The sequence below is a fragment of the Gossypium hirsutum genome, chromosome A05 (assembly GCF_007990345.1).
Source record: "Gossypium hirsutum isolate 1008001.06 chromosome A05, Gossypium_hirsutum_v2.1, whole genome shotgun sequence".
NCBI classification, from domain to species: Eukaryota; Viridiplantae; Streptophyta; class Magnoliopsida; order Malvales; family Malvaceae; genus Gossypium; species Gossypium hirsutum.
In genome coordinates this window covers 17,012,133-17,068,099 of record NC_053428.1, presented here as the reverse complement: position 1 = coordinate 17,068,099, position 55,967 = coordinate 17,012,133, and the positions used below count along the sequence as shown (strand labels likewise).

The 55,967-nt window shown below is 34.3% G+C and overlaps 8 protein-coding genes and 1 long non-coding RNA gene across 12 annotated transcripts; 4 read left to right on the top strand and 5 right to left on the bottom strand.

Moving 5' to 3' along the window:
- Positions 1-7,388: 7,388 nt before the first annotated feature.
- Positions 7,389-9,572, top strand: LOC107958280 (5'-adenylylsulfate reductase 2, chloroplastic). Its single transcript, XM_016893994.2, has 5 exons — positions 7,389-7,595; positions 7,690-7,833; positions 7,929-8,055; positions 8,244-9,033; positions 9,126-9,572. The coding sequence occupies exons 1-5, from the start codon at positions 7,514-7,516 to the stop codon at positions 9,354-9,356; spliced, it is 1,374 nt and encodes a 457-aa protein (XP_016749483.1). The 5' UTR covers positions 7,389-7,513; the 3' UTR covers positions 9,357-9,572.
- A 2,296-nt stretch (positions 9,573-11,868) lies between these two features.
- LOC107958279 (glucan endo-1,3-beta-glucosidase 1) lies at positions 11,869-16,346 on the top strand. The gene is made up of 4 exons (XM_016893993.2): positions 11,869-13,641; positions 13,734-15,044; positions 15,982-16,009; positions 16,108-16,346. Exons 1-4 carry the CDS (start codon positions 13,572-13,574, stop codon positions 16,265-16,267), a joined length of 1,569 nt encoding a protein of 522 aa, XP_016749482.1. The 5' UTR covers positions 11,869-13,571; the 3' UTR covers positions 16,268-16,346.
- A 1,434-nt stretch (positions 16,347-17,780) lies between these two features.
- Positions 17,781-21,816, top strand: LOC107958278 (L-ascorbate oxidase homolog). Its single transcript, XM_016893992.2, has 7 exons — positions 17,781-18,095; positions 18,198-18,307; positions 19,806-20,076; positions 20,154-20,602; positions 20,683-21,051; positions 21,139-21,217; positions 21,337-21,816. The coding sequence occupies exons 1-7, from the start codon at positions 17,958-17,960 to the stop codon at positions 21,547-21,549; spliced, it is 1,629 nt and encodes a 542-aa protein (XP_016749481.1). The 5' UTR covers positions 17,781-17,957; the 3' UTR covers positions 21,550-21,816.
- A 1,288-nt stretch (positions 21,817-23,104) lies between these two features.
- On the top strand, positions 23,105-24,209 carry LOC107958277 (uncharacterized). The gene is made up of 2 exons (XR_001700602.2): positions 23,105-23,347; positions 23,841-24,209. It is a non-coding gene; the product is annotated as an uncharacterized lncRNA (long non-coding RNA).
- Positions 24,210-24,374: 165 nt separating this feature from the next.
- On the bottom strand, positions 24,375-26,251 carry LOC107958276 (autophagy-related protein 8C-like). 2 transcript variants are annotated; one of them, XM_016893989.2, is made up of 6 exons: positions 26,040-26,251; positions 25,864-25,926; positions 25,232-25,287; positions 25,080-25,132; positions 24,730-24,848; positions 24,375-24,641 (listed from the first exon to the last, which is right to left on the bottom strand). In XM_016893989.2, exons 2-6 carry the CDS (start codon positions 25,898-25,900, stop codon positions 24,535-24,537), a joined length of 372 nt encoding a protein of 123 aa, XP_016749478.1. In that variant the 5' UTR covers positions 25,901-25,926; positions 26,040-26,251; the 3' UTR covers positions 24,375-24,534. The 2 variants fall into 2 exon arrangements, with proteins under 2 accessions (XP_016749478.1, XP_016749480.1); XM_016893991.2 differs by having other exon boundaries at positions 26,205-26,245.
- A 4,122-nt stretch (positions 26,252-30,373) lies between these two features.
- On the bottom strand, positions 30,374-33,824 carry LOC107958275 (probable beta-1,3-galactosyltransferase 1). Its single transcript, XM_016893988.2, has 11 exons — positions 33,452-33,824; positions 32,686-32,770; positions 32,382-32,440; positions 32,075-32,286; positions 31,923-31,986; positions 31,661-31,733; positions 31,440-31,560; positions 31,159-31,250; positions 30,939-31,063; positions 30,620-30,729; positions 30,374-30,546 (listed from the first exon to the last, which is right to left on the bottom strand). The coding sequence occupies exons 1-11, from the start codon at positions 33,559-33,561 to the stop codon at positions 30,374-30,376; spliced, it is 1,224 nt and encodes a 407-aa protein (XP_016749477.1). The 5' UTR covers positions 33,562-33,824.
- A 2,948-nt stretch (positions 33,825-36,772) lies between these two features.
- Positions 36,773-38,973, bottom strand: LOC107958273 (uncharacterized). Of its 2 annotated transcripts, XM_016893985.2 has the most exons (3): positions 38,382-38,973; positions 37,975-38,177; positions 36,773-37,759 (listed from the first exon to the last, which is right to left on the bottom strand). In XM_016893985.2, the coding sequence occupies exon 3, from the start codon at positions 37,751-37,753 to the stop codon at positions 37,217-37,219; it is 537 nt and encodes a 178-aa protein (XP_016749474.1). In that variant the 5' UTR covers positions 37,754-37,759; positions 37,975-38,177; positions 38,382-38,973; the 3' UTR covers positions 36,773-37,216. The 2 variants fall into 2 exon arrangements, with proteins under 2 accessions (XP_016749474.1, XP_040969595.1); XM_041113661.1 differs by lacking the exon at positions 38,382-38,973 and having other exon boundaries at positions 36,773-37,765; positions 37,849-37,979.
- Positions 38,974-39,580: 607 nt separating this feature from the next.
- Positions 39,581-48,703, bottom strand: LOC107958271 (starch synthase 3, chloroplastic/amyloplastic). The gene is made up of 16 exons (XM_016893982.2): positions 48,220-48,703; positions 47,804-47,870; positions 46,376-47,707; positions 45,706-45,920; positions 44,985-45,255; positions 44,391-44,566; positions 43,913-44,020; positions 43,356-43,465; positions 43,149-43,254; positions 42,596-42,766; positions 41,858-41,986; positions 41,272-41,454; positions 40,828-40,959; positions 40,580-40,691; positions 40,163-40,286; positions 39,581-40,010 (listed from the first exon to the last, which is right to left on the bottom strand). Exons 1-16 carry the CDS (start codon positions 48,337-48,339, stop codon positions 39,878-39,880), a joined length of 3,489 nt encoding a protein of 1,162 aa, XP_016749471.1. The 5' UTR covers positions 48,340-48,703; the 3' UTR covers positions 39,581-39,877.
- A 737-nt stretch (positions 48,704-49,440) lies between these two features.
- On the bottom strand, positions 49,441-54,299 carry LOC107958272 (tRNA(His) guanylyltransferase 1). 2 transcript variants are annotated; one of them, XM_016893983.2, is made up of 13 exons: positions 53,427-54,299; positions 53,222-53,353; positions 53,094-53,138; positions 52,799-52,968; positions 52,605-52,693; positions 52,152-52,259; positions 51,444-51,700; positions 50,750-50,881; positions 50,621-50,665; positions 50,309-50,478; positions 50,120-50,205; positions 49,739-49,846; positions 49,441-49,644 (listed from the first exon to the last, which is right to left on the bottom strand). In XM_016893983.2, exons 1-13 carry the CDS (start codon positions 53,528-53,530, stop codon positions 49,516-49,518), a joined length of 1,575 nt encoding a protein of 524 aa, XP_016749472.1. In that variant the 5' UTR covers positions 53,531-54,299; the 3' UTR covers positions 49,441-49,515. The 2 variants fall into 2 exon arrangements, with proteins under 2 accessions (XP_016749472.1, XP_016749473.1); XM_016893984.2 differs by having other exon boundaries at positions 53,431-53,575.
- Positions 54,300-55,967: the final 1,668 nt, after the last annotated feature.

Genomic DNA, 55,967 nt, shown 5'->3' with positions numbered 1-55,967 from the left:
ATGTATATTTATTCCGGTAATAGCTTATATCAAACTTAACATAAATTATATTCCATGTCCTTATACTTATTTCATTTATCTATCTTCATAATTATTTCATATAACCATTCGTCATCTGATACATATTACCTGAATATCAATTGTTCAACAGATGTTAGAGCGTCTCCCATCCACGGTCTTATTTATCTTTGACATGATGCCATAGTGTCTTTCAACTATGGTCTTACTCATTTTCTGTCATGTTGCCATGGTATCTTTCAACCATGGTCTTGTTCATTTCATATCACGTTGCCATGGTATCTTTCAACCATGGTCTTACACATTTCATATCAGGCTGCCATGGTATCTTTCAACCATGGTCTTACACATTTCATATCAGGCTGCCATGGTATCTTTCAACTATGGTCTTACACATTTCATATCAGAGAGCACACTCTCGCGAACCTCATCTTTACAGTGGGATTATCAGTCCAGGCTAAATCCCCTGTAATATAAACTCATAGAGTATTGTCGGGATTACCAGTCCAGGCTAAATCCCCTGCAACGACAATTACTCTAATGAGCTTGGATCTGAATTACCAGTCCAGGCTAAATTCAGACCCTAATTCGGATTACCCGTCCGGGCTAAATCCATTTTACACGTATTCTTCGGGAGGGCTATATCAGAATAGGATCACCCGTCCGGGCTAGATCCTTTTTACCGTCAATTCCTTTTCAGAGATCCATCGAATTTTCCTTTCATTCAACTGGATTTATTTTCAATTTATATCGAGTATTATCAATATTTCATCAAATATCATGAATTGAACATTCAAATCATATTTTCATCACATAACCACATATTTCAAGTATTTAAAATATAATTCAAGTTACACAAACTTACCTCATTGCTTGTTTGTGTTTATAATTTCATTAATCCGATATCTTTTCTTTTCCACGATTAAGTCTCATATTTGAGTCGTCCGGATCTTTATAAATAAATTTGATCATCATTTTCATTCATTTCATCTTCTAATGCATTTAATTAATGCTCTAGGCAAAATTACCATTTTGCCCCTAAACTTTTAATTAATGATAATTTCGTCTTTAGGGTCAGGAAAATAAAATTATTGCAATTTAATCCTTATTTCCAGCTATTATTCTCATATATATTGATAACAGTCCATGAATTCTATAAAATATCAGAATTTTCCATAATTTCAACACTTTTCAATTTAATCCCTAAAACATGTTTTCCCCCGATCTTGAACTAAATTAATAATTTCATTCAATTTTGTAATTTAAATAATAAAATAATCCATTTCATGCAATTTGGTCATTTCTCACATTTTTACAAAATTACCCATAAAGTTTTACTTTTATTCAATTTAGTCCCTAAGCCTAAAATATGCAAATTAGTCATGCTTAATGAATATTCATATATGTTTTCCTCCTCCTCCTCTCCATTCCACATCCTTGATGTATGTAGCACACTTGTAAGTAACATTATCTATAATCTTTATTATTTACTTTTATGAATATTCAAGCTATCCATCTGTGTCATAGTCACTGAATTATTTATATCTGAAGCTATAGACCTCCAAATTAATATCCTCTAATTTTCCCTGAAACTAGACTCATATATCTTCTTATCATAAAATTTTCATAATTTTTAGTTTAGTCAATAAGTACAGTTTATTCTTTAAAGTTACCCCTATTCTGCTGTCTGACAGTTGTGACCCTTCTTCACTAAAAATTAATTATCTCCTTGTACAGAATTCGAATGATGTTCATATTTGTTTCTATTGAAAATAGACTCATTCAGGATTCTAAACATATAAATTTAAGCCCCTAATTATTTTTATCCAATTTTTTTATGATTTTACAAATTCAGAACAGGGGAACCCGAAATCATTCTGACCTTGTCTCACAAAATTCATCATATCTCATGATTTAAAATTCCATTTCTTACATAATTTCTTCTATAATAAACTAGACTTAATAATATTTAATTTCATATTTTATTCATCCTATAATTAGATTTCTACAATTTTTTATGATTTTTCAAAATTAGACTACTGCTGCTGTCCAAAACTGTTTTAGTACAAGATATTAATTACCATGTTATAACATCCTTATTTTCTTTTTCTACACCATTTCTTATCACTTTCTCTTTTTTTTTTCTTCACTAACATATCAAGAACATAGGACCTTATGTAAGAAAACTCTACTATAACATTATTTCCATGCTTTATCAATAATAACAAACTTAAAAACATATTGAAATCTTGATGTACTTACCTTTTCTTATTGACTTCAATCTTTAACTTGATTTTTCTCTCTCCTCCAGCTTCGATTTCTTGAATCCAACTTGATATTCTTGCTCCCCATCATCTCCTTGCTATCTTTCTCTCTTGATGGTTGTGGAAATTCTTTCAATTTGTAGGTGAAAATAATGAATTTTTGGTGGAAGGACTAAATTGTAAAGAAAGCAAACTTCTTTTCTTCTTCTTATCTTACGTTAGTTTGCATGGGAAAGGAAACGTGTTGATAATTCTTCATCTTTCCTTCCTTTTATACTAAATAAATAATAATATAATAATATAATCTCATAAAATATTAATAAAATAATATTTATCTAATTAATTAATTTAAAATATCATCAACATAATCATTACATTCTAGAATTCTCTCTCTTACTAATTGACCATTTTTCCTTTCATGATCTTTTAGAATTCCATCCTTGAGTCATCACTTAATTTGGTAAAATTACGATTTAGTCCCTCATAATTTTTTTACCTATTCAATTTGGTCCTAATTCATCAATTTTTCTTGGTTTCTAGATCATTCCACCCTTAAAATATTTGCACCATTATTCCTTCAACTTTTTTATATTTACACTTCAACCCCTTAAATTTTGAGTATTTACTCTTGTGCAACAAAACTTTTCTCATCTTTGCAATTTAGTCCTTTCTTGAATTAATATATCATAATATACTTCTCAATATTGACATCACTCAAAAATTCCCTTTTTGTCACTTTATTTCCTTATTTTACTATATCACGGATAATATTTTACTGTAAAAATTTTCAGGGTATTACAGTTTTGGCCACCTTATTCAACGCCATTGCCATCGCTTTACTAGTCCCAACATATTCACAGCCCTACAGCTGATATGCTGAGAGATTACTAGCAGTACTCTCAGTTGCTACAGAGTTCTACTGATTTCCATGGACAAGAAGCTACGAGCTTGATGGAACAGATGATGCAATCGTCTCAGTTACCTAACTTTCAACACCCATTCCTATCTTCTTCTTTGTCACATTTTCCTTCTTCATTTGTTGCTCCTTCTTCTACTGCTTCATCTTCTTCTTCTTCCTCTACTTCTTTTCCTCTGGTTTTTTGTGAGCATCAACAATTGGACATTTTTAGGCAACTGTTGTTGTGGCTCCTGATTTGTAGCCATTGTTCTGTTGTGGGAGAAAGAAGATGAAGAGAAATGAGAGAAGAACAAGAAAAAATAAAAGAAGCATAAAGAGAAAGAGGTTGAGAGAGAATAAGATGAAGATGAAGAGGTTGAGGTTGTGGCTCCTGATTTTCTTTTTTTTGACCTTTTGACTATTCGTCCTACGTGACAAGTTAACTGGCCACGTCAGCTAGTTAACTTGCCACGTCAGCACTCCTGTTAGCCCCCTAACAGAAACTGTTAATCAGTGACTATTTTGTCACTTTTTCATAACGTTAGTGACTGTTTTGTAACTTTCGAAAGCTGAGTGACTGAAATGAAACCTAGGTGACTGTTTTGTTAGCTACCCCAAAGTTGAGTGACTGTTGGTGTAATTTACCCTTTTTTTTTGAAGTTTCATAATATTGTTTGACCATATACTCGGTTCAAAATATTGATTGACCATATATTTGGTTTTCATTTTGTGTGCTTCTCAATCTATAAACGAAGGAAAGGGGGTGGGAATTTTTCATGTGTTACTTTCGGAATCTTTTATTTTATTTTTGTCCCACGCTATATAACGGAAAAAGAAAAACATATACTGAAAATAAGATGAGATATTTTCCTCACCATTTAAAATTAAAATTAAGGATTAGGAATGGACCATAGTTTGTGGCATGGACCACCCTATTTGAACCAAATGATCCTTTAGAGCTGAGGTCACAAAAAATTGTATAATTTTAAACCACACCTTATAGGTAATAGCTTTCTGAAAAAAGTTAAAAGGATAAACTATTAAAATAGTCATTTTTATTTATCTCAGATTACATTTTAGTTATCTATATTTGAAATGTTATGTTTTAGTCACTTACGTTATCGTGTTCTTACATTTCAGTCACTGAGCCGATAATTGCTGTTAATGGTGTAACAGTAAGTTAATGTGGCATGTTAAATCATCATTTCAAACAAAAAATTTTGGTTAAATTATACAACTGGTCCCTATATTTTTCGTTTTGAATAATTTTTTTTTCTTTTATGTTCTTTTAACTTCTTTTTTTCTCTTTATCTTTCATTCTTTTTTGTTTCTCCTCCTATCTCCCTCCCTTCTTCATTTATTTTAACGTAATTTTTTTTATGTTTTTCATTTGTTAAAACATCCATCCATTCAGGTTAAGCTATTTTCGTTTGACATTTTTTGTTTCTTACTTTTGGGAATCCAAGGAAGGAAGGGAGTTAAAGGGCACAACTGGGTTCGGTTCTTGACTAGATGCAAAGGGTAATAATTGTGATTGATGCTGCAAGAGGCTTGGAATATTTACACGAGAATGTTCAATATTCGATTATCCATAAAGATATCTAATCTAGCAATGTCCTTCTTTTTGAAGACTTCAATTCAAAGATTACGGATTTTAACCTCTCAAACTAAGCTTTCGACATGGCTATATGTCTTCATTCTACTTGTGTTTTAAGAACCTTTGGCTATTGTAGGACCAAATTTATGCCCGGGCCCAAAGCTCCCAAACCCAAATACACTACACAGCCCAACTAATTTATGTCATGACCCAATACAAGAAACTATCCACTACCTTCATCACCCCCACACCCTACTAAATCACCCCACTAACTCCATCACCCAATTAAACCATCCCACTAACTCCATCACCCCACTTGCCTACAAAAAGAAAGGGCAATCAGTTGTAAAAGTTGGCTATAAAAGCCATTCAAAACCATTGTAAAAAGGGAAGTTCTTTTTTGGAGATTAATCAAATATCAAAGCAAAAGAGGATTTTTTTTTTGAGATCCGGCTGCCGTGCACGGTGGCGCCGACGGCGGCCCGTGGGGGTCCGGTGACCGGAGCAAGGCCGGACCAATGGCCGGATTTAGAAGGGAGAGGGAGAGTGTTATTTTTAATATTGTTATTATTATATATTATTATTATTATATTTATTATATTATACTTATTTTATTACTGTTACTATTATTTTGTATATATTTATTATCATTATTGATTTATTATTATTAGAAACATATTTTTATTTTTATTATTTTTATATTATTATTTTTATTAATATATTATTATTATTGTCTTCTATTTTGTTGTTGTTATTATTATTTTAATCGTTATTACTATGTTTATGGTTATTGTAGCATTATTCTATTATTACTATTATTATGGTTAATTAATTCTACATTTTCATTACCCTATATATATTTTTTATATTTGTTTTATCCCTCCATATGTATATATATTATCGTTTTCACATTATTATTTTTATGTATAGATCCTTTCTTTATCTATGTATATATATATATATATTATATTTTCATATATACAATTTTTTTTTTGAAGATCCCGTTTTAAAACTATACTCTGTCTATTTTGACTATTTTCTTATTATTAATATGTGTATTATAGGAATCATTTTTCCTATTTTCTTCTGTTTTATATATTTATATAATTGTTTTTATTTCTTTTGTTTGTACCATTATTAACATGTTACCACTACCATTTTATTATTTGTCATTAAATCTTTTTTTGCCACTATGTTTTATTGTTAATATGCATCGTTCAGCTTATTATGGTAATATTATTTGCATGTGACATACCATTATTTTCGTTTTTTTAAATTTTAATTGTCCAAATTAATTTATTCACAGATTTATTCTCAATTGTTTTTAAAATAATAGCAATGTTCGGTATTTAAAGAATTCGAAGAATCGTGCCCTAACGTACTGGGTTTCGCTTTCTTTATTTGTTTTGAATATTCGAATATCCTCTTAAGGCTAAAACGCACTTTTAAAAGGCAAGCTCACAATTGAGGGTAAAAAATCTTGTGTCCTAACGTACTGGATGTAATGTTTTTACCTTGAGGTGAGATGGTCTTTAATACACATTTGACTTACCTAAATGTTTTAAAAGCCAATAAAAGGAGGATCGCGTTTTGAACTCTGTCTAAATCTCTAATTTTCGACATTAAGACACTAAATAATCAATCAAGTACTAATTTTGGGCGTGTCGAAGGTGCTAGTCCTTCCTCGTACGTAACTGACTCCCGAACCGGTTTTCTATTTTCGCAGACCAAAATCGTCGTTTTGGAAAATTTATTTATTTCTTAAAAACGACCGTGTTTTGAGGTGATCCAATCACACACTATTAAAAACGATTGGTGGCGACTCCCAACTTTTCATTTTCAAAAGTCGATTTTCTCTTTTCAAAAAAACGGTTTCGACAGCTATCATGCACCTAAGTATGCTATCTGAAGTTACTTTATATCATTGTTCATTTCTTTTCCGAACCAACCAGTCATTGTCAATTGCTAACATAAATAATTTAAGAGTGGAAACAGAAGGAGAAACAGAAGAGAATGGAAAATAAAGAAAAAAAAGTTAAAAGAACATAAAAGAAAAATTTTAAAATGCTCAAAACGAAAAAAATATAGGGATCAATTGTATAATTTAACCTAAAATTTTTGTTTAAAATGATGATTTAACGTGCCACGTCAACTGACTGTTACACCGTTAATGACAATTAATAGCTTAGTGACTAAAATATTGCAATAATGTAATGTAAGTGATGAAAATGTAACATTTTAGACCTAAATGATTAAAACATAATTTGAGTTAAATAAAAGTAAATATTTTGAGAATTTACCAAAAATAAAATATAGGATAGTAAAGAATAACCAGAAAAAAAGGGAAAAGATAAAAGAAAAAAAAAAGGGAAGAATCTAAGAAATTAATGGGACCGTTTTTTCAGCCTCCAAACACAAACTTAACCTTCTCCATATTGACCACGTCTCTAAGGTGCTGTCCACGTGACGCAAGCGATGAGAAACCTTATATTAAGCTCCATCCAACCAAAATCATCCACGTAAACAATCTCATGTTATCCAGAAATGCGTCTAGGTTCAATGAACCTTGTACCCCTATCTTTAATCAGGCTATTATTTAACATTTTAACCCTCTGTGTTTCTCTCCCCACCACCAACGCTCAACATAGAGAAAACTCAGAAACACACAGGAAACCCAAAGTCTTTCTCCTTTTTTTCCCCCTCTTTTTTTATACACAAAGGTAATAATTTTCGAAAATGGCGTTTGCTGTTACCTCTTCCCCGGCTGCAATTTCTGGTTCCAGCTTTTCTCGTTCAAGTGCCTCCTCTGACCTCAAAAGTACATTTAATTTCGTCTTCTTTTTAAATGTTCTCTTTTCCGGTTAATTATGTTTGTTGATGTTTTTGTTTATTTATTTTTTGGGGGGTTTCAGTTCCGCAAATTGGTTCATTTCGGCTAGCGGATCGCCATGCAACGGTGAATCTATCTCAAAAGCGTTGCGCAGTGAAGCCCGTGAATGCGGAGCCAAAGAGGAACGATTCCATGCTTTCTCATGCTGCAACCACCTCTGCTCCTGGTAAAACATCGAAGTCTTATTTTTCTTTTTTTGAAAATTTAATTTAATGATGATTACAAAGGTTTGATCGGGATTAATTCATGGTGGATTAATAGAAGTGTCGGAAAAAGTTGAGGTGGAGGATTTTGAGCAATTGGCCAAAGAACTTAACAATGCTTCTCCACTCGAAATCATGGATAAGGCTCTGGAGAAATTTGGAAACGACATCGCTATTGCTTTCAGGTAGTCCTTAGCTCTACATTCATTAGCTTCATTAACAATTAGTAATTGTAGTTTGAATGTTAATAACTTAATACGGCCAAAGCATTTCATGGAATGTTTTAAAATTACTAGATCCATTTTCTGTTCTGGTAATTTTGAGTGTTAATCAGTAATGAGATGTATTTATTTATTAATTATTCCTTTTGCAGTGGAGCGGAGGATGTTGCTTTGATTGAGTATGCAAAATTGACTGGTAGGCCATTTAGGGTGTTCAGCCTTGATACTGGCAGGCTGAACCCAGAAACCTACCGATTCTTTGATGAGGTTGAGAAGCATTATGGGATTCGTATTGAGTACATGTTTCCTGATGCTGTTGAAGTTCAGGCCTTGGTTAGGAGCAAAGGGTTGTTTTCATTTTACGAGGATGGGCACCAAGAATGCTGCCGTGTTAGGAAAGTGAGGCCTTTGAGGAGAGCACTCAAGGGGTTGCGTGCCTGGATTACTGGTCAAAGGAAAGATCAGTCTCCGGGAACTAGGTCGGAAGTTCCTGTTGTTCAGGTGGATCCTGTTTTCGAAGGTTTGGATGGTGGGGATGGTAGCTTGGTGAAGTGGAACCCGGTTGCCAATGTTGATGGTAAAGACATTTGGAATTTCCTCCGGGCGATGAATGTGCCGGTCAATTCTTTGCATGCCCAAGGATTTGTATCCATTGGTTGCGAGCCTTGCACGAGACCAGTATTACCAGGACAACATGAGAGGGAAGGTAGGTGGTGGTGGGAGGATGCCAAGGCCAAGGAGTGTGGTCTTCATAAAGGGAACCTGAAAGAAGACGGTGCAGCTCAAGTTAATGGAAATGTGGCTACCACTGAAAGTGACATTTTCAATAGCCAGAGCTTGGTCACACTGAGTAGGACTGGAATTGAGAATTTGGCAAAATTGGAGAGCCGGAAAGAATCATGGGTTGTTGTGCTCTATGCTCCATGGTGCCCTTTTTGCCAGGTAACCCTGCTCCAAACTGTGCACAAATTAGTTGAAAAACGTTTGCCATTTGGCTTGTAATCTCACGGAATCTATGTCTGAATTTTAAACAGGCAATGGAAGCATCGTATTTTGAATTGGCTGAGAAGCTGGCAGGTTCTGGTGTGAAGGTTGCAAAATTCAGAGCTGATGGTGAACAAAAGGAATACTCGAAGAACGAGTTGCAGTTGGGAAGCTTCCCCACTATACTTTTCTTCCCCAAACACTCAGCTAAGCCAATAAAGTATGCCTCTGAGAAGAGGGATGTTGATTCATTGATGGCCTTCGTTAATGCCCTCCGATGAAGGGATTCATAAATTATTTGTCGAGTTAACAAAAAATCAACTTTTGAGCGGTGATTCATGCTGGTTTACAATCTCATAAACTAACTCATGAACCCGGAGTTTGTCATGCTTCCATCGCCCGTAGCATCATAATGAACTCGGGTGTTTTTGTATACTGAACACAATGTTCCATATTTTGACATATATGTGTGAAATTGATGAGTTCTTTATTAAAAACTGTCTATGTGAGTTTTTTTTTTAGATTGTCTCTTCATTTCGAGATCACGAATCTGATTTTACGAGACCTAACTTAATATCAGTATGTTTGGTATGCAAATCACTAATCATTATCAAGAATTAGAGAACTGTGTTTGACCTTTGTTCCACAAGGCCGAAATTTCCAAGACGCTTCTAGATATTGGTTTCTAAAACTCTCCCATGTAGTTCGTTAAAGCAGCTAGAGTCCTAACTAATGTAACGAGACGCGGGGGAAATGTATCAATTTTTTCATTTTCGTACTTACATTTTTTTTTGTACCTAATTTTTTTCATATTTACGTTTTTTTTTTCAATTTGGTAATTTTTAGTCCAAAAAATTAACTGATATTAAAAAAAATTCAACCAATTAGATCATGTCACATAATAACATTTTCATAAAAGAATATTATTTGAATTTTTTCACTTAAAAAAATATATTTATTAAAATGAATTTTAATTAATAAAAAATATTTTTTTATTTCATTTGTTCTTCATGTTCTCTCTTCCTCTTCATCTTCTTCCCTACTTCATCCTTCTTTTCAATACAAACAACCATAGTTAAATTTTCCTCTTCATTACCACATATGCATATTCATTTCATAACTATAAAGAAAAAAAACATAAAATTATCAACCCAAATTTTGGCTAAAGCAAGATGGAGTTTTTTTTTTTTTGGTATTGTTTGGTCTATCTAAATGGTGAAAGAGAAGTTTATAATAAAAGAAAGAATATACTGAAATTTGAAGACAATCCGATGGTGAAAAACACTTAAATTTTATGTTGAAGTTTTGAGATTTATTTATATATTTACAAAAATTTAATGTTTTTTAGAAAAAACAAATGCTGGAAATGAAAAGAAAAATAGTGATGAAATTTGTACTCAAATAATTTGAACAGCAACTTGCAGTGGAGCATGGTAGCTAATGGTAGCCATTGATGTCGGAATCTAAAAATTTTTTAATTTTACTTTGGGTTTCGGTTAGAAATATTAAAAGAAAGAAGATTTGAATTTTAAATTAATTAAAATAAATGTAATTAAACAAAATTTTAATTAAAGGAGATTGTACAATTTTTTATTTGTTTTTATTTAGATTACTGTTAACTAAAATATACGAGACACTGATTCTTCTGTTTTCACACATAAAGAACAGGATAAGAACACCCAGAAATTCTGCTAGATTTTTTAGGTTAAAAACATTTAATTATTTTATGAAATTAATGAATTTTATTTTTTTATACTTATTATTATTATATATTTTGTGGAATTTATATTTATTTATTTATTTATAATTTAAAATTGATAAATAAATATATATTTTTTAATTAAAAAGGTCAGGTGGCATGTTTTTATTAGCCACTAATTTTTCAAACGATATTAAAAAATTAGATCATAGAATGATCGTTTAGATATCAAACAAGAATAAAAGAAAGTTTAGATATCAAAACAAAAAAATTAAGTATACTTCGTGGTTAAAGTCGTGAATTAAGCCACTATTTCCAGTAACTTCACATCAAGAACGAGGGAATCTGTTGCTTATCTTGATCTGCTTCGGGCCCAAATGAAAAGAAATCCAGCTTTGCTCGAAAAGTTTTATTTTTATTTAAGGCCCCAAAAGTCCAAAACCTCTGCAAAGCCCAATATCTTAAGCTTTCTAAAAAAATCTGGAAGGAAATTTTGATTTATAAACGTGAAATGAATTTCATTAATGTCTAATTATTTTAATATTTTTAAATTATTTATATTATTATTTAAAAATTTATATAGAATTTAGAAAAATATAAATAAATTTAACAATTTAATTTTTTTTAGAATTTAAACAATAAAATAAGAATATTTTAAAGTGTCATACCATTATAACTTAAAAATCAATTCGAGGAAAAATGTAAAAATTTGAAACTAATATGAAAAAAATAAAATAAAAATAAAGACAAGTTGCCATAGACCAAATACTACTTTACTCTTCTTTTTTTTTTTTCCTTTTAAATATATTTCTGTACGATTAAAAAGCACTCCTGCTTTTTCAAATTTGATTCCGACATTTGTGCAGGAATAATAAATTATTAATCAGAAAAAAGGGGCAGGCAAGGCAATGTGAGAAAATCAAGACTGTTTTTTCTCCTCCAATGATGTTAAAATTTAAATCAGAATCAATTATTAATATCTAAATCAAGAATGATTAGTTGAACACACGAACACCATTTTACATTCCATTCTATGAAGAAACAAAATTCTGGAAACAGACAATCTAATATCTAAACCCACACCATCATGCAAAACAATCAAGACATCTATATACCATTTTATCATTCCTTGATATATAAAGCATCAAAGCCTAAACAAACACAAATAACGAAAAGAATAAAAAAATAGTAATACAAATAATATTTGTGGACAATTGTGAGCCCAACATGTGACGCCATGCAGGTACTGTGTTTATGCTCGTGACTCACCAGTTGCTTGTTATGGTATAGCAGAGATGCTGTTGTTTTTTGTTTGATACTTGGCGGTATCCTCCATGTTCATCACGTAATAATTGCCTTCATACTGTTTGGAATTTTCTCCCACACCCCGATTATGCAAATAGTACTTTAGGCAGCCGTGCATTTTCATGGAGTTGGCGGCTCAGATCATTAACCCTTCTTTAGTAAACTTTATTTATAGAAGAAACGAAAAACAAAGGTCCAACAACATACATGAGAAAGGTCACTGCGCAACGCAACCTAAAACTTGAACCCTCGCTATCAAAGTGAGACTGTGACAACACATGCGCCAAATAGGTAGAGAAAACAAGCAACAACAACAACAAAAAAATCATCCAAACCTAGGCTCATTAGGGTCGAAGCTCATCTCATTGATGATGACTAGAATGGGAACACAGTAGCTATCATCTGGAATCTAGAAGTGAAGGTCAGAGCCAAAATACAAGAGTCAAGATTAATTCCTGAAGCAGATTCGAGCCCCTTCTGAAAATACCAAAATATTCTAATCATGACAGACAGACAGACAATTGGATAAAACCTTGAAAACATCCTTAGATATTAGGAAAGGGAATTTTGTATCCTTAAATCTATTAATCTAATCAGTCACAGATCATCAAGTCACAACCAGTGGTCCTCTTCATAGTTGGGTGGTAAAATTGAAGCTTAAGCAAATAGAAGAGGCAAAATTAAAAGGAAATATGATAAAACTTGGAACTTTTGAAAGGGCATTTGGGTGGCTGTAGTTTAGTTTTGAAAGGGAACTTGGAACAAGTAAGTTCAGTTTTCATAAAGTTGGCCAGGTTGAATGCTAAACGCCTACGGCTGGCGGCTGCACGCTAGTCAAATCAGCCAATAGAGCGTGTGTGTCAATTGTGGAGCGTGGGAGTAGTAGTAAAAGAGACTATTGAAAGCGGCTGAAGACTTAAAAAGAGGAGCTGCTACAACGTCTCTCTGAAATCGCCAGCCTGTATTCATGAAGCATCTCAAAAACTCACCACACGCCATTTACGATGTTGCCCTCCTCTCCTATTACTTATCACATTATCACCTTTGCACTTTTCCCAAAGTCATTCCTCACCAAACAAAAACAATCCATTTGGAGAAATAGAAAGTTTTCGTTGGTCGTGCGAGGCAAAAATCTAAAAAAAAAGAAAAAAAGAAAAAAAGAAAACCCAAATTTAGTTGTCGGCTGCAAGGGGTATTATAGTAAATGCGCGGCTAGAAATTGAATTATGGATGGTACCAGAAAAAAATACCTCCTTGGGGAAGCAAAGAAAAAAACCCAGTTAAGCCCCCAACCCAAAGGAGAAATTGTTGATCTCTTTTGATAAAAGTTAGTTCTTTGTTTCTTGTTACTGTTTTGTAGACCTCATAAGTCAATCCTAAGCACAGCCAAATATAAATCCCACAGGATAAGTAAATCCAGTGGCCACCAACAGAAAGGAAATCTTGCCAAGATAATGTTAGGATGCACAAGTAAAGCTGAAGCTCCTCTTCAATGGCGAACTCTAAGCTTACCACTTATCTTATTCTCATCATTTGCTCTTGCTTTACAGTTCCTTCAACAGGTAATGTCTCAAAAACCCCAGTAGAAAATAGCTTACTAGAAATTAGAGAAGCCAATAAAGACTCCATTTTTATAGTATTTACTTCTCTGCAGCAAAGACATCAACTTTAGTACAAGAAATCAAGCAGCAAAGTCAGGTTCAAGATAAAGAACCGTTTGTGGGTGTTAACTTAGGCACGGATGTCTCAGATCTGCTATCAGCAACGGACTTGGTTTCATTCTTGCAAGTGCAAAAAATTTCGCACATTCGACTTTATGACGCAAATCAAGACATACTCAAAGCATTGGCGAAGACAAAGATCCGGGTCATTATCAGTGTACCAAATAACCAGCTTTTGGCAATAGGATCATCCAACACCACTGCTGCTTCTTGGATCGATCGATACGTCGTCGCTTACTACCCGGAAACGCTCATCACCGGTATTGCTGTTGGAGATGAGGTTTTAACAACCGTACCGTCCTCAGCTCCTTTGCTGCTTCCTGCAATTCAGTCTCTTTACGGTGCTTTAGTGGCTGCAAATTTGCATACGCAAATCAAGGTTTCAACCCCACATGCAGCTTCTATCATTCTTGATACCTTTCCTCCTTCTCAGGCTTACTTTAACCAAAGCTTGACTTCAGTTATGGTACCTTTGCTTCAGTTTTTGTCAAGAACTGACTCGCCTTTAATGATGAATCTTTATCCTTATTATGTGTTTATGGAGAATAAGGGTGTGGTTCCCTTGGATAATTCCTTGTTTAAGCCATTGACACCATCTAAAGAAATGGTCGATCCTAATACTTTGTTGCATTACACTAATGTGCTGGATGCTATGATTGATGCTGCATATGTTTCTATGAAGAATTTAAATGTTACCGATGTTGTGGTGCTTGTTACTGAGAGTGGGTGGCCTTCCAAGGGGGACTCAAAGGAGCCTTATGCTACTAAAGACAATGCTGATACCTATAATTCGAATCTTATTAAGCATGTATTAGACCGTAGTGGAACCCCTCTGCATCCGGAAATCACTTCCAGTGTGTATATTTATGAGTTGTTCAATGAGGATTTGAGGTCACCTCCAGTGTCTGAGGCAAATTGGGGATTGTTTTATTCGAATTCAACCCCGGTGTATTTGCTTCATGTATCAGGAAGTGGGACCTTTTTGGCAAATGATACAACTAATCAGACCTTTTGTATTGCAATGGATGGGATTGATTCAAAGACATTGCAGACAGCATTGGACTGGGCTTGTGGTCCTGGGAGGGCAAATTGCAGTGAGATTCAACCAGGGGAGAGTTGCTACCAGCCTAACAATGTGAAGAACCATGCTTCTTGTGCCTTTGATAGCTATTATCAGATGGAAGGGAAAGCGTCTGGGTCTTGTGATTTCAAGGGTGTGGCAATGATAACTACCACCGACCCAAGTAAGTGTTACTACATCCATTCCATAAAACAACATTTTTTGTAACTTTTTCATTGCCTCTCCATGGAGTTGAATTTGTTGCTGTAGCTGTGATAAGTTGTTAGTAATCCAAGTGCTTAGCTCTATCTTGTGATCGAACAATTTCGATGAAAATTGGAAATGAGGATATTTTTAACATTCGGTGTTGGTCTTTTTTTGTGTGTTTTCCTTTGATCAAGTTCCTTAGCACAAGAATCAGATGCTTTAGTCCCCAACTATTGTGCATTTTCCATAGTCTAGACTCTAGAACAATGTATTTAGCCAATCAAGTGCCAAGTTCTAGCACCATGAATGCCTTGAGTTCGAAGGACCCCAAGGCAAAAAGTGATGGGAGAATGATGCTTAATTTATCTACTTAATAATCTTTACAGCTAACAAGTTTCTTAACCATAGGTTGTTTGATTTAAAAATATAAAGCTATGTTAGCAGAAGCCAGAAAGTAAAGCTTTTGGAATAATCCACCTTCCAAGTTACAAGTCATGTATATAGGGATACTCATTGGGGGAAAAGGTCACTTCTAAGAAAGAACGGTTTCTACCTGGCAGAGTCACATGGGGTTCTGTTTGTGATTGGAAAGTGGAAAAGGGTGTGGAATAACAATTTCTTGTTCAAGCGGAGAACTACGATTTCAGTTCGGACCCTGGTTCCTAGTGAGCCCCACTGCCCAACATTACCTCGCTAGGCCATTGGCCCATCTTCATGTTTAGATTGCCTAAGAAAATGTCTTTTCTTTGTGCCTTCTATTACTGCCTTGTATCTTATGAAAGGCTTTACAGGTCCAAGTGGAGTCTATCACTTGGTCATTGTTCCTCCATTTTCCTTTTTAGCACTGATTTTACTCATACCGTGTTAGAAATCTGAGATGTTCTCTTTACTAAATTTGTTGGGTATATTTGCAGGTCACGGAAGTTGTGTATTTCCAGGAAGGTGAGACACATATCAGCCATTCTTATCACTTAACTCCTGATTTTATAAATTTTTTTGTTAAGCATTATGTAGTTGAAATTTTCAATTTCTGTTTGCAGTAAGATGGTAAGCAACAAGACGAGAACGGTTTTAAACTCAACGGAAGTAAGTGGTGCAGCTGAAAGGTTAAAATTCAACACTTTCCACGGCAGCCAAATAAGTGCAACTACTGTAGTATTCTGTATTTTGTTACTCATTCCTTTTGTTACCACTCGATGAGGAGGATAATAAAAATATATCTGTTTGAAAATGTATCATTGTTTTGCATTGAATTCAAGATGATCTCTTTTTGTGCAAAGGTGAAAAGAATATCTTTGACGATGGTCTGATGAGACCAGACTAGGCTGAGTCATTGTTGAATGAATGCGTTAATTGAGCATGGTGATTATAACTATTTGAGAGCTGATATTGTATGTAATCAATGTGATGATTGTGAACCATAAACGGTTAGCAGAAAGTGTGATGATTCTGCAACATGTAATCATCAAGCAGGAGAAATGGATCAATTGTAGTCACTTTTGATGGCCAGGATCAATAGAATCTGATTAAAACAGAAAGGAATTTTTTGAGTGAATCTAAAAAAAAAAAAAAACTCTTCATTGTTTCTTAGCATCTCAGAACAGTTTGTGTGAGTGTAGGCTTACTCATGTTTCAGCAATGTAATCGCTTCCAAGATTCCCATAATGTCAATGAGGACAATTTTCACAAAAAAGAAAGCAGCTTTATAAACCCTTTTTCGGCGCCGACCTTGGATCATGTTTGTCGCTGTAGGGTATTGTGTTTCTCACTACTAAAAAAGAAGAAAAAGCTTAAACTTTTACCATCATGAAAAGGCACCTGATTACCTAACATTGCTGTTACTGGAACTGGACGGTGCATTAGTTTAAAGCACGACAGTCCACTGTGGATCCCATTCTGCACGTATGTAGCTGTTTGTGGGGCAGACGAGACATCAGCCGAACCTTGTACCATACCGAACTGTAACTCCCGAGGTAAAAGTGGAAACTAAACCGGCTTTAACTGTTGAAATGGTGGTACTATTCTCGTTAATCTCACTCCAGTCATGGAGTCTGTTTTCTTTGCTTTGAAGCATTGTGTTGAATTTGGTAGCTTACTAGGCATTAAGGCGTCCCATAGTTTTTTATTTGCCCCATCAAAAGAGGACTATTCTGACCATGATTCTTTCTTTTGGCCATACTCTACTAATTGTGCCATGCCTCTCGAAAACGAAAAAGATGGATAGGCAAGTACAAGTGTTGGCTGCACATTGTTATTTCAAAAAGAGAATTTAAGTTTGAACTTGAGAGGGACTTCAAAAATTGTCAGACAGACATAAAACATACATTAATTCCACCCGCGCAAAAAAAAAGGACAGGGTCACATGATGTTTAGGTGATTCCAAGCTTGCACGTGATGGGGTTTGAACCCTGTCTTGTGACTTTGACAGGCTTTACTTAAAATTTTGCATAAGATTACAAGCTTTGATTTGTTTTCCTCTTCTGTTTTCAAGGTCTAAACTAAAAGTCAAACCAAAACCAAATCACAGTCAAACATCAAGCGGCTACAACCGGTCTGACTACACATCACGTGAAGGGCAATAGTCACGATCAATCCGGGGACCATGTGATTCGCTAGTTTCGGCCGTATTTAGTTGGAACAAACTGACAGCTACTGCTTAAATATGCATATGTAATCTTATAAAAACTGTTGTTCTTTCAGTTGCATACGCATACGAAAGAAACACATAACTCTTTTTTCTGCCTCCCCTCCATAGAAGCAAAAGACAGATTTAGAGAAAGATACAAGAATGGTGCCTTAAAAGAGCCGCTCTTTCTAAATCTCTGTCACCTATAACATTTTGCAAAACAAAGCAGTCTTTTCTGTATTCAAAGTAGAAAAGACAAAGCAAATGCAAGATAGCAAGTTTGTTGTTTATAGTTTCATTGCTTGCATTTTGTTTCTTGGCGTCAATGGAGAAAGCCCTTATAGGTTTTTCACTTTGAAAGTCACGCACGGTGATATTTACCCTCTTGGCGTTAAGCAAAAGGTAGTTTTGGTTTTCATTACTTTCTTTCCTTTTTGGCATTTGGGAAAGGCTTGATTTTGTTTCGTTGAAGTAATGGGTTGGAGTGTGGCAATTGTGATGCAGGGGATCTTAATAAATGGGCAGTTTCCAGGGCCTACGATCGATGCAGTTACTAATGATAACCTCATTATCCATGTTTATAACTACTTAAACGTACCATTCCTCATCTCTTGGTAAATTTGCCAACATTCCTTCCTTACTTTCTCTTTATTTTACTTTATCTTCCACTTCCTTAAAAAATGCGACGTAAAATATTGGGGAAGCTTAACATTTGCTCGAAGTGCTGCTTTGCACTAAACTATTCACTTGAGGAAGAGCGGAAAATATCAACTAATGCGAGGTTTATTTGATGAAACTAAAATGTTGGTCTGATTTTGTGATTCAGGAAATGAGCATATTCCTATTTCTTTTATCTTTTTGTATGGAAGTGCATGGCGGGGTTCAAAAAGCATAGTTTCTTTCTTTTCACTTACTTTTCTCATTTTGGTTTACAATCTCATAAGCGATCTCTATACAAACTCTAACGCTATGATCTGAGCATAGTTAAATGATTAAAAATCTCACTTTTCTGACTAATAGCTCTCTAAGAATTTAATGGGAATATGAGATAATAATGCAAGCTAGGTGAGGATTGTAACTTTCTATGTTTCTTCGGTTTTTTTTTTTTTAATTCTGATTAGATATGGAATGTCATTTTTTTCCTTAATAATCATAACTGGATACTATTGATTCTTTTGTACCCTTTGGAGATTGATATTTGAAGATATCATCTTACAATAAATGAAACAAAAATAAAAATTAAATAATATTTATATCAACCATATAATCTATTCAATACTTACATCTCTCTCCAAATGAGATAAAGATAATTAATGTCTGCCACTATTCATCTCTAAAGCATTAAAAATGAGTATATCTAGGTCAGTTAATCAGACATAAATTTATTTAAGAAATTATTAAAATATCCTTTATAATAAGTTTTTTTTTAATATAAAATTAATAAAAACTCAAATATTATAAGATTTGAACCCATAATTTAATCACCTTTAAATATTTAATTTTACCATTTCATCTAAGGGTTAATTTAATTTTTATATAAATATTTAATAAATATATTTATTTATTTATTTTCACTCAAATCGTAATTGAGACCTAAGTTGGTCTCATAACTTAATAAAACTCCAAATAATGTTACTTTGAAAGTTTTTATGTTTTTATATAAAAATAACGTATATGTCTGCCGTCTGCGTAGTTATAAGATAAAATATTTTAATGCATGCGCTTCCAACTAACAAATAAAAGCCCTGAGTATAATTATGCACACCAGCATAAGCCGATGGGCTTGGGCCTAGTTATCGTAATGGGTTAAAATCTTTTAACTACGCAACCCGCTTTAATTCGTACCTGTTGAACGCATAATTAAAGCTTGGCGTCTTTGCACATTGTAAAGATCATGCCAAATGTTTTATCTTTATTTTCCATAATTCTGTTATATGGGTAATAGTATACAGTAATAGGGACTAGTCCAGTTTAGCAGGCAGGAACTTAGTACTGTACATTTATCCACTAAAGGAATCAAATATGGAATAAACAGAAACAGCTTCTAGAATATAGATGCTACAATTGATCTGAAATTTGATTTTTTATCTCCTGCTTTTATTGTTTCTTCAGGAATGGAGTGCAGCAGAGGAGAAACTCATGGCAGGATGGAGTGTTAGGCACGAATTGTCCAATTCGACCAGGGAAAAACTTTACTTACGTGCTCCAAGTAAAAGACCAGATTGGTACCTTTTTCTACTTCCCATCACTTTTTTTCCATAAGGCTGCTGGTGGATATGGCAGCATCAGAATCTGGAGCCGCCCTAAGATCCCAGTACCTTTTCCAACTCCCGCCGGAGATTTCACTGTACTGGCCGGAGACTGGTATAAGAGAAATCACTATGTAAGAACTAACAAATCTGTGTATCTGTTTTTATTATCTCACGAGCCTTCTTTATCGTATTATTTTTGCTTCTTAAGGTATTAAGACGTTACTTGGAGAGTGGACATAGCCTTCCCTTCCCTGATGGACTTGTTATTAATGGTCGAGGTTGGAATGGATACACATTCACAGTTGATCCGGGCAGGACATACAGGTTCAGGGTATCGAATGTTGGGATCTCCACTTCAATTAACTTCAGGATCCAGAGCCACAAGCTCAAACTCATAGAAGTAGAAGGATCTCATACGCTTCAGAATACCTACCATTCTTTCGATATCCATCTCGGGCAGTCGTATTCGTTCTTGGTCACCGCCGATCAGGCGCCGCAGGATTACTATGTCGTTGCCTCTTCGCGCTTCGCTCCTCGTGTGCTCACAACCACTGCCATCCTTCACTACAGCAATTCGAGAAAGGGAGTTTCCGGTCCGATTCCTTGGGCTCCCACTTTCCAAATTGCTCCATCACTCATGCAGGCGAGATCCATACGGTACATTATTAATTACGTTCTTTTCAGAAGCCATATGATAACCTAAAAACGTGTAGCTGATACGTTTTTTCTTCTACCAGTTGGAACCTGACAGCGAGTGGACCTAGGCCTAATCCCCAAGGCTCCTACCACTACGGAATGATCACCCCAAGCCGCACTATCATGCTTGCCAATTCTGCGCCTTATATTAATGGAAAGCAGAGGTATGCTGTCAATGGTGTCTCATATGTTCCACCAGATACCCCGTTAAAACTAGCAGATTACTTCAAGATTCCCGGTGTCTTCAATCTCGGAAGCATCCCTACTCGGCCTCCTTCAGGAAACAATGCCTACTTACAGACTTCTGTCATGGCAGCCGACTTCCGGGAATATGTTGAAATCGTATTTCAAAACTGGGAGAACACTGTTCAATCATGGCATATAGATGGATATTCCTTCTTTGTTGTAGGGTAAGGATTACAGTATATTATTTATGCACGAGGTTCAATTTTCCATGCATGGCGAAATCTATTTAATCAAGATGTTGGATGAATCAGGATGGATGGAGGGCATTGGACGCCTGATAGTAGAAGAAGCTACAATTTGATAGACGCAGTGTCTCGCTGCACTACTCAGGTATGCAAATGCAATACATAGATAGTAGGTGTTTCCATAATGTGATGAGCTGTAGAGACCTAAGGTGCATCAGCTGGAAGGCCTGTTTTGTTGATATGCTAGAGTGAATACATTTGCAGGTGTATCCGAGGTCATGGACCGCCATCTACATGGCTCTGGACAACGTGGGGATGTGGAATATAAGGTCAGAGAACTGGGCCAGACAATATTTAGGGCAACAGTTTTATCTCAGGGTTTACTCCCCGGCAAATTCATGGAGAGATGAATATCCAATCCCAAAGCATGCTCTTCTATGTGGTCGGGCCAGAGGTCGCCGTACAAGGCCTCTTTAAATTAGCTACAAGAAAAGGAACCACGATGTCATGACGGGGTGACATGGGATATGATATGATATGATGAACAAAATCAAGTTATTTAGCTGCGGAGCTCAAGTTGAGCTATTCAGTCAATTCTTTGTTTGCTTTGAACATTTTCGTGTTTCTATGACATTATTGTCAGCGTCTAATCTGTATATGCCTAAGAACATTTTTTTGTTTAGGCTTCAACTTTCAGATTTTCGATTCAATTATCTTTTGGGAGAACATTAAAAGGGTTGAATATTCTTTTATTTTCATTTTCTGTTTTCCATTTCTAGGTTAATTGTTCTTCTTTTTGCCACGAAACTTGTTCCAAGCAGATGTTTAATTGCCTTCTTGAAATGGTAAGAAGAAACAAATGGCAAAAAGAAAATGCTTGCATGGTAGCAACAATGTATTGATTGAATGGTACATACCAGTTCTTTGTCGACAACCTTTAAAAGAGACTAAAAGGATAGGATGTTAAATTTTTTTATCTATAGCGGGTAGAATATACTCGACAAAGGTAGTGATTATGGTTATCCCAAATTACTGCACGCAATCCGCACACATTGTTTTAGTGTTTTTGTGGGCTTACCTTACCTCAGCTTCTTGTCTATTTATTACTGTTTTAAGCTCATACGTGTTTTCATGGAAGAAACGGATTTCTTGCCTTGAATATACATAGTTGTGGCATTGCCACACCTTGCTTTTTGTATGATTGCGGCATCCGTCCATAACTAGAAAACCAATGAGAAAGCAGGATTTAAATAAAGCCAAGCCCAAAGCAGCTGCTTTTTGTATGATTGAGGCAGTTCACGGTCGGTAGATGTGACAACTGACGAAGTCGTGGAGCACTTAGCTGGGCTGATAAATGGAGTTAGCTGCCAAACCCAGTAGGATATTTTACCTAACTCATTTCTACTCTTTGAAAATGGCCAAATACCAATCTTTCAAGATGTAAGAGTCAGTGTCAAAACAACTACTAATTTGTTTCTTCAACCAAGGACTTCCTAAGCCATTCCATACTTAATATATGGTATTCAGTTCTGGTGTTTGAGGGATATTTTAATAAGGAAAGACCTCATTAATTACTTTTCTTTAAAGATTTTATTTCAAACTATAAGAATCAAGTAACTAGCAATCATCGAACCATGATTAATATATAAAAGGGATCAAGAACCAACAGCTGCACTCTCATTTGGTCAAATAAAGATGAAATTTCTTTTCTTACTTTTCAATTTATTCTGCCGTTTAGTTCTAATCAGGGAAAAAAGTGGGGTTAGGACAAAGATTTATGTTTTTCTTTTAGATTTTCCTAGAAAATATTAAAAATAGAAAGGAGCATTGTCCAATTACTCCATTGGCTAAATAGTATTTTAAGCAGCCGTAACTAAGTAAAATAATGAACATAAAACAGGATGGCATCAAATGATAGTAAAAAGGGAATGCAAGTATTAGCATTTGAACATGGCATGAAGGTTTACATCAAATATTATAATAATCATCATGAATTATTTATAGTAAATTTTTTTTTAAAAAAAAGGAAAGAAACAGATATGAAGATGCTACAAGGAGTTTGCTTCAGATGATGGGAACAAGTGAGTTGGCAAGTCCTTTAAAAAAAAGGGGCAGCAAAATAAGATTAAAAGACAAAGTCATCTCCAAGTGGTCCTTTCTTTATTACGTTTTTAAAGGTTCTTGAGCAGAGAAATCCCATTATTGTTCATCTCCTGCTTCTATCAAATTTTTTTTCAGGCATAGCAGAGTCGCTGGTAATCATCACCAGGACCAGGTGCGTACTACCATTACTATCTTTCATCAAACCGCTTCTCTTTGTTTTACTAGTTGCTTTTTTTCATTTCATCTATTACTAACAAATGCTCAAGTCTCATAATTTCTACTACATCCTTGATCCTTTTCATTAGCTCCCACAGGGAGGGTATAAAACCTCTTAAACCTACTTCTGCAGATGCTTGTAGGCATAAGTTTAAGATCCAGTTTATATACTATTTTAAGTTCTTCCTTGTCGTATCAAATTTTGATCATATTTACACACGAAAAGAAAAAGAAGCTCTCGTAATTATGGTTTCATGGCACTCCAACAAAGGATCTATGCTTCAATCATTCAAGCATAGATTTGGCTGCGAGGGTTTCATTTTTTATTCTTTCTTTTAATATGAGCAAACATAAAATATCTACTGCTTCGTTGCATTTAAAACAAGGTTATTATCATTGGGATTGGGGTTGGGTTCATTTTATAACCTTGTTTTTGCTATGAATTCAAGGGTAAGAAGGACCCATGGCGAGTGAGGCACCAAGCTGGGCTGATCAATGGGGTGCTGGAGGAATTGGTGCAATGGAAGACGAGGAGGCTACAGCCAAGAATGAGCACGACAAGAAGAAACCCCAAAGAAAAGGTGGACTGAATAAAGCCAAAACAGCCGCTTTGATGGGAGCCAAGAAATTCAAGAATGGGATATCCAAGGGCTTAACATGGGTCAAGAATAAATGCCAGAAAAAAGGTTCCTCCAAATGAACGTAACATTAAAAAAAATTGTAATTGCCAACGCTTTGATGTATTCTTCATTCATTTTTGAGTGACCTATATTCTCCAATTTATGGCAACTTAACAGCATAACAAAGTTTCTTGAGCACCTTTCATGGATCTACCAAACGATTCCATACTGTCGGAAAATGACTGGATAACAATCATGGCAGAGAGAGATTCATATCAAACAATTGACTTGTCTCCTAACCTTGTAGAACTTTTAAGCATTCATGGATCATAATTAAAACCAGAATAACTTTACAATTATGAATCGCTGCTAAAGTTGGATTCAGCCATTTAATTTATAGAAAATAAAATTGAAAGTTCAGGTAATAATAAAACCGTCATTGTCAAGAGCAAAGCATTGGGGATAATTAGCACCACCGAGAATTTACACCTTCCACTTTAGCTATTTACATAGTGTGATAGCATTATGCTTTAAGTGAAGGGGAACCAAATGTGTTTTCTCCACTGTAAGTCATATAAAGAAAACCATCTTCGTCCTTGTTTTCCTCATAAATTGCAGACATCAAGGCAGCTGCAAAAACCGAATTAGAAAAAAAAAAAAGAAAGAAATAATCCTCACAGACAGAAGAACAAATGGTGAAGCTAATATCATTACTCACCGGTAGGAGGAAGAGTGTTCTTCACAAAGACAAATATAGCTTTCTCAGCACTAAGCTTAATCCTTTTACGTACAACATAAACAAATTGGCCCACAGTCAAATCAGCAGGAACAAGATACCTGGAAGCCACAATAAAAGAAGAATATAAAGAAAAAGAACAGAAAAAAAAATTTAAGCAAGTTTAGCAAATAACAGACTGAATAACAGAGAATTGTAAAGTATTGCTGTTTTCATGTTCAATACAATCAATCTTCTACACTTTGAAAGCATGGGTACAAAGAACAAGCGTCATTGTAGTTATATTACTGTTAATAGAAAAGTGAATTTTGGTAAGGGCCAATGCAACTAACTTCTTTTTATCGATATCCGGAATGTCACTCCTTTCAGCTTTCTCAACAATAACCTGCATGTTGCCACCGTAAGTAAAGATGAATGTTAAAAGAAATAATGCAGGGAAACAATGTTCAGAAGAAAAGGAAGATTGTAACTTCGATATTCTTACAGGAACTCTGTCTGGATATTTAGCACTGATGCGAGCAGCTTCATCTTGCCTCCTTTCTGAAAATTGGGAATTTTAAAAGACGATGATGAGTATTAACAAAAATTTTAGTAGCTTAGTCAGATTAGTGAACAAGTAAAGCAGAGACAACAGCAAAGATAACGAGGATGCTGCGACAATATTCAAAAGAGGCGAGACAAATAGAAATAAATACCAACATTTGCAATTATATTTCATTACTAGCATGTAATTCAAAAAGAAGCAACAGATCATGGAATAAATGCAAAAAGATGCAACTGTGCAGCAAACAGACAACTTCAACGTTTAGCTCTTTTCAAGACAGTATCCGCTCTCTAAGAAAGCAAACCTATTTATAGGAATATCGGTATACTGAAGCAATGTAACATCTCATGAATTTGACAAAGATATCCCCCTGATTGAACCAAGGTTTAACAATCAATTAATTCTCAACAGTAAATACAGCAGTCATAGATTTAATACAAATAATAATAATAATAAAACAATGAATAACCAAAGAAAATTTTAAAGCGTCAATAATTCAAGCAAGCAAAATTTTCAACAAATTCTTATACAAAGAAAAAGGATAAAAATGAAAAAAAAAAAAAAAAACTAACCCAATGGATGCTCAAGCTTAAAGGAACTTTTCGCCATTGCAAGACTCGATCCTTGATTATCCGCTGCGAATTTCAAACATCGAAACATCAGTAGAAGATCAATTCTTTTTCTAAATTAGAGATAGAGAACAAATAAAAGTGAAAACTTTGTCCAACTATAACATCAGAAAGAATACCCGACAAGAAACAAGGAGGAGCTTTGAGAAATTAGGGTTTCAACTAAAAACAAAACCCTTAATTGATTGATTGATCGAGAGAAAAGGGTCGATTTCAAGCAAAGAAATTTATAGGTTTAATATAATTTATAAGAGGAAGCGAAGGTGTTTTAGGCAACAAGAAACCTTATGAGCGTCTACTACTTGAATACGAGCCAAACACGAAACCAATATTTAGGGGAACTTCTAATAGAAATTTTATTGATGATTTAATTCAGGCTTAATTAAAAAATACCCCTTAAACTATACCCGAGTTTCCAAAAAGATACTTAAATTTTTTTTTGTCAAATGTGGTACTCAACTTCTACTACCCAGTTTACTCCAAAATTTATCACCGTTGGAAAAAAAAGGTTTTAGCCTATCAGAGATTGCCATGTCAACAGTATTTGCCATGTCAAGAAGGGGGAGAAGAAACCGGTGGTGGTGGAAGGGAGCCGAGAGGGGGCGGAGAGAGGGATGCAGAGCAAACTTTTGTTTTTTATTTTTATTTTCTCCTTAACAAATTCCATAAAAAAGGGTAAAATCAAATATTTTTGACGTGGCAGTTTTTGATTGGTTAAAATTTTTTTCTTAACGATATTAATTTTTGAGATAAAATGGATATCAGAAGTTAAATTTGAGTACCACATTTGATCAGAAAAGTTTAAGTACCATTTTGAGAATACAGGTATAGTTTAGGGGTATTTTCTGAATTAAGCCTTTAATTTGACTAGTATTTTATTTGTTTCACCGATTGAATTGCTCCGGTTCCAGGAATCTCATGCGTGCCCTGCCTTGGTTAGCGTATGAACGATGCGGTTTCGAGACTTTTGCTTGAAGATAGGGCTCGAATGGCATTGGAGGAACGATAAAGTCTGCTTTAAGTCCTTATACTCTTCATATTTTAGAAATTAGTCTACTATTTTTCTTTTCAAGAATTTAACACATTTACTTTTTAAGATTTAAAATGTAAGTATAATTAAAAATATTAAATTTTTTATCAAATTTAATTTCATTACAACATTATTTCTTTATTATATGGCTAACAAATAAATAAATTATCTATTTCAAATATAATATGAATGAATTTAATAAATTAATTTTAATGATAAATTAATAACTAGACCTAAATTTTAAAATTTTAAAAATAAATAAATAATTTTTTAAAATAAAAATAGATAAATTTAAATTTAAATGGAAGAAAAATATAAACTTAAAAATATTTAAACCCTAATGAAATAGGTTGCTCCAATTTTAGAGTTCATATATGATAATATCTAGAATATTACATGATTTGTCTAAATATTTTAAAATGAAAATATTGGGATATTTTTTTGGTACATGAAATATATTGTGATCTTTTCATTAATAATAGGTGGTTATTTATGCTGCAACGATAATGTTATATTATAACTACGTATCAAATATAAATCTTAGATATTTTTATGAGTTATTTAATTAAGGAAAATAATTGATGAAAATGATTAAATGCTAAAAACATTATCTCATTTTACTTTATGTTTAGAAAATGAAAAAGTGTGGAACAACTTGAGGGGTTTGTTGGGAACTTCTTAGCTAGTACATATGAGAATTAATAAGTGAGGGCAAAAAGTTCTTTATTGAAGTGATGATCTATCTATCTCAATGAATGTTACAATAATTACAAATAACAGTTAGGAAATGGTTGAAAATTGAAATACCACACTTTACTTTTCACCTAGTCTATTATGTATATAAATTTGAGAAATTATTTTATTCAACCTTTTCATTATATTATTTATGATCCGTTTTCAATTATTTAATGATATTTTAATAATTTTTCTATGTCATTAATATATAATTTTGATAATAATTTTATCTCAAACCCTAAACAATGAATCCTAAACTTTGCACCCTAACTCTAATTTAGGGTTCAAGGTTTGATTAGAGTTTGAAATTTGAGGTTTGAGCTTAGGTTTAAGGTTTAAGGTTTGAGATTTAAGTCAGAGTTTAGAGTTTAGGATTTAAGGGAAAAATTTACTAAAATTATATATTAATACATAAAAAAAATTACTGAAATGTTATTAAATAACTAAAAAGAGGTCATAAATAATGTGAGGAAAAGTATCCATAAAATAATTTTTCTTATAAACTCTTTCCTTAACTTAGTTGTATCAAACACTTTGGATTAGATGTTTAAATGTTGAGAAATATATGTGAAATCTTTTGCAACATATTTAATTTATCTTGTGTAATTATCAATGCACTACTAAGGGCTTCCTTTACTTAACAACAATTAAACCCTTTTTTCGATTCAATGCATAATATATAGTATTGCATTAATTACCTACACATAATAAAAAGGCCAAACCACAAAGAAGACAAATGGCTTAATTAGCCAGCCTTGTAGTGAAACCTAGCAGGTCTCTTTTGTATATGCAAATTGCAAGAGAGACTTCCCAGTTTCATTCGAGAGTAGAAATATATATCGTAGATGTAATTAAGAGAGCATGCCTAGGAGAGGGTCCAACAGAAGCACCGGTCCATTAAAAAAACTCCATTCAAGGACCTTCTTGTGGGTCTGCTGCAAATATTTTCTCAACCTGCGGGTGCACGTAGCAAACAATGGGTCAGTGCCACTCAGCGTCAGCGGCATCAACGTCAAGAGGAGATGATCACGAAGAAGAAGTGCGTTTTGAGGAGGATGAGGAAACGTCCAGCATGAAGAAAAGGTGCTTATCCATGGCTAAGGAACAAAGGTCGAGGTTTTACATATTAAGGAGGTGCGTTATTATGTTACTTTGTTGGCAAAAGTACGACAAGCATTGACTTTCCCTCCCTTGTTTTCTCTTCAACAAAAGCTCCCCCTTTTCATAAATTTTCAAGTATCAATAATGTAAAAGCACTACTGCATAATTAATCATGGTGTCTTTGCTTCTTTCTTTTCTATAATTTGATAGCTAGTTGTCAATTTAATCATGGTTGCATCATATAATATGCTTACCTTTTCCTTAAATAGAATGCTGCTATGAAAGCCAATAAACCTGTTAAAAACTGGGGAAATTTGAAAAGATACTAAAGATAGGACCTAGGGTTCTTTTCTAATTCTTGTGGGGAGGACAAGTGAGGAGAGATAGATACGACTATGGTGCAGTGATAGATACAACATTTGCAGAGTTTTCACGTGAAAATAGTTAAAAGAAGAAAAAAAAAAGTGGGGTTGTTTTTCTTTATATTTTTTGCTCTAAAAGGTGAGGGAAAGATGCAGACATTATTTCACATGAAGAGAGGGACAGATCATTGAGGGGATGGTAAATAGATACAGGTTTCCTTTTGGTACGCCTGGGATCCATAACAAGCTTGTCGTTTTGGCTTGTTATCTTGTACTATTGCAGTTGCCTATCTTATCTATGGTTAAGAATTTCCTTATGAAATTTTTAGCTAATTTCCTAGCTATTATTTCTCAATTTCAGGAAAAAGAGAGTGCAATAAGTCCACTAATTTGATCATTTCATAATTCAAAATTTTAAATGCCCTGGTAGGTAGGTAGGTATACCATCAAACAGTCTCGATTTATTAGCAAAATAATTGCTACATTTGCATATAGAGTTGGAAAATGATGGTTATTGCAATGTTTCCTGATTATTTAGCATTACTTCATTTATAAATATGTTGATATACCGTATCAACTATACTGAAAGAGAGTCTTTAAAAATATATATAGGGAATTTGTAGTAACAGACTTCAAGTTAAATTATTATATATTTTATTATAATTGTATTACAAAATACATCTCATTAATCATTCCTGGTTTTTTGTGCCTTACCCATATTTTGATGTAAGCTATTGTACTACTTGTTAACCACTCTTGACTATTAAACAGATATTAAAGTTTTCCATAAATTTTACGTTTAAGAATACCTGACATGACATGACATATAATATTGTGATTTGTCTTTACGATCGATAGACATGAACGTTAAAATTGTACATAATATATCTGAATCGAAGTTGTTCATATGAAAGGCACGAGAGAGAAGTCCTGAAGATATATAAATATGCATTAATATTGATTTTTATTGAGTAGTAAGCAGCAATAGCTGCCTATAAAGATTAGACGTATATTATATAGATCTCATTACCATGGCAAAACACTTTCAATCCAGCCCGCCACCATGAGGTTAGGCAGTTGTATCTTCATTTCTTTAGTATGGTATACTAGTACACATTCGTATACACCTATGGATGCAATATAAATGAGGGGAAAGGGGAAAGAAGTATAAAAAAGGGGGAAAAAAAAAGCATCTCTATTCTGGATTTCTCGTTTGTATTTTTCGTCAGGAAGAAGTTCTCATCGTTTGCACAAAGTTTGCGCTCCATAAAGCATTCATGTCTTCACCACAACGTTCATGGACCTCCACAATCCTCTCCACAGACCTGCAAATCCCACTGCACCTCCAGTCAAATGAAGCAGCACAGATATTACCAGCTTGAGCTTTCCATTCACAATCTGAAAGAAAACTATTAAAAGTCAATGCTCCAGTGCTATTTGAACAAGAAAACACAGATTACATGAAAGTTACCTGGTGGAGTACCACAGCAGAGTCTCCTATCATCCACATGCTCCACATCCAAACCAATAAACCAAGCTCCCAAAGAAACATCTTCATTAGCATATTTATGCAGTACATTCCTGAGACAGAGCATAACTATAATCACTGGAGGCACTAACAAATATATGAAATTAGAGCTTCGATTTGAACACATGCACCGCACAACTAGAACTAAAGCTTCGTTGAGTAACTGGACCAGCTTCCTGTTAGTTGAAATGCACACATCAACTCATCAAGGATAAACAGGCTTGAAATCCAAACAACGGGAAAAAAGCATGTAGGAACTCACTGATTTATGAATATGTAAGTAGCCAAATCTTTGGATATAGCATACAGTTGTCCAGTAGCATGTCGAAAATATTTGTTCCCAACCTCACCAAATTTCCAGTACTCAGGTTCATGGTATTTCACTCCCTATTAATTAAAGATCATATAAAACACAACCGGATATTTCAGATATTTATCTCATCTAAACATATAAACTAATCTGGAAAGCACAAAAACTCTGCTTTCTTTCGAGCAAGAACAGGACCCGACTTCATGCAGCCGATATAAACTCGGGGTTTCTTCCTATGCCTAGCTAAAGCCACGCCAAGTGTTGCTGCAAGCATACCAACTCAATAAGAAAAGGAGTATACATATTTACAACCCTTTTTCCTTTTATTAACAACTATGATTGTCATCTTTGTTATAAGAAAACAACTATGATTGTCATCATATTTATAAAGGAATTAGAGTGCGTACAAAGATTTGTAAACATGCAAAATGAAAGAATAAAATTTTGTTTTACCTAGATTCACATGAATATCATCATCAACTTTGACATAAAATTCTGCATCCCACCAGGAAACAGCAGTGGCAAAATAAGTTTTTGTCTTGGCTGACAACTCCAGGTAGCCCTCAACATGTTGCTGCTTTTTTTACGGACAAATAGAAGTAAAGGTCTTTTAGATATTTTATACGATCTGTTTACGCCTACAAAAAAATTAGACTACTCGATAGAAGTATTACCAATCTCAAAAAGTCTCCATGCACCTTTTCTTCAGCTTCAATGGCTTTATCAAGAATGCCACCTGACGTTGAACTGGAGAAAAGGCCAACCAATTAATTCAGTTTTCTACTCCATTTACATCATATAGTTTACTAACACATGTGATTTCTTTGAATATTTGTAAGATGAATAATTGCATTCAAAGCAAAATGCCTTTACATGCAGTTACTGGAGAAATTAAAGCAAATAGCCAAAAGAATGGGCGGAATGGGTGGAAATTACCTGTGACCTATAACAAATCGTATGATGATACCCTTTTCTTCCTCTAATTTTTTTCGCTTCTCAGCTGGAACATATATATAGCAAGAAAGCATTAATCATACACCAAGAGGAGGATCATAAAGGAATAAAAATTAATAAAAACAGTAATGGACCTTGAGGCATCCAAGTCGCACGTACTGAATCTCTCCGCTTACGACTACTAAAAGCCGTATTGATTCCTATAACCATAAAATATTTCCTTTTTAAAATCGATTCTATATTCTTCACACCTTCAGACATCGTAGGGTCTTTCTGAATTGTCTCATGTTCGGCCCTAGAAGCCATCAATTTTATCTCCAAATCTGAAATGGCTTTATCCATAGTCCTGTATACCATACACAGCGAATAAGCTACAAATTTAAGGACACAATAGGGTACAATAGCTCAAATCCAGATGTAACAAAGATCAGTTTGGTTTACAGAATAGAGTGTTGGGACGCTGAAATGTCTCCTGAGCTATTGCCTTCATTCTTCACAACCTATTAAGTTCAAGAAAAGAACAAATATTTCAAACAATTGTCAGCATGATGAAAAATCCAGACAGAAAGTTTGGCAGACGAGACAAGTTAAAGGATATCACAAGTCGTTAGAGTAAATGCCACTACTCCGCTAAAACATAGAGGCCAAATCCATGTTTCTTTCATTACAACAAGTAGGCTCTTCGAAGCTCAAGCATATAGATAAGATAACTAAGACTGAACATGTGTGGGACAAAAGCACTCACAATGTTTCGATCATAATCCACAAATTGTTTACCCCCAGTTCTGGATGTCCACGGAATGCCCTTAGCATCAGGCACCATCCACGTCCTGATTCAAGTGTTTCAAAATTAAAATAATTCGAATATACTATAAGCAAGCCATGGCAAAATCAAATAGCAAAAGAATAGTGTCTTAAGTGTCTGAAAGAGAAGCTTAGCAGACTCAACAAAAAATATTGTATACCATGGTAAGCAATTTTCATATTACCAAAAAAAAACATGACACAGAGAACCTAGTAGGTTGTGGTTAAGAAAATATCGTGCATTGAAATTAACCCAAATGAGTTATACCATGGTAAGCAATTTTCATATTACCAAAAAAAAACATGACACAGAGAACCTAGTAGGTTGTGGTTGAGAAAATATCGTGCATTGAAATTAACCCAAATGAGTTCTACCCTAAAAAAATCAACATCAGAGAGAAACATGTGTACAGTTTTAACTTTTAACCCACTAAAGGCGAGATTCCTGGAAATGGTAACAATCCAAATAATTTGCTGACAATAGTTGCTCCACAATGATTAGTAAACAAGTCCAAAACTGAATTTTTTTTCATTTGGATAATTTAACATTCACATAAAATGATTTATCACAATTTTCAAGCATGCCGTGGAAGTACTTGTGAAAACTTCTTTCACGAGATCTATAAAATTCACTAAAATGCATCATTTAATCAGCAAAGAAAAAAAATGCAAATTGAGAGAAACATAATCCGAGAAAGCCAATATACCTATTGCTGAAGAACATTCCAGCACAGAAGCTAGCGAAACAAAGCAAGAGAGCCAAGTTCTTCGGTAAAACATGCTTTGAAGCATGCTCCCCTCTACTCTTAACAAACATTTTATTCTTTAAAAAGTCAATATCTTTCTCCCACGAAAGAATGTAAATTTATATACAAAGATGGAAATTTGGAAGAGAACAAAGAAAACCCAGAAACAGATTCAGAAAGGACAAGACATCAACAGTTTAAAGGCCTGCTTTTTTTTAATGAAACTCTCTCTCTCTCTCTCTCAAAGAGGCATGAGAGAGAGAGAGAGAGAGTACAATGGATAAATGTAGACACACTAAAACTGCCCTATTAATACTACGAAAATGCAGAACCGTCCAGTTTAAGTGTCTAAACTTTAAACGAACGGTCATTCCCATAAATACCTCTAATGTTTTCTACTTTCTTTTCTCCTCATTCTTCTATTAACAGTCGGTTTCTTTTCACTTTGAACTCTAATGTAACAGGCTAACAGCATGATTTTGTGGTTTATTTTATTTTATTTTATTTTCATCTCTATATTACATTAGAGCTCAGAGTGAAAAAATATATATTTTTGAAGTTGGTACTCATACTTTACCAAAATTTAATAATTAATTTAATTAAGTAACATTATTAAATTATTAAATTAAAAACTATCAAATTTATATGCGATAAAATGACAAAAAAAAATCATAAACAAACATTTGCATTAGGCCAAGGACCACATTAACCAAACAACTGAATTTGGACTAATTTGTCGGTTGTGGTATTGTACTTTTTTAATTAGTATTTTCTTGGTTTTTTTTTCTTTAAAGTTTTTTATATAACCCATGTTAATAAGAGAAATTACGTGAGTTTATTTTCTTGGATTTTAATGATGAAACATTCTGATTTATCATTTATGTAAGTGATCATTAAATATTTTTACAGCTTTCTTTTTCTCTTCCTCTTTTATATGTTCGTCCCCTGTGGAAATAATAGCTTTACTGCTAATCTGCTGTAGTTGTAATAATATGCTTTTATTGGGTTAAGCAGTCAACATAACAACAAAAGTGGAAATTCCTTATTTTTTAAGAAATTTAGAAGAGAAAGAATATAGATGTAAATTATAATGACGGTAAAAATATTATAAAATTCGTGTTAAATTATATTTTGGTCAAAATATTTTTTTTATTTATTGTTGCATGTTGGATGTGAATTTTGATATTGTTGATTTGAATTAAAACACACGTAAAAATTTTTATTAAAAATTAAACATTCATTTTCTCCTTAGATTTTAGGTTAAATAATAATAAATTTTAATATAAAAAATAATTATTTTGGTTTCAATTAAGAAAATCTAGTAAAAAGGATGAACAAGAAAAAATTTAATCACAATCAATGGTAGATCAAAATATAATTTTATTATTATTAATTTAAAATTTTATAAATAATAAACAACTTAAATAAAAAAAATTATTTTAAGGGACCGGTGACCTGCCAGCTACTGGGTCTGCCACTGTTCCTGTTACTTCTCAAACACCAAGTTAATCAAAACTGGACTTTATTTATTAATCCATCAAGATGTTGTATGTGGATGTCTTAGCCAAAGCTTTAGATGTTGGTCTTAAATGGATGTTTCCTTGAAGTTGATGCTGAAGGTTCAACTTTGATCGTAACAAGGAGGCGAAGAATAACTCAACCTCACAGGTGGAACCCAACAACTACTCATGTCACCGCTATTGAAGCTGCCATCAGAGTTGGTGAAATAGAAGGATCCCGGGTGAATCAATGGAACATGCATTCATAGGTGGAGACCTCCAAATTTAGGGGTTTGAGTCCCTTGTTTATTTTTTAAGTTTAAGATAAAAATAATGGTTTAATTTATTTATGAAAAAACTTTAAAAGAATTCTATGTGCTTAAATGATATGTAATTTTTAATAATTGGTTACATATTATTTAATCCAAATCAGCAATGTGAAAATCTGCATCAGTTTATAACCATAAAAATAAAATAATAGAGAAATAATTTTGTTGTTATTCGAATTAAAATGCAATCTATATTCTCAAGATAACTTGACTAGTTTTTTTCCTAATATACAAATATATTCATCATAACAAAACAATCATTCTGACAAAGATGCTTTGTTATGATGAATTAACAGCACAACACATGCTTATCCTTGATAAGGTTTAATTGTAAATAATGATACCATAAATGCCACAACATAGCAATCTAAACAAATGTTGGAAGTTATATAATCTGATTTTTAGCAAGTATCCTGCATAAATATATATTTAATTTTTCATAGAAATATAAAAGATGATTATCTCATATTTCAACATGCATAAAATTTTTTATATAATTTCCTTTTTCCTTACAAATGTAAACATTTTTAAGTAGTGGGGAGAACTACTTACTGTTTATGACACTTGTTAGAATGTGTAGAGTGGTCCCTTGAACAAATGTAGATAAAATACTTTATTATTTTAGTGTTTTTTTTATAAGGAATGAAATGTTGAAATTAATGTTTCATTTGAAAAAGGTGTATTATATAGTAAATATTAAAATAAAATTTTCATTCACTTCACTCTAAACAAATTATGTCAAGCCTACAACAGATTGTCTGGATAATTTAAAGGTAGCAATGATAGCAGTGGGAGAATAGTTTTGAGGGGGGAAATTCATTGGATTGGGTGTCGGCAAAATGGTAGAACATAGAACCAAAACCCAAGGCGTGGAGATGCATTGCGGTTGCAAGTCTGTTCTACAGGTAGATGCTAAGCTATACTTATACTATATGAATATGATAAAGATTCAAGAATCTGTCCAATCAGGAGCAGCTAGTCTAGTCCTAGACGATTCTTATCTTCAGCCTTTTTCGTATGGTGGGTGGCCCATTATTCCGATGGAATGGAACTATGCAATGCAATGGAATCCATCTGTTTCATATACGTAAAGCCTTGAGGTTTTCTTTTGATCTTGTGCAAAGAAACATAGGTATGATATTATCAAAAGTCAAAATCATTACTTTGCCCTGTTTGTAGTTTTAGCTGTAATTATTAGGCAGTGCTAAATACATGGTCATCCAAATTTTGGAGTAAAATATTGAACATATAAATAAAGCAGAGAAAGAAAAGTACAGGGGTCGGTGGCTAGTAAAGAAAATAAAGAAACAGGTAAAATTTGGACAGACTAATGAGAATGAGATGCCTGAGTCCACTGTCTTGTGCTTTAACCAACATAAACAAAAGATGTAATGTTTTACTAACTATTACTAAATGGCTAAATGATGGAGAAAAGAACAAGATATAAAAAGATATTAAATTTGAAATATGCTTTAACTAATTCTCTCTTTACTGCTAAAAGTGCAGTCCAACTGTATCCAGAACATAAACCCTTTTCCACTACCTGACAAAAAAGTCTCGGAGGCTTGCCACCTTTTGTTGTTGCTTCTTTCCCGCCCCCCCCCCCACCCCACCTCTATTTTTCTCCCACTATTTTCTAAAATCATACAAAAACGGCAGCTCCGACTTTGATTTAGAAACCATGTTTTCGAGTTCCAAGTTCATTACATGGCTACACCATAATAATACGATCAAAAGTTGATAAAAAGCAAAAAAGGTTACATGGGACCCAAAAAAAGATGGAAAGTTGGAGAAGAAGAACATCATGATGGTGGTAATGGATTTGTAGTATGAAAATGAAGATATGATGATTTGGTGTGGAACTGTTGATGAATGATGTGACATTAACAGTACTGGAACTACTCGAGGAAACCTGTTTTTGTCAAAACTGCATTCCTTACTTTGCTTAGATCTCTGCCTTTAAGCGTCCTTCCAATCCCTTCACACACTGAGAATGAAGAAATTTGACTTCTTGCTAGCTTCTTAGCTAGCCATTCATGGGGAGGGACCATATCATGATCATCATCATGATCCTCCCCACAACCATTATCTCCATTATAGTCCCATCTCCCGTTCCTTGATGAATCCAAGCTTCCATGCCTGCCATATATCTTGGACCAATCAGGGATGTTGAGTGGAGCCGATGATTGCTGAGCCATCTTGGTTTCATGCTTTGCTGATGATGAGTACTGGCTAACCCTTGGAACCATCCTTGGTGCGCTTGGGAGGCGCCATGCAGTGGAAGAGTAGTCACTAGGTTTCCTTGGTGCAGGACCTGAATCTTCCTTCTCCTCCTCGTAACACCACATTTCTTCTTCATCGAAATCTTCATCTATCGTTGACCTGATGTTGCAACCATTAGTGGTCTTCCTCATGGTACCATACCAGTCTGCCATGACTTTCTGTTTCTACCATAAACAAAGAGAAAAAGATACGACGTATGAGTATTGGAAGTGAGATATAAATACAAGGGGTGGGGGAAAATGCTTACATTTTCTTAAAACATTTATTTATCCATTTCATGATGTTTTGTGTTGTTTTGCAACTAGATAAACATGAGTTTATTTCTTGGGAATAAAAAAGAAAGTAAGAGAATAATATCAGGAATCTAGCTTGCCTTTGTTTCAATATCCTCCAAAAAGAAGCAGAGCTTTTCAAAGATACATCACACAAATGAAATGGGTTAACTTTGCTTAGCCCCAAAAACCAACCAGGAGGAGAACAGAAGAGAAGCTGTGGAAAACACCCTTTTTTTTATCCCCACTCTGTGTGAATACTTCCAAACAAGATCACAGATTTCAAGACCCTCAAAATAGTACCCTGCAAATAACAGAGGAAGAAAAGGACGAGCTACAGATAGATGTAAATGAGATCATTTCATTTCTCATTTTCTCCGACTCTTATGCCTTATGGTCTATCTAATCCCACATTTTACTTGTATCGAATCAAATTCGACAGTTTAGAAACAAATTATTATATGAGGAAAAAAACAAATAGGTTGCTACTACTATTGTATAAACTTACCACCAATTCCCAATGGTTTCTGCAAAGATGGATTTGGCATTGGCAGTTGGCACCCACAGAAAAGAAGGTAGAAGCGGGAGGGTATTCATTATTGAGGCATTGAATAAAAAATCCAGGAAGCAAAGCTTATCAGAGCATATTTACCCACTATAGAAATTTTATCAGTTTTGAGGGTGAAGGGATCTCTTCATATGGGGTTTTTATTGTTTATATATAAACCGAGTGTGGATTATATACATATATATATTTGGAAAATCACTGAAAAGACTGGCCTGTGATTGGGAAAGGTGGAAGAGAAGGATTTGACTGACCAACTTCACTGATTTCCGTAACCTTATCCTCAACTCACAGCAGCATCTCATCTGATTCGACTTTAGCACAGACTTAAAAAAAAGGGGGGGAAAAGATAATACTAATAAAAGCTACGTAAAGTGTGAAGGTTATGGAAATTTGAGGAAAAAATTTTGGTTTCTAGGAGAGGGTGCTTAAAGGAGTAAAAGCATCTGGTTGGACGATAGTTACATTGATATACGTGGTGACTTTGTTTTTGTTGATGATCATAAATTTAACTGTGACTCAACTTTTTTCGATCTCATTAAATAAAATATGGCTACTTTCATTCTTCAATGCTTCCTGGGTTTTGGGGAATTGAGCAGCATATGGATATGGATATGGATATGGATATGGATATGGTGAGTGAAGAAGGGATCTTCTTAAACTAAAATCAGGAGCTATAATGTTGGACAATGACCAAATAAAAAATGGTTCAAGTCTTTCGAAAAGGAGGGGAAAAGGCAAGAGTATAATGCGACTGTGGTTTTTTATAGCATTTGTTTTATTGATAAAGAGTGTTTACTATATCTTTAATTCATGAATTGTATCTATATGGCAGTTTAAATGGGTATGTATAGATGTGAGTTTAAAGTTGTATTGTATTAAATTTATGTATGAAGAGGAATGCATGTAATATATGTTAGTTTTAGAGTTTTGAGTGTTATTTTATGCAAATGACTGATAATTATGTCTCTAATTGGCTTATAGATCAACCTAACTTGGATGGGTATTAATCAATGTCCAGGATTTTACATACCAGAATTGGTACCATTATATGTTTAATCGCTTTATAAATTTAAAGGAAGAAAAATTTGTTTACCCATTTTGTTGTTAATCATCACCGCAAATTTGCACATTATAAACAATTACTTTTCAATCACATTTGTGTTTTCATACCATTTTTTTTCACATTATTTTATCATTTCATAGAGATGAAGTAACAGCAGTCAAAAAGAATTTGTAGCTCTCAAGAATGATACACATTTGGTTCTCTCTTTTTTTTTTCTTTTTTTTTCCTTATTTTGAGGAGAGCCTATTGCTTTATGATACACAAAAATGGAGGAACGATTTTAAGTGCTAAAACTATGGCAGTAAAAGGTATAAGTAAACAATGTACAAGCTATGGGAGATGGTAACGATTTGCAGCTTTGCTTAATCGGCTTTTAGTATTTCTTTGCCGCATGGTACAACTCCATATAATCAAGCGCAGGCCGATTCCAAGACCAGTCTTGCTCCATCACCCTCTTGCACAATGAGTTAAACCAGTCACGACCATCATACCAAGCAGAGATAGCCCTAGATTATCAACAATTCAGAAGATCGAATCAATCACACACGTTCAGAACATAGAACCAAGTATTGTGGATTAGGGGAACTCTGGAAACTAATTGATAATGAAGGAATGGATGAACAAATACACTTACAAAGGTGCTGAGAAATTAACTCACCTATTGAGGGCATAATCTACTCCAGCACCATCAGCTCCATCGAAGTTAAATCCGTTGGGTTCAAGACCTTGTGCTTCAGCTCTAGCTTTATCATCGTCAACATCGAATACAGTATCATAAAGTCCTTGAAACAAGTAATTGAGACACAATGTCAATACACTTTAGGAAGATCTAACTTGTAAGAACGGAGGTCAAGTAAGATTCTTCAGTTCTCCATCCGAGAAAAACAAAAAATTCAATGAAATCAGATGCAATTTGCAAAACATAAGAGAAATCTAGATGTATGTAATTCATGGTTGCACACTTCCATATCCTCGGTAACAAGATCATCCACAGATCTATGCATCTTCGTAATTAAAGACGTCAAAGAATATAGTTTAGAGGTATCAAAATTACAGATTTAAGGAGAGTACACACCTCCTGTTTTACGAACAACAGGTATGGAGCCATATCTCATTGCTGTCAGTTGCGTCAGTCCACAAGGCTCAAAAATTGATGGAACTAGAATGAAATCGGCACCAGCATATATCTGTAAAAATAGACAAATAAAAGAACACAGATTAAAACTGCTAGGATCATATTGCAAAGGCAAAATATAAGTATGGCAAAATATAAGTATGCTCCTTAGAGAATAATCATAAACGAAAAAAACTGAGAGTGCAAACCAAGTGAGAAAGAGGTTCATCATAGGTCAAACAAAGGCGAGCCTGGTCCGAATGAGATGAATGCAGCTGATTGGCCAAATTCACAAAATCATTTTGGATGCGAGGATCAGGAGCTGAGCCAAGCAATACAACCTGCCACCAAGAATATCATCATCACTTACTTATTAATATGAATTAAGCAGGAATACACAACCAAGGAGGCCCACAATAGACACTAATCATCCTTGTTTATACATTCATTCCAAATATATCAGACAACATGATTTCCCAACTGCATTACACAAGCACATTCGTATTAAGAATGCAAGAAAAAGGATGGTCAAGTGAAAGCTCTAGGGAAAATCACATCAATGTCACTACTGAGAAGTCCAGATGATACAGATCAAATAATGTCTAATCCTATATGAATTCGTACAGGGGATGGTGAAAGGGGGGACAGGGAACCTGGCCATTGCGTTTTAAGGTGTTCCAAATTGCATGCTTGATAAGATGGATTCCTTTCTGGTGAGTTAAGCGAGTAATGATTCCAACCAAAGGATGATCAGATTTCTTCAAACCAAGCCTTTGCTGCAAGGCTTCCTTGGCAGCTCGTTTGCCTTCAACAACATTTTCTGAAGTGTAAGGTACCTGGAACGACAAGCATCACACATTAAGAACAATAATAATAGCAAAAAAGGGACAAAAGCAACAAAAGAATACCCTAGAGGACCATTGACACTCTTTTTTCTTGACGAGCATTAATTGGTAAATCTGATTTAGAATATCATATCAACAAAATTTATCTAAGTCTTTTCAAATCATCAAGGCAACAGATCATCACTTTCCTAAAATACAACTTTAAATGAAAGAAAGAAAGGCCAAGATTTCCAAAAGGAAAAAGAAGTAAGAGGAAGATCTTGTGGCTCTTGCCTATTCAAATATGAATCGAGTAAAACAAAAAGCCTACAGATACATAACAGTTTTACTCATTTAAGGGCTGGGGACAAGCTCATAGATACAGGATTTATTAAATAAAGGTTTATCTACTCACAGGAATGAACTTATCATTGTACGGATCCCAAATATCTAAGTCAATTCCATTTAATATTCCATGGAACTTGTGAAGATGAGGAGCTACTGCAGGATTTCCAGCAACCTCCTTTGAGTAGGTGTGGGATACCTGCATAGGATGAATAAGAAGCAACTAAGACATCATCATAGGAACTATGAAAGATAAAAGACCACCAAATATCTTGTCTTATATACTATAGCATGAAGTTAGGATGATGTAAAATAGAAAAATATAATTTGAATAGTTTGGAAGCATCAGAAAAAGGGTTATTAAAGACGTATCACTTGCTTATATTCTGTATCTAGTAAACTATACTCAATCATGTTTACAAAAAAGGAGTTCAAATTCAAAGAGGAAAGTAAACACAACGAAACTTCTTTTTTTTTCTTTTTAAATGATTAAATTTCTGAACCACTGAGCAGTTAGTTATATCTTTTCAAATGAAAATGGAGAGAGCTAATGGCTACTGGTATGGTGATGTCCCAACCCAAGGATATGGTCCTAAATTGACCACATTATATAATTTAAAGCATTTACTTTATATACCTTTTAACTTAAAACATCATATGAAAGGCAAGTAGATAACCAAATGAACCAAAATATAATATCCATGAGCAATTGATCATAAATACACTATATGTAGGAAAAGATCTATACATGTCTAGAGCTACTGTATCAAGTAAGCAACATTAGCTATAAGGAAATTTGGGTACATACAGTTGTAGCCTTGTCTGCATATGCCATAGCTTTTCCGATGAAATGTGCTCCAAATTCAAGGTTATGTATGGTGAAGACAACCCGAGTTTTGCTAAGACCATAATGCATGTAATGGTCCTTAAATAGCCATGCAACTGGGGCACTAGACCAGTCATGGCAATGGATGATATCCTGCCAAATGTTAAGCAAAACTAAATATGGTTATCTTTGGATTTGTCCAAGCATTCAAGAAAAGATAATCATTAAAGAGAGTGGTGTACCCATAATACTCTTCTATGAATGAATTGTAGGGCCTATAGAGCTGAACAGCAAAACATATGGGTTTTGATAATTGCTAAAAGGTACTGCCAGGCATGTAGGTGGTTTACTTGGTATACTGCCAAGTACGTGCATTTAACTATTTAAGCAGAGAGCCATCAAAATCTTGGCCTAGTGGCAAGAAACTTGTGTGGCACTACAGCTTGGGTTAAACCTGAGCATCCCCACCCCTTCCTAAATTATCAAACGTACAAAAAAAAATTTAAACAGAACTATAACTTGAATCTAAACTTACAGGCTGAAGTCCACCTTGGTGTAGAAATTCTAGAGCAGCATGACAAAAGAAGCCAAACCTCTCTGCATCATTTTTGCAACCATAAACACAACCTGTCCAAACAAATCTGCAGGCAACGACAACACCAAAGCATTCTCATGATTGTAATTTGTTTATTAAAATGAAGCATTTTAATTCTCAAATGTGCATAGAGATGATCAAAATTACCCATTTTGGGGCTCCAGAAAATAAACTGAAAGGCCTTCCACTTTACCAAACCAAACTTTAATTTCAGTGCCACCCCAAGAATAGCTTTTTTGGTAATGTAGGTCCTTCACCTGTATCATAAAACATCCATTGAAAGATCTGAAATTATTAAAAGACAAAGTTTGATAAAAATGAAAAGTGATGAATGATTTTATTTTTCCGTTTTTGATAATTAAGATGCGAATAACACTGAGAAGCAGTCTATATGATTACAAAGTATTTTTAAGTAGCATGCACAAATTTTTTAATCATGAATGCCCAAATAAGGACAAGGGTGCATAAAGGGAGGATGGTGGGTAAGCCATGTTTAGAACTTTTGTTTTCAAGAAAATCCAATAGGAAAGGTGCATGCCACAAATATCTTATTAAAGAAAAAATGAATGTCAGCCAGCTGATGCGCAATTGCTAACACAACATGCAAGCTTACAAGCAAAATGCCAAGTAAGCAAGAATTAAAACCAGAAATGTCCATAATTTGAGGCGGGGAATCTCGCTAAAGCAACAGAAATGAAGCTTACATGGCTAAGGTTCAAGCAGTCATACTTTGGAAGAATGATGTTTACATTGTGGTTTAAATCTTGAACAGCACGAGAGAGACTCGTAACAACATCGCCAAGGCCTCCGACCTACAATGTTATAAAAGGAAGCAACTGAGACTTTTACTACAGATATGACCACAAAATGAAGATTAATACTCCACCAAATTCATTTATTGAAAAAATCTACGAAATTCAGTTATATGACTTATAACAGGTCAATAGCCCAGATATCTGCAGCGTCCTGGTTGTATAAGAGGTGCAGCATCCTCTCCCCCTAATTGTCTCATTTCCAGAACACTTTTCACTTGGGCATGTCACCATAAAGAATTTTCTCTTCATTATGAGAAAGAATTTGAATGGATTTGTAAGCCAAAAATAAAATATCTAGAAAAACCTTGATAAATCAGTGCATTGAAAAAGTTTCTAAGTGTCAACATCCTTAATGTCCAAAATATACCTTTGCAATTGGGGCCATCTCAACAGCAATATGCACAATGTGCATAGGTGGCTCTTTCACAATTCCTCCAAAAACAGGTATATGGTAATCCATACCACCTTTGTTGTCAAACATTCCTCCATCTTCCCGCTCAGAGAATACAAAGTCCATCATATATGCATCCAATGGAACCTTGACTGGAAAGACACATAAAGTCAGTCTTAACTTCAAAAAGTAGAACCCCCAAAGTGCAGGCAAATCAAGAATGTAACAGTAATACAAAGACTTAATACAGTAAAAGCAAAAATAAAAAGAATGCCTTATGTCACCAAAAGGGATGAGACAAAGTCATATATGCCTAAAACTTGGGTATACATTGAATTTAAAATAAGTTCTTAGTTATGTGATATCTGGATATGTAATTTACATTTATATTCTTGGACTGGCTGAAAGTGCCGCCTTCTTTTTTTTCGGACGAAGTGCCATGACTAGAAGTCGTACACAAACCATTAACTTCACTTGTGACAAGAACAAGGTGCAGTGGTGAAGATAAAGAAAAACTTCAGTCTCCAGGTTAAATAGAGAAAGCCATAACTGAAAGTTAACTGAAATTACCAGTAGCTTTTACATGCGAACCATTATCTGCAGGCAACATTCTCTGAGGTGGTAATGGACCCATACGGTGAGTCCAACGGTTAAATGAACATCTGAACCATATTTCATGTTTTCCATTAAGAACCGTGTTAGCAGGATTGTAAAAAACTGTAACAGTGCTTCCTGCATGAACATCAAGAGGCTCGGTATAAACTATATGTTTTTGGGAAAGCAGAAATCTCTTCAATGTTCTTTCCTTCATTTCAGCCTTCATACGTGCTGCTTTTTCCGACTATAACAAGAGAAGAAAAGAAAATTAAATCAGTAAATACAACCAAGACAAATGAATAAATAAACCTTTTATCTTTTATTTATACTTGAAGTCTAGAACACAACAAAACTAAGATCAGCAATTAACATGCAGAAAATGCATTTCCAGCAGCAATCTTTGCATTCTGAGAATGGTTCAAAATTAGCATTCTAGTCATAAGAGAAACAAAGAAAGCATAAAAAAGAAGCCAGCAGTAAACAACCCAAGCAATCAGATCTCTGTCTCTGCCATCATAGTCAGTGAACAAAAACCTTACTTTCACTACGATGTTTTTAAATTTAATTAACCTAACCTTTCTGCAACTTGCCATGAAATTTACATCTTTAATAGAATGATATTTGAATCTTCACTGTGCTCTACACTGCTGAAGTTGACAGTAATTATTCAGAATATAGTTTCATGGAAACTAACCTTGGCGCGTATGGCCTCCTCTCTTAGTTTCCTCTCTGCTTGAAGCTTCCTAAATATCTGGTGTTCTTCCTCAACCCAAAACATCTCTTCAGGAATGCTTTTTGGGACAACAGCATGGAAGTCTTGATAATTGTTGTTATCATATATAGTGGCAACCTTAGGAGGTCCATCAGCAAATACCCAGTCTAACACAAGGGCACGACCAGGTACAACAACTGCAGAAAAACCCCATCTTGATCATAAGATAAACACCACCACAGAAATGACCCTCTAATTATAAAGTATGATTGCAATAAACTATATGCAGCAAATCCAATCAGTAACCAAAAGAACAAATACATTTCAAAAGGAATAAAATGGTTCTCTAGTCAACGAAATCAAAGACATTAAAGAAACCCAAAATAGAAGAGCAAATATTATCTGATTTAATGCGAACAAAAACTCCCATGTAATAAAGAGCATGCTCATGGCCATAACAATCACTTTATTCATAAAAGCATAGATAAACATTTTTTTACAAGTACTGAGAAAAATGTCTAGAATAAAAATATAGAAAATGTTGAGATCAAAATTTTGGCAGATTCTAAATTTTAGACTCATTGGATATCACCTTTAATATCACAAAAAGTAACAACTACAAATTAAACAAAAAATAAATTGTGAAACATACCTTCTGCATACCACCAATCCCCACCCTCTCTACCTGACCTGAGAAACTTTTCAACAATTGTTAATCCATTGCACCAATTATTATGTCCTCCATGAATCCAAAGCTCATTGGCATGAGCAAGAGGGCCTGAAGTTTTGTTATAATATAACTTGACCTTGTCTGCCCCTTTGAATTCGTTAGGTTCTATGAACCAGATGTTATCAACTGATCTTGGAGCCTGTTTCATCAATTGTTCCAATATTTCTCGCCTCTTTCCAGTCTCCACCTTTGCTTGTGCTCTATCTGCTTCGCTTGCTGCCTTCTCTGCTTCTATTCTTCTTTGCTCTTCTTCTTGCCTTTCCTTTTCTGCCTGCTCTTTTGCAAGTTTCTCTAGTTCCCTTCTTTTCTCTTCAAGCAAGAAATCTTCAAATGCAAACACATCCATTCCACCCTCCACAATTATGCAAAAATCCTGTTTGTCGTTATTGTCATAGATATTCTGCCCATTAAAAAACACAAAATCCATCTTGTAAGCTTCCTTTGGAACATGAATCTGGCAAGACCACCAATCCCCTTCGAAATAAGTCTTATTCAACCTCATAGTGAATGATCTCCATCGCCAATCATTGAAGGCTCCCATGATTAGAATATCTTGCTCATCATTTAAAGTGGAGAAACTCCTATTAAAGAACACTTCTATGCCTTCATCTGGTCTTACTGTCTGAGGATAAACAAAAATTTTGTTCCCCTTCAAGAAGTTTCCCTCAGCAAGGCGCTCAATTTCCTGTTTACGCAAATTTTCTTCCATCTCCAACTTCAATTTTGCTGAAGCATCTTCAATTGTTTTCTCATCCTTTCCAGTAACAGTTCCATCAGTTTCTATACCAGCCAAATGCTTCTCTTCAGTAATAGCGTCATCAGTGAAATGCTTTCCTTCATAGGTTGCAGCATCTCTTGATGTACTCACAGTATCATTTTCCAAAATTATTTCTTCCTTCTGTAACCCCAGAACATCTTCAACAACCTTCCTTGCACTTCCATTTTCTGCATTCAGGTAGCTTTTGGTCTTTGATGGTACATCCTCTTTTAACTCTTCCTTTTCACTTTCATTTACCTTATTCTTTTGATAAAGTGCAGTGGTTGATTCTTTATCAACAGCAATTGTTGATTCCATTTCTGTCTGGTTAGACTCTTCTGACTCGCTTAACGTCGGAATGTTTGAATCCTCATTCTCACCATTATCCTTTTGATCCCTCTTCTGGTTGCCTGTTCCTAATTTTGTTTTCCGGCCAAAACCCTTCGAACTTTTAGAGCTTCGGGTAGACAATTTTCTTTGTCTCCTCTTTGAAAAATCTATAGAAAGCACAATATTTCAGGAAAATAAAAATTCAAAGATTGATTACCAAAAATGTTAATTTAAAACCATAACACCACTTAGCAAAAACTAACCAGCTGCACCAGCCGTAACTCTAAGCGAAACTCTGCTGGGAAGACACTCACAACGCCATGGAGTAAACTGAAAACAATAACCAAAATTAGAATAATAGGCAAATGCGATCGCAATACAGCTCCACTTGAAATTATATACTCAGAGAAATACCACAAACAGACATAACACTACCAGAACCAGTATTACTATGAAAAAAGAAATGAAATTCTACGGAAAACAATAAACTGAAAATAAAATACTCAGGGAAACATTGGAAAACATGGTTTTTATATATGAAACAAATTAGAAATGCAATTTCCCGACATAGTGAACAAAAAGAACAGAGAAGACAAAATACTCAGTTCCACCATCATTACAATCAACAACAAAAAAAGGAACAGTGCTCAAAATCAAAAGAAGAAAAAAGAAAGTTCACCTGTATAGTTCTCGCAAAAGACCAGGAACCAAGAAAGGGTCTGATTTTGAAGCAGTCAGTCTTGTGGTTAAGCACCTCTTTGAATCTCAACGGCCTTTGCAATTGCAAAGACACATCCATGGGTAAATTGTCAGAACACAAAATAGGATGTTTGTACTTAAGCTTTTGCTTCTGGGGAAGATTTCTGCTCCACTAAGATCTGTAGATTCATTCATTAAAGAATTTGATCATCACATCCAAATTCTAAAATAATTATAAGAATCCAAAATTTTAAGTTAGACAGTAACAGGGAGAGGGGAGTCCTAGAATCTCAGCCATAAAACCCTCAAATTTTAAAATGTTCTGCAACCCACGATATCAATAACTTTTACGGGACCGGTGACCGTTAGTTTTGGATTATAAGTTGATCCAACGGTGAGATATGAGTTAAAACGTTTATTCTGAGAAGTTTGGTTGCAGAGAAGAGTAGCCCACGACAAATCATGTTATAATCTGTGAACATTTTGGAAGTACTAAATAGGCTTTTGAGAGGCTCATACTCAATTGCTCCTAGTTCGGGTAAGGGTGAGATACTGAGATGCGACGTAGGCGAACCAGACAATGGAGTGGAATCAAAATCAGCCACTGCATTGACATGTCAAATTGCAAGATGCCACGTGGAAGCATCTTTCAGCATTATTCCACCATTGTCTTACTGCTATTGTTGACTGTCTTTTTTACTCTTCAAAGTTACCATTTATTAAGCTCTTAAACTAGCTTTTTATGAAGATTTTTTTCCTCTCATAGTAATTTATATCGCCATATATGAAAATAAAATGAGGTGAAAAGTAAACTCGAAATCTAAAAGCAACTTATCTCATATGAACTATATGTAGTATTTTCGAAGAATATTTAGTAATAATCATCAATTCCCAAAACCTTTAGTCAGATTAAAGTAATTCTTTTATCTGCCAAACTATCAACTTAATTTAAAGAAACATAGCAAACCCAAGAACAACATGTGAATGTTACCTTTATTAACCCTTTTTTCTTCTTTTTCCTTATTTAGCTGCAGGAATCAACGTGCTATTGCTTAAAACAAAGCAAAAGGTAGAGTTTATTACATCTTTTATACCTGATTGCTTGTGTGTATATCATTAATATGGCTTGGAGTCCCTGCCAAAGTTATGTTCCTTATTTCCAACGTCTAATGACAAATAAGATAAATGAGATCAATTAAAATAATGGCAATTGGTTTCTTTTTAAAAGCAAAGAAAAACAAGACTGCCTTAAAATCTATGGAGCATCTGGGAGCCTTTAATTCAAGATGCTTGGATGTGCTTCCCAGAAGCTCTGCTCAATTATGTTACAATGTTCTGTAACTATTTTAGTTTCTATTTTCTCAACAGAGGAAGCATCATTCTCTAGCAGTGTGGGGTTTTCTCTCTGCACAAAAACCAAATAGAAAACCAGATATCATCAGTAAAATGTATGCAGTAAAATATTCGGAATAACACTACACAAATGGTGGAGAAGCAACCTTGACCCGGAAAATGGAAGAGCCCTGCCGGAACATCAGTGGCAATGTATTGTAGTTGATACCAAACTCTTTAAGCAACAATTCGTTTTTTTCACATGCTTGAGTGCCCTGCGATTGCAGAATGGGAGTGGTTGAGATACCAAGGACATGACATTGTTCACCATATCCTATTATAATTTTATGTAGGACAAACAGCATTCTATGTGACTGTAAATATATGAACACCTTTACAGCAAACAAATTTCAACAGATGCTCTGTTACAAACTGAAGAATAGTCTTTAGCAAAATATGACGGAATTTAAATGAGTGGAAAACTACTATGCAAGCTTGCCGCACAAGTGAGCTAGAACTGAATAAACATATTGTGACCAAAAAGAGACCTTCAGGTAATTTTGAGCTTCGCTTTTGCTTTTTCCCGACTTAACAAGACTCCAGAAACAGGTATTGTACTGATTATTGATATGACCTACATCCAAAAATGTAAAAAAGCCAGATTATGATAAGTGGTATTACTCTAGCAACCCCTACACTTTACCAGGGGAAGAAACAATTTCGTTAAAGAGACTCACAATCAACTTGTCTCCAAGCCAGATAATCTTGTAGTATTTCATTTGATGGATAACAAACCGCTCGTCCATCGAAAGATGGAGGGTACTTCAACTCTTTCTTCCAGAAGACATCTTTCCATTTCATTACATACATCGAAGAGAAAAAGGATACAATGGCAGAAACAATTTTGCTGCCACAAATGATATTATCCAAATTTAGTTGAAAGGCATGTCAGAAAAGAAAATTTAAAGGTAAGATATCAAGGCGTGAGTAGTAGTCCATAAGCATCATGCACAGAAGTTGACAATTCAGAAAAATGGAGGACTGCAAACCTAGCTCGCCTTTGATAGAGCTGAGAATCCTTCTTCAAAACAAAGCTGAAAATAATAACAAACTTAAAATGATTTACTTAAGCAGGTAAACAGAAACTTGTAAACAAACAGTATAAACACACATGTTACCTGTACTCGTCACTAACTCCATAACAGAAAACAATATCATGGAACTCTTCTAACACAGCCACCGCACATAAATTCATAAGATCCAGAGCCTGCTTATCATTAGGCTTATTGAATTCATGAACATCAGCAAATCTACCAAAAGCACCGAAAAAGGTTAACTTTGAAAGCACCCGGGCACGAAATCAAACAAACTTTTGTTCATCAAATAGGTCATATGCCACAACATCCCTCCTTTTCCAAAAGAATTCAACATTTTCAAGTAAAATCGTTTGAAGGCAATGGAAGAAACATATAACTCAGTAGATGCAGCATCAAGAAATAAAAAAGTAGAAAAGTAGACCTGTGACCTGAACCCAAAAACCTGACCCCCGATCCAAACTCAACCTGACCTGGTTTAACCAAAAAAGTCAACAAACCAACCCGCCCAACCCAAACCCCAAAAATAACCTGAACCAGAATGACCCGAACCCGGCATGACTAAAACCTGAAACAACCCAAATTCAAGTATCAAACTCAAATGAAAAATCCAAAATGACCCAAAAACGAAAAAAACCCAAGCTCGAAATGATTTGAACGAAAACGACCCAAATCTGAAATAACCCAAAAAAATTAAAACCCTAATTGACCCGATCAAATAGGCCCAACCCTTCCAATTCACAGGTCTACACAAAAAGCTTTACCTGTTTTGCATTACCTGTGAAAATGGCAGCCATCTATTCTAATTACAATCCAAGTAGATGGCATCAGCTTGCTCTCAAACAGAAAGGATCTGATGTAATCAGGGTTTGTTTTGAAACAATCCTCAGAGAAATTTCCCAGCTCTTTAAGAAGACTTGCATGTGCATTCCAAAATCTTCTCCCAGCTATATTTTCCGAGCGGAAAATACCTGCCTTTCTCCGCAACCTCTTCACTGGAGTTCCATCTTCATTGTACTTTACAATATCTTCCACCTCGACAAAGTAAAGAAGATAACATTTGTTGACAAATAAAGATATGATATGTCAAAGAACAAAATGAATAAGGGGGAAAAAGACAACAGACCAACTCAATTTACATTCTCTCTACCAAGGTGCTGTTCACTAGAAAACTTGATACAAAATTTCAGACAAAAGACATTGCTATACTGTAAGGTTTTGTCTTAAGAGGCATAACATCTCAAGCCAGTCCCAAGCTAATAGCATCATTTTGTTGATCTATATCTCAAAATGCTACCGAAAGCTACAAGTACTTTGGTTATTTCCACATCCAGGCATGCCCTTTCAAAATACATGATCATTGATTCAGATAAGACTGGAACATGCTCTGTAAGGGCATTCTGATTAAGGCCAAATAACTTAGGACTAAACAATGAGCTTTTAGAATACCTTAGACCATGTTCTATACAAAAGTGTAGAACAGTACCTCAGTCTTGAAAATACAAGTTCCTTGACGAAACAATGCAAGAGTATCATTGTAGTTAATACCAAACTGTTGATGGAGAAGTTCATTTCTATCTTGTTCTTTAGCATACTGCAGAGTCAACAGGTACAAAGCATAAGAACATCCAACCATACATAATTTGAAAACTAAAAGGACCTCTGATTATGAAGGAGAGTCTACAACTAAGCAGTTCACCAGTGATCAATTAGAAGGACACATCAAGTATCAACAGGTATCCTGAAGGAAACAACACATACATGAAAGGACATTTTTTTTCCTTAAAAGAAATAGAAATATTGAAATTAATATCAAGAGCTGCACCGTCCATAAACTAGTGCGCTTATAGCAGAGAAAGGGGAAATGTGAAAACATATAGGGGCGTATACACCCCAAAGGTACACATACATGAAGACTCATACATTAGCAGTTTAGGACCTTTAAAATTTCTTGTGCTTCCATTTCTGTTTTTCCACCTTTTTTCACAAGCTCCCAAAAACAAGTATTATACTGATTTTGAACATGACCTGCCAAAACACACAAAAATCATTTAATAGATTCCAACTGATGCATATTGATTGCAAAAGTTTTCATTTTTATAGGAGTTTTATAGGTGGAATATCATCACTTACAATCTCTTTGTCTCCATGCAAGATATGCTTGAAGAATCTCTAGTGATGCACAGCATACAATTTGTGAAAGAAACGAGGGTGGGTACCTCAATTCCTTAAGGGGAAAGAATTCTTTCCATTTTGTGACATATACAGAAGTAAAGAATGACACAATAACGGAGGATATCTTGCTGCGCATTCATAGCCAAATTGAGAAGGCTCAACAATTCAGTCAATTTTTCAAAAACAAATGAACATCACCTAAACATGTAAAGAATTCTTAGAGAAAATTCTGAATAGGAAAAATAAAAGAAACCTGCTTCGCCTCTGGTAGAATTTTGATGTCTTCTTCAAAACAAAACTGGACAAAAGAAATAAAATCAAAGAAGATACCAAAATAAAGTTCTAAATAACAGATGAATAACAAACTAAAGATACGATTACCTGTACTCATCGCCATATCCATAAGAAAAGACAATATCAGGATACTCCTCTAAAACAGCCATTGCACATTGGTTCATCAAATTTAAGGCTTTCTCGTCATTCGGCTTCTCAAACTCATGAACTTCAGAAAATCTACCAAAAATAAAAGAAGAAAAATAAATCAGGGGTCAATATGAATGGGTCTACTTTACGTAAATTTATTTACCTACGAAAATCGCGCCCGTCGATATGAACGACGATCAGATTGGGAGGCATTACTTCGTCTTCAACCTCGAATGACTTAACGTATTCGTATTTGCTATTTGCCATTCTCTGAAATTACTGCCTTCTCTCACCGGAAAATGATCAAGCACTTGGTGTCCAATGTTCAGAGGCTGTAGAATGGAAGACAAGCCTTCGAAGTGTTAAGTATTTCAGGAATTTTAACCCCTTTACCTCAAGGACTCGTCAGGAACAGGGCTATCAAATGGTCGACGGCGAAACCTATCAGGATTAAAAGATCGTATACTTTAACGATGCCCTCTATCGGCGAGAGTTCGACGGATTACTTTTGCCATGTCAGTCACAAGAAGAAGTTCGGCAAGCCTGGCAGAAAGTAAATGCTTTGCTAATAGTGGGATGCTGGGTTGGTTTTGCTCTCTACCTTCTCACAGGGGAGTGGAAACAAGAGAGGTCAACTGGAGTGGAAGCCAAACAACGGAGCCGAGAATCTATGATCGATCCAAAGAGCCACTGATAGATACGCTTATTATCATAGGGATGCACTTTTTCAAAAATTCTTTACATATATTATCTGGGTCTGGGTCTAACTATGATTCAAAGTCCAGCCCGCAAAAGGTATTAAAGGGAGCTTTCAGCGTCAAAGAAACACTCGTCATAACAATCTATTTGAATCAACTCAAACTTTTCTAAAAATTCAGCTCATTAAAATCAAGCTAATCTCTTTTTTTTAAGCCGAAATAGCAACCTTAAATAACCGAGAAGATACAAACAAAAGCGATCAAGGAGCCAGGAGGGCAAACCTGAGCTAACAGGTACACCCAATCCACCATTACCCTAAAGCTCATCCTCTTGAAAAATAATAGAATTGTTAGACATAACTGTGTTGATTAAATTCAATTTTTTTATTTTTAATCAACAAAATTTGAAATCCAGCACGATAATCAAACTTAGTCAAATCTAACCGGATGAATTAAAAAAATTCATAACTGCATACCGATTAAAATAAAAATTAATCAAATCTTATTAGTTATTTGGTTATATGTTTTTTGTTACTATTAAACTAAAAATGGATAAATCTCAAAACTATACATGAATTATGATTTAATGTGTAATTGTATATATAAACTTTAATTTTGTGTAATTTTATACATAAAATTTTAATTTTATCCAATTCTTGTAAATTATTAACACAATTATTGATATAACATCATTTTATGTTCATACATAAATAAGATGTATTTGTTTCTTTAAACGTATATGCTTAAATCAAAATTAAAGTTTTAACGATACATGTGAACCAAAGTTAGAATTTCGTGTGTATAATTGCACCAAATTTAAGTTAATATATACAATTGCACATTAAATCAAATTTTATATATAATTTTGAGATTTAATCCAATTAAAAATTATCAAATTTAAAATAGTTATGAATTAATAATTGCATACATATTTTATTTTCATTTATTAAAATAAAATGAATAATGTCGATTAATATGAAATTTAAGCCAAATAAGTACATTTCAACTAACTCTTTCTTTCTTTTCCTTTTTTCTTTTTTTTTATAAAAGGAATTTAGATAGATTACAGAATTGTTCTCAAAATGGGAGCTACGAAAATCTCTTCTAAAATAAGTGAAAATATAGACTCAAGTGGTTGATCTAACTTAGATCCATGGAGAAGTATGGAAATGAACGATGTGAAGATTTCACCTCTTCAAAAACTTAAAAAATAAGGCTTACCTAATAAAGCTTCACTTGAGTTTGCCGTCATGAATTTTTTCGAAATGCAGTTCGATGATCATGGCATCTTTCTTCCCGTCCATCTTCTTAAACGAGTGAACTAACTTCATGCATAATGATTATATTATCCAAAACTTATCTTTTGGGTAAGAAACTTCCTTAGAAGAGAGATATGAATGTCAGAAGTATTCTAATTCGCTTCACCATGACCTTTGTGATGATTTTATAAGTTGTGTTGCAAAGGCTTTTATTAATGATTGCACACTTTTTTTTCCTTAATTTATATATTTTCCCCAGCTTCGCCTGGGTAAACCTTTTTCATTTTTTTTTCTTAAAATTATTTTTTGGTGAATTTTTCTTAATTTTCTTTTAAATAATAATAACATGTATCAAAAGTAATTAATATCAATAATAAAAAATTAATAAATTTCATTTAAACATATCTTTTATCATTTGTAACGCATATACATCATTTTCGATAAATATGTAATCATTTATTAAATTAAATTAATATTATATTTTTATAAATAAAAACATCAATTTTTCTATCAAAACAAATGACAAATGATTATGGTAGGCCTAAATCGTTAATCGTTTTATATCAAATAATGGTTATGGTCTCTTTACTATGTTTAAATTTAAATTTTAGTACATATTCTTTAATTTGATATAATTTGATTTTTCTACATAATGTCATTAGTTGGTTGAAATAATTGATATGTAGCACTCCCTACCCGTATTCGTCATCGGAATAGGGTACGAGGTATTATCAGAACTTATCGAAT

Bases quoted from the DNA above. Each gene is read 5' to 3' on its own strand.
- LOC107958280 (XM_016893994.2), top strand. From the start codon at position 7,514: ATGGCGTTTGCTGTTACCTCTTCCCCGGCTGCAATTTCTGGTTCCAGC. The intron at 7,834-7,928 runs GTAAAACATCGA...GTGGATTAATAG, and splicing joins TGCAACCACCTCTGCTCCTG to AAGTGTCGGAAAAAGTTGAG. The intron at 8,056-8,243 runs GTAGTCCTTAGC...TTCCTTTTGCAG, and splicing joins GACATCGCTATTGCTTTCAG to TGGAGCGGAGGATGTTGCTT.
- LOC107958279 (XM_016893993.2), top strand. From the start codon at position 13,572: ATGGCGAACTCTAAGCTTACCACTTATCTTATTCTCATCATTTGCTCT. The intron at 15,045-15,981 runs GTAAGTGTTACT...GTATATTTGCAG, and splicing joins GATAACTACCACCGACCCAA to GTCACGGAAGTTGTGTATTT. The intron at 16,010-16,107 runs GTGAGACACATA...TTCTGTTTGCAG, and splicing joins AGTTGTGTATTTCCAGGAAG to TAAGATGGTAAGCAACAAGA.
- LOC107958278 (XM_016893992.2), top strand. From the start codon at position 17,958: ATGCAAGATAGCAAGTTTGTTGTTTATAGTTTCATTGCTTGCATTTTG. The intron at 18,308-19,805 runs GTAAATTTGCCA...TTGTTTCTTCAG, and splicing joins GTACCATTCCTCATCTCTTG to GAATGGAGTGCAGCAGAGGA. The intron at 20,603-20,682 runs GTACATTATTAA...TTCTTCTACCAG, and splicing joins ATGCAGGCGAGATCCATACG to TTGGAACCTGACAGCGAGTG.
- LOC107958276 (XM_016893989.2), bottom strand. From the start codon at position 25,900: ATGGCGAAAAGTTCCTTTAAGCTTGAGCATCCATTGG. The intron at 24,849-25,079 runs GTTAGTTGCATT...TGTGGCTTCCAG, and splicing joins CCGGATATCGATAAAAAGAA to GTATCTTGTTCCTGCTGATT. The intron at 24,642-24,729 runs GTGAGTAATGAT...CGGTTTTTGCAG, and splicing joins GAACACTCTTCCTCCTACCG to CTGCCTTGATGTCTGCAATT.
- LOC107958275 (XM_016893988.2), bottom strand. From the start codon at position 33,561: ATGTTTGTTAAGAGTAGAGGGGAGCATGCTTCAAAGCATGTTTTACCG. The intron at 31,251-31,439 runs GTAAAACAAAAT...GTATGCTTGCAG, and splicing joins TGATATTCATGTGAATCTAG to CAACACTTGGCGTGGCTTTA. The intron at 30,547-30,619 runs GTAACTTTCATG...GTTTTCTTTCAG, and splicing joins CTGCTGTGGTACTCCACCAG to ATTGTGAATGGAAAGCTCAA.
- LOC107958273 (XM_016893985.2), bottom strand. From the start codon at position 37,753: ATGGCAGACTGGTATGGTACCATGAGGAAGACCACTAATGGTTGCAAC.
- LOC107958271 (XM_016893982.2), bottom strand. From the start codon at position 48,339: ATGGATGTGTCTTTGCAATTGCAAAGGCCGTTGAGATTCAAAGAGGTG. The intron at 42,767-43,148 runs GTAAGTTTAGAT...AACATTTGGCAG, and splicing joins ACCAAGGTGGACTTCAGCCT to GATATCATCCATTGCCATGA. The intron at 40,692-40,827 runs GTTTGCACTCTC...CTATTTTTACAG, and splicing joins ATGAACCTCTTTCTCACTTG to ATATATGCTGGTGCCGATTT.
- LOC107958272 (XM_016893983.2), bottom strand. From the start codon at position 53,530: ATGGCAAATAGCAAATACGAATACGTTAAGTCATTCGAGGTTGAAGAC. The intron at 53,354-53,426 runs GTAAATAAATTT...TATTTTTGGTAG, and splicing joins GACGGGCGCGATTTTCGTAG to ATTTTCTGAAGTTCATGAGT. The intron at 52,969-53,093 runs GTTTCTTTTATT...ATGAATGCGCAG, and splicing joins TTCTACCAGAGGCGAAGCAG to CAAGATATCCTCCGTTATTG.